This window comes from Oncorhynchus mykiss, chromosome 13 (genome assembly GCF_057628025.1).
Source record: "Oncorhynchus mykiss isolate SJ-2025 chromosome 13, ASM5762802v1, whole genome shotgun sequence".
Lineage (NCBI taxonomy): Eukaryota > Metazoa > Chordata > Actinopteri > Salmoniformes > Salmonidae > Oncorhynchus > Oncorhynchus mykiss.
Window position 1 is genome coordinate 31,322,443 of NC_143034.1, and position 72,089 is coordinate 31,394,531.

Genomic DNA, 72,089 nt, shown 5'->3' on the forward strand with positions numbered 1-72,089 from the left:
CAATGATGACTTAAATGGAAAGCTACCGAGTATGGTGGCTGACTCTATAGTCACTCCTATATGTCATATCTTTAATCTGAGCTAGAGGAAAGTGTTTGTCCTCGGGCCTGGAGGGAAGCCAAAGTCATTCCACTACCCAAGAATGATAAAGCGGACTTTACTGGTTCTAACAGCTGACCTATCAGCTTGCTGCGAGCTCTTAGCCAACTGTTGGGAAAATGTTTTGACCAAATACAATGGTATTTCTATGGAAACAAATTAAGACTTTCAACATGCTAATAGAGAAGGGCACTCAACATGTGCTGCACTGACACAAATGACAGATGATTGGTTAAAAGAAATGTATAACATTGTGGGAGCTCTACTGTTAGATTTCAATGCAGCCTTGATATTATGGACCAAACCTGTTAAAACAAGTTTATGGCTTATCAGCTTCTGCTGTATTGTGGATTCAGATATTTCTACAGTATCTAACAGAACAAAGGGGTTTCTTTAATGGAAGCTTCTCTATTAAACATGTAAAGTTTGGTGTATCGCAGGGCAGCTCTCTTGGCCCTCTACTGCTTTCAACTTTTACCAATTACCTGCCACTGGCATTAAACAAAGCCTGTGTGTCCGTGTATGCTGATGAGTCAACCCTATACGCATCAGCAACCACAGCTAGTTAAATCACTGCAACCCTAAACAAAGAATTGCAGTCAGTTTCAGAATGGGTGGCCAGTAATAAATTAATTAATTAAAGTACATTCCCTAAATTCTAAACCTCAGCTAAATCTGGTAATGAACGGTGAGGCTGTTGAGCAAGTTGAGGAGACTAAATTACGTGGTGTTGCCTTCGATTGTAAACTGTCATGGTCAACACATATTAATTCAATGGTTGTAAAGATGCAGCTGGGCCAGAACAGAGCGGCAGGTTTTGCTCTTCATTGTAATCAGAGGGCTAATATCAGTAATATGCATGCCAGTCTTTCTTGGCTAAGTTGAGGAAAGACTGCATCACTTATTTTTATTTGAAACATTAATGCATTGGAAATTCCAAATTGTTTGCATAGTCATACACACAGCACTGACACACACGTACCCCACCAGACATGCCACCAGGGGTCTTTTCACAATCCCCAGGTCCAGAACAAATTCAAGGAAACGTACAGTATTATACAGAGCCATGATTGCATGGAGCTCCCTTCTATCTCATATAGCACAAGTGAACAGCAAAACTGTTTTTAATTTTTTTTTTTAACAAAGCAACTCAACGCCTCTCCCCATGTGACCTACTTTGTGTGCATGCACTGACCTCCATGTGTAACTGATAGATGCAAACACATGCACACTACATGTTAAGTATTTTGTCTGTAAGTGTCTTTTTTTCGATATGCGTCGGACCCACTAAGACTAGCTGTCGCCATTGGCGTCGGCTGCGGGAAATCCTTATCAAATCAAATATGCGAGGTGATGTACTAAAAGGGACTAAGCTAAACATAACAGGTTCTTTGCGTCAAGGAGTGGAGCATGGGTATCAGACAGCAATGTCAGGATGCAAGAACAATTTATTTTCAGCGTAAAAAGAAAAAGGCTCACAGGCCTACATCATCTTCAGTTCCGGCCGGGAGTGCTATCCAACTGTCCTACACGACAGACTTCAAGAGATCGCAATATCAGATTTCTTACAACCAAACATCATTAGGTTTACTCATACACACTCAAACAGACAATGTTTTTTTTCAACACTTATGGAGAGCGTGTCCAGGGAGAAGGAGAGCAAGTCTAGGTGGAATACGGGCACTAAATACTTAAAAACAATACATTTACAATCATTCCTATTTGTCATACTTAAGTGTTACAAACGGGAAGTCTTTTATAAAAAGGCCACACCCTCGTTGACAATCACATACATGCGTTCAAAGTGGGTTGACGGCTCTACCCAGTTACTTTCCCTCCTAATTTCAATGGTGTCCTCACACTTGACAGAAAATAAATCAAACCACTGCGCAAACCATGCAATGGCACACAATTTTTAAAAAAGACAAAAGGCCTTGGCAAAATAAGTGAGACTAAACATGCAATGCACACAGTAGCGGTGCGTGGAGGGGGAAAAAACAACTAGGGAAGCCACCCCCCCCCCCCCCCCCCAAAAAAAAAGCCAAATTACAGCCTATATTTTGTGATCATTGCGTTGTTTGCTCTTTAACCTGTTAATTCATATGCCTTGCGACCGTGATATATTTGCTGAGACAACAAGAAGAGACAGTGGTGGAATCAATTCAACCACACCTGTGTTTCATCACAAAACCGGATAGCATCCCCTGTCCAGTGAAGTCCAGAAAACATATTGCATGTAACAGACAATTACATAACCTACAGCATGTCAAGTAAGTTAGTGTTTCAGACATTTTCAGACCACTGAAAAACTATTGATTTAGAACCACAGAGAGTTACCGCAGCATCCATTACCACAGCCTCCACTATTCCAGTACCATTTCAACTTCAACATCAAATCACCTCTGCATAGTCTAATACAGTGACAAATAAAGTACACCAAAAACAATTTAGTCCAATCAACGTAAGCTAAATGTGATGTGGCTGTCCATGGTTCTTGTTTTTGTCTGAGTGTGTGTGTGTGTGTGTGTGTGTGTGCATGCGCATTTGTGCTAGTAGAAAAACATGTTGAACCTACTTGTAGAGAAATGCCAATGCCATCCTCCTCTCTTTCATGTTGACGAAACGGTATATCACACTGTCATACAGTACACACTTTTTTTTGTCCTATGCTACCTGGATAAAATGTTGCCCCGTACCCTTCGTATTCATCCTACATTCCATGTGTCTAGAATTAAGCCCGTGTCTCACAGCCCTTTGTCTTCCATTTTCAGGCCCACCCCTCCTTCCCATGTCGTCGATTGCCATCTGGCGTAGACGGTAAGGGTTCGACCACAGGGTAAGGGTTTCTAGTACCTGGTTGAGTGGGAGGGTTATGGCCTGGAGGAGAGATGATGGTCCCCAACGCCGACCGCCACCACCCCGGTCACCCAGGTATGCGCCCAGGTAGGACGCCAGGCGCACATAGAGGGGGGGTACTGTCACACCATGATCTGTTTCACCTGTCTTTGATTGTCTCCCCCCCTAATCTTCCCCATTATCTCCTGTGTATTTATACCTGTGTTCTGTTTGTCTGTTGCCAGTTTGTCTTGTTTGTCATGCCAACCAGCGTTTTGTGTCAGCTCCTGCTTTTCCCCAGTCTATTTTTTCTCATCCTCCTGGTTTTTGACCCTTGCCTGTCCTGACCCTGTACCCACCCACCTGACCACTCTGCCTGCCCCTGACCCTGAGCCTGCCTGCCATCTGGTACCTTTGCCCCTGTTGCTGTAATAAAAATTGTTACTTCTACGGTCTCCATCTGGGTCTTACCTTGATACCTGAGAAATTAAACTACATCTTTTATGAAATCAGATGGCTTTTTCATCACAAAACCATTTAAATGATGCCAATTATTTTAATTATTACTTCAGTGGCTAAGTGGGCAAACTTTGAAAAGTGAGCCATCGTACTCCAGCATAAAAAAAACTAATAATGAAAGAAAGGCATAGTAACTTTTAATTTTGTAACGTTAGTGTGGGAGAGGTGGAAATATTATTGTTAATAATCAATAATGACAAACCTCCTGACAATGATGACTTAAATGGAAAGCTACCGAGTATGGTGGCTGACTCTATAGTCACTCCTATATGTCATATCTTTAATCTGAGCTAGAGGAAAGTGTTTGTCCTCGGGCCTGGAGGGAAGCCAAAGTCATTCCACTACCCAAGAATGATAAAGCGGACTTTACTGGTTCTAACAGCTGACCTATCAGCTTGCTGCGAGCTCTTAGCCAACTGTTGGGAAAATGTTTTGACCAAATACAATGGTATTTCTATGGAAACAAATTAAGACTTTCAACATGCTAATAGAGAAGGGCACTCAACATGTGCTGCACTGACACAAATGACAGATGATTGGTTAAAAGAAATGTATAACATTGTGGGAGCTCTACTGTTAGATTTCAATGCAGCCTTGATATTATGGACCAAACCTGTTAAAACAAGTTTATGGCTTATCAGCTTCTGCTGTATTGTGGATTCAGATATTTCTACAGTATCTAACAGAACAAAGGGGTTTCTTTAATGGAAGCTTCTCTATTAAACATGTAAAGTTTGGTGTATCGCAGGGCAGCTCTCTTGGCCCTCTACTGCTTTCAACTTTTACCAATTACCTGCCACTGGCATTAAACAAAGCCTGTGTGTCCGTGTATGCTGATGAGTCAACCCTATACGCATCAGCAACCACAGCTAGTTAAATCACTGCAACCCTAAACAAAGAATTGCAGTCAGTTTCAGAATGGGTGGCCAGTAATAAATTAATTAATTAAAGTACATTCCCTAAATTCTAAACCTCAGCTAAATCTGGTAATGAACGGTGAGGCTGTTGAGCAAGTTGAGGAGACTAAATTACGTGGTGTTGCCTTCGATTGTAAACTGTCATGGTCAACACATATTAATTCAATGGTTGTAAAGATGCAGCTGGGCCAGAACAGAGCGGCAGGTTTTGCTCTTCATTGTAATCAGAGGGCTAATATCAGTAATATGCATGCCAGTCTTTCTTGGCTAAGTTGAGGAAAGACTGCATCACTTATTTTTATTTGAAACATTAATGCATTGGAAATTCCAAATTGTTTGCATAGTCATACACACAGCACTGACACACACGTACCCCACCAGACATGCCACCAGGGGTCTTTTCACAATCCCCAGGTCCAGAACAAATTCAAGGAAACGTACAGTATTATACAGAGCCATGATTGCATGGAGCTCCCTTCTATCTCATATAGCACAAGTGAACAGCAAAACTGTTTTTAATTTTTTTTTTTAACAAAGCAACTCAACGCCTCTCCCCATGTGACCTACTTTGTGTGCATGCACTGACCTCCATGTGTAACTGATAGATGCAAACACATGCACACTACATGTTAAGTATTTTGTCTGTAAGTGTCTTTTTTTCGATATGCGTCGGACCCACTAAGACTAGCTGTCGCCATTGGCGTCGGCTGCGGGAAATCCTTATCAAATCAAATATGCGAGGTGATGTACTAAAAGGGACTAAGCTAAACATAACAGGTTCTTTGCGTCAAGGAGTGGAGCATGGGTATCAGACAGCAATGTCAGGATGCAAGAACAATTTATTTTCAGCGTAAAAAGAAAAAGGCTCACAGGCCTACATCATCTTCAGTTCCGGCCGGGAGTGCTATCCAACTGTCCTACACGACAGACTTCAAGAGATCGCAATATCAGATTTCTTACAACCAAACATCATTAGGTTTACTCATACACACTCAAACAGACAATGTTTTTTTTCAACACTTATGGAGAGCGTGTCCAGGGAGAAGGAGAGCAAGTCTAGGTGGAATACGGGCACTAAATACTTAAAAACAATACATTTACAATCATTCCTATTTGTCATACTTAAGTGTTACAAACGGGAAGTCTTTTATAAAAAGGCCACACCCTCGTTGACAATCACATACATGCGTTCAAAGTGGGTTGACGGCTCTACCCAGTTACTTTCCCTCCTAATTTCAATGGTGTCCTCACACTTGACAGAAAATAAATCAAACCACTGCGCAAACCATGCAATGGCACACAATTTTTAAAAAAGACAAAAGGCCTTGGCAAAATAAGTGAGACTAAACATGCAATGCACACAGTAGCGGTGCGTGGAGGGGGAAAAAACAACTAGGGAAGCCACCCCCCCCCCCCCCCCCAAAAAAAAAGCCAAATTACAGCCTATATTTTGTGATCATTGCGTTGTTTGCTCTTTAACCTGTTAATTCATATGCCTTGCGACCGTGATATATTTGCTGAGACAACAAGAAGAGACAGTGGTGGAATCAATTCAACCACACCTGTGTTTCATCACAAAACCGGATAGCATCCCCTGTCCAGTGAAGTCCAGAAAACATATTGCATGTAACAGACAATTACATAACCTACAGCATGTCAAGTAAGTTAGTGTTTCAGACATTTTCAGACCACTGAAAAACTATTGATTTAGAACCACAGAGAGTTACCGCAGCATCCATTACCACAGCCTCCACTATTCCAGTACCATTTCAACTTCAACATCAAATCACCTCTGCATAGTCTAATACAGTGACAAATAAAGTACACCAAAAACAATTTAGTCCAATCAACGTAAGCTAAATGTGATGTGGCTGTCCATGGTTCTTGTTTTTGTCTGAGTGTGTGTGTGTGTGTGTGTGTGTGTGCATGCGCATTTGTGCTAGTAGAAAAACATGTTGAACCTACTTGTAGAGAAATGCCAATGCCATCCTCCTCTCTTTCATGTTGACGAAACGGTATATCACACTGTCATACAGTACACACTTTTTTTTGTCCTATGCTACCTGGATAAAATGCTTGCTCGCTAGCCTGACTTCAATTCATGGGCAACGTTAGCTAGTTAACATTAGCCTTCTACATCTAGCTACATATTGAACTCCCATACTCTCCGGCCAGGGGCACAACAATGTATGAATTAATGGTTGGATCAGAATCGCCATTATAATCATTGGGCAGTACAGAGAATTAAGTTAAACCACAAGTCCAAATCCCTATCTCAATCTATGGCTAATTTAGGAAAGGGCCAATTTTAGCTAGCTAGCTAGCCACCGGAGGACAACACAAGGGGATGTAACAATTTAAGTTGTTTCTGTTAATGATGTACTGTATGCTCTAAATGCGATTTGATAGTAGTGACACCAAAATCAAAGCAGGACCATTCACAGTTGAACTTGCTCAATTTAGCTCAACATTGTTAGTTAGTTTTTAAAACTTTTTTTGTCAAGGTAGGCCAATTGCTTGCTGGCTTCCCCTTCCCTTAAGGGTGGCAACAATGTCAAACTCATTTAGACCAGACAGCATCAGGTACAGTGCATTCTGAAAGTATTCAGACCCCTTGACCTTTCCCACATTTTGTTACGTTACAGCCTTATTCTAAAATGGATTAAATTCACTTTTTTCCTCAATCTACACATAATACCCCATAATGACAAAGTGAAAACAGGTTTGTAGATTCTTTGCACATTTGTAACAATTTAAAAACAGAAATATCTGATTTACATAAGTATTCAGAGCCTTTGCTATGAGACTCGAAATTGAGCTCGGGTGCATCCTGTTTCCATTGATCATCCTCGAGATGTTTCTACAACTTGGAGTCCACCTGTGGTAAATTCAATTGATTGGACAAGATTTGGAAAGACCCATACCTGTCTATAAAAGGTCCCACAGTTGACAGTGCATGTCAGAGCAAAAACCAAGCCATGAGGACGAAGGAATTGTCCGTAGAGCTCCGAGACAGGATTGTGTCGAGGCACAGATCTGGGGAAGGGTACCAAAACATGTATGAAGCATTGAAGGTCCCCAAGAACACAGTGACCACCATGATGTACGAAACAAAGTACAGAGCGATCCTTGATGAAAACCTAGTCCAGAGCACTCAGGACCTCAGACTGGGGTTCACCTTCCAACAGTACAATGACTACAAGCACACATTCAAGACAACGCAGGAGTGGCTTCGGGACAAGTCTCTGAATGTCCTTGAGTGGACTAGCCAGAGCCCAGTCTTGAGACTGTCTCTGGAGAGACCTGAAAATAGCTGTGCAGCGAAGCTCCCCATCCAACCTGACAGAGCTTGAGGGGATGTGCAGAGAAGAATGGGAGAAACTCCCCAAATACAGGTGTGCCAAGCTTGTCCCCAGTCCACCTGGCTGTGCTGCTGCTCAAGTTTCAACTGACCTGAGCCCTAGGACCATGCCCCAGGACTACCTGACATGATGACTCCTTGCTGTCCCCAGTCCACCTGACCGTGCTGCTGCTCCAGTTTCAACTGTTCTGCCTTATTATTATTCGACCATGCTGGTCATTTATGAACATTTGAACATCTTGGCCATGTTCTGTTATAATCTCCACCCGGCACAGCCAGAAGAAGACTGGCTACCCCACATAGCCTGGTTCCTCTCTAGGTTTCTTCCTAGGTTTTGGCCTTTCTAGGGAGTTTTTCCTAGCCACCGTGCTTCTACACCTGCATTGCTTGCTGTTTGGGGTTTTAGGCTGGGTTTCTGTACAGCACTTTGAGATATCAGCTGATGTACGAAGGGCTATATAAATAAATTTGATTTGATTTGATTTGTAGCGCCATACCCAAGAAGACTCGAGGCTGTAATCGCTGCCAAAGGTGCTTCAACAAAGTACTGAGTAGAAAGTCTGAATACTTATGTAAATGTTATATTTCAGTATTTTAAATTTGCAAACATTTATAAAAACTTGTTTATTTGGTCATTATGGGGTATTGTGTGTAGATTGATGAGGAAAAAATCAATTGAATCTATTTTAGAATAAGGCTGTAATGTAACAAATTTGGAAAAAGTCAAGGGGTCTGAATACTTTCCGAATGCATTGTAGATGTCCTACAAGTAGAGAGACAGAGGGGCTCTGTTTTCTTTGCTTGGATGCTTTCTCCTGTGAGATACATTCAGCATCTTGCAAATTGAAAGAAAATGATGAAACACAGAAAGACGAACGATACATTTTAATCATTTTTTTGTTGTTGTAAATTTTGGGGGGGAAGCATGGCTTCTCCACTGGTTCTCACACTGCCATTTCAGGTTTTACCAGGGGACCGTCACCACAGCTCACCATTCTGCAACATATGAACTTGGATAGTCACACTGCACAAATGTCTCACTCATTGTTATTAATCACCTCTAAAATTCATACATTTTTCAGTGTTTTCTTTCTCCATACAATAATGTGAAAATACATTACAATGTACTGAACAAAAATATAAAACGCAACATGTCAACAAGGTCCCTCGTTTCTTGAGCTGAAATAAAATATCCCAGAAATGTTCCATTTGCACAAAAAGCTCATTTCTCTCAAATTTTGTGCACATCCCTGTTAGTGAGCATTTCTCCTTTGCCAAAATAATTGTGGCATATCAAGAAGCTGATTGAACAGCATGGTCATTACACAGGTGCACCTTGTGCTGGAGACAATAAAAGGCCACTAAAATCTGCAGGTTTGTCACAACACAATGCCACAAATGTCTCAAGCTTTGAGGGAGCGTGCAATTGTCATGCTGACTGCAGAAATGTCCATCAGAGTTGTGGCCAGCTACCTGAATGTTAATTTCTTTACCATAAGCCACCTCCAATGTTGTTATACAGAATTTGTCTGTACATCCAACCGGCCTCACAGCCATAGGCCGGCCACGTGTAGTATTTCTGTCTGTAATAATGCGCTTTTGTGAGGAAAAACTCATTCTGATTGGCTGGACATGGCTCCCCAGTGGGTGGACCTACTGTATGCCCTCCCAGACCCACCGATGACTGCGCCCCTGCCCAGTCATGTGAAATCCATCAATTAGGGCCTAATGAATTTATTTCAAATGACTGATATCCTTCTATGAACTGTAACTCAGTCAAATCTTTCAAATTGTTGCATGTTGCGTTTATATTTTGGTTCAGTATTTTTGGTGCAATTAAATCAGTTGCCACATACCTGGAACTTCCTGTCAACTACATGCATGCTCACAGAACAACTCATACGGGTACACTCATGGCACTGGCCAGGGCGCATTGCACCCCCTCCCCTTTTGGGTGTAGTGATTGGGCTTTTTTACACGTTTCTCATGACAAGGACCCTGGACTGGGCTGTACTGCCTTTTGAAGTCCTCCACCCCTCAGCCGAACAAACACTAGAGCAACTGAACCCAGCTCCTCTACAAGCCATGATTCACCATCACCGAGACAGCCGTAAGCTTGGTGCCAAGGGATGCGCACTTTTCTCAGCACATTCCCATCCGACTTCCCTCATGGAAGTGACACTGCAAACCTCACACACATACTCACCCAGCTGTCAGGTCACGCACATATACAGCAGCAGAAGGCACAGCCATTGTGGCCCCAACAGGGCCTCAGGGCAACTCCGTTACACTCACTCAAAAAAAAAAAACACAGGGCACAGCTGCATATACCAGGCTTCAGAGGCTCCACCAAAACCAAGGCCAACCAGGGCTGCATACTAAAACTAAGTGCACCAAAACATATAGTAACACGCTCCCTTGCCAAGTAAATAAACACTTAACATTTTCCCCATGCTCAGGTCCCTGATCCCGCCGACTACACTAAATATAACGTGGGGGATTTACACATAAATATCAATTTCCTGTAGCTGTAATACACCACCTTTTTTGTTTTTTATACGCGAGGTGAGGTACTCAAGACTAAGCTAAACATAACAGGTTATTTGCATTATGGAGTGGAGCATGGGAATCAGACAATGCCAGGATGCAACAATTTATTTGAATTCTCAGCATAAAAAAAAAAGGCACAATCTCCATAGGCCTACATCGGCTCCAGGAGCTCCATAAAACTGTCCTACAAGAGACTGCAACAGATAGCCACATCAGATTTCTCAAACAAACTAGGTCAATAGGGTTTGTATACTCAAAACAGACAATAATAAATGTTTTGCAACCCTCAAGGGAGGGAGTGCCCAGAGAGAAAGAGAGCAGGTCTAGGTGGAATATGAGCGCCAACGCCTAAAAACACTACATGTACAATAATTCCTATTTCTCATACTCTTATTTAACTTTGTTTAAAAAAAAAAAACAACCATCACCACTCCCGTCATCCCAAGGCAAGGTGACCAGCACAGTAAGAGGAGCCCCTGAATTAATTTTTATTTAACTAGGCAAGTCAGTTAAGAACAAATTCTTATTTACAATGATGCCTAGGAACAGTGGGTTAACTGCCTTGTTCAGGGGCAGAATGACAGATTTTTTTACCTTGTCAGCTCTGGGATTCAATCTAGCAACCTTTCAGTTACTGGCCCAACGCTCTAACCACCAAAGAAACAGACAAGCATTTATACCTTGGGCCACGCCCTTAATTACAACAAGCCACACCTGGGACTGACAAGAACAACAATCTCAGCAGTTCAAACCTGTTACAAAACCATGTCTGAGGTTTATTACATACATTTTACCCCACTTCCTTCGTTCAACCTCTCAGCAGGATCTGAGGCAGGTATTCCCAAATTGGGGTACGGGTATGCGCAATGCCGTCGGGGGTACACCAACTAAAAATGTGATTCACATTTTTTTTTAAATATATATTATTAGTATTTATTTATTTTAATTGTATATTTTTTACATTTTCAAACAGTACATTTATATTTTCCATCGCCTAAGTAGCCTTGATTCACTGACAAAAATAAAACTAAGCCATCTAGTGTTCAGCGAAATAACAACACAATGTCAAATACAGGTAGCCTAGTCAAATATTTAACATCCAATCACATTAACCGTTACTCTCTCGTGGGAAACCTTCACTCTTGCACAGACATTTAGAAACGAAACATGACACTTTTCCACAGGAGATTTTTTGGAGTGAGTATAAAGACGAGTAGTAAGACATGTATAAAAGCAACAGATACCATTAATAAGAAAGGGCTAGAAGCGTCGAGGTGAGATGGTGAGCTACCGAGTGGCTAGGACAGGCAAGCCCCATACTATCGTGGAGGACTTCATTCTTCCTGCTGCCGCGGATATGGCTGGGACAATGCTGGGGGAAAAGGACCCCAAAAAACTATACAGACAATGTCTTCATCAAACAACACGGTTTCACGACGCATCTGTGACATGGCAGGAGATGTTTTGAAGCCATTCCTGCTTCGCATACAAGCCAGTGAATTATATGCGTTACAGCTGGATGGGTCAACAGATGTGGCGGGCACAGCTCCTGGTGTTTGTCCGTTATGTTTATGGTGGGTTAATTAAGGAAGACATCCTCTTCTGCAAACCACTGGAAACCAGGACAAAAGGAGACTATATTTTTAAAGTACTGGACACCTTTGTGACATCAAATGGCCTTTGGTGGTCAAGATGTGTTGGTATCTGTACTGATGGTGCAAAAGCCATGACAGTGGGACATAGTGGAGTGGTAACACTCGTGCAAGCAGTTGCTCCCGACGGTACACTGCAGCATCCACCGAGAGGCTCTTGCTGCAAAGGGAATGCCTGACAGCTTGAAAGACATTTTGAACACTACAGTGAAAATGGTTAACTTTGTTAAAGCAAGGCCCCTGAACTCTTGTGTATTTTCTGCATTATGCTATGATATGGTCATGTAACGTTTTTACAACATACAGAAGTGCGCTAGTTATCAAGGGGCAAAGCATTGACACGTTTTTTGAATTGAGAGAGGAGCTTAAAGTTTTCTTTACTGACCAACATTTTCACTTGTCTGACCGCTTGCATGATGACAAGTTTCTCACACGACTGGCCTATCTGGGTGATGTTTTTTCTAGCCTGAATGATCTGAATCTAGGATTACAGGAACTCTCTGCAACTATACTCAACGTGTGGGACAAAATTGAGGCTATGATTAAGAAGTTAGAGCTCTTTTCTGTCTGCATTAACAAAGACAACATACAAATCTTTCCATCATTGTATGATTTTTTGTGTGCAAATTAACTCAAGCTTACGGACAATGTCAAATGTGATATAGCGAAGCACCTGAGTGAGCTACGTGGGCAGGTACTTTCCCAAAACATACAACACAAACAACTGGATTCATTATCCTTTTCATGCCCTGCCTCCAGTCCACTTACCGATATCTGAACAAGAGAGCCTCATCGAAATTGCAACAAGCGTTTCTGTGAAAAGTGAATTTAATCAGAAGCCACTGCCAGATTTCGGGATAGGGCGACACTCAGAGATTCTTTCCTTGGCAAATCGCACTGTTAAGACACTGATGCCCGACACAACCACGTACCTATGTGAGAGTGGATTCTCGGCCCTCACTAGCATGAAAACTAAATACAGGCACAGACTGTGTGTGGGAAATTATTGAAGACTGAGACTCTCTCCAATACAACCCAACATTGCAGAGTTATGTGCATCCTTTCAAGCACATCCTTCTCATTAACCTATGGTGAGTTATTCACAATTATTGAATATTATTATATTATTATTTGTGCCCTGGTCCTATAAGAGCTCTTTGTCACTTCCCACGAGCCGGGTTGTGACAGAAACTCACACTCATTCTTATGTTCAATAAATTTATTGTATAGTGTGTGTGTGTGTGGCAGGCTTACAATGATGGCAAAAAACAACATTTGAGAGTGCGCTAACCCTGGAGCTAGAGAGGGTACGCAGCTGGAGGTTGAATGTTTGAAGGGGTACGGGACTATAAAAAGTTTGGAAACCACTGATCTGAGGGATATGTCGAGAAACACCCTTCCATCGTGGTCACAACTCAATAGCAGGTGTGGTGGCGCAAGTGTCAATCTTTCTGTCCACTTTCCCTTCTTCTCCCTCCTTCTTTTTCTCATCCATCTCTTCCCTCCCTCCCTTTCACACATTTTTTTTTAGCCTGGTCTACCAGTTTGTATCTATGTATCAAATCATCAAACAAAAGTAAGCTTCACATCACATCAGGTAAAGAAGGCATGCCCGGGCACTTCTATCAGCCTCCCAAAGACGTCCGTTTCAAGTCCTCACAAGAAGGCAGCCTCTCATTGAAGTTCAAATGGATAGCTCTCGGGCACGAGCATTGCAGGGGGGTAGGAGGGAAGCTACCTCACCTCTGTACCGACTCACATCCTACCAGGGAACCGCGCGAGGGGGGGGGAAGAATTAAAAGTGCAGCTCACGGGCAAAGCAGTCGATTTCTTCTCTTCTCTCCCTCTCGCTGCCCCCCCCCCCCCCCCCCCCATTCCTCTTATCACCCCCATCCCCTCAAGCCCCCCTTGGAATGTCAACAAAATTGGGAGTGGGAATGTGGCCCTCTGATGAAAATCAGCTTGCTCAATGGGGTTCTCACATGAAAAGAACAGCGCCAGAGAACAAACAGATTCCCCCAACTATCATTATCATAAGCCGTTTCTATAGTGAAAATGAACTAATCTTCTAGTTATTGGCATCTGGCTCGTTATTCTCAATATGCCCTAGCCCAATGGTATTTTAGCAGTAAGGACTTGACATTGAATAAAGACAATTAAACTACAAAGGGGCCCGATTACAAGTCCGCCACTTTTGCATCAGGGAATAATAAATTCTAATCTAAAAACCAACCCAGTTGGAATACCTTGGGCTTAAACACTTGAGGAAAAACAGGGTAAAACACTAAGTAGCAGAAAATTATGTTGGGAAAAGAAGCTCAATTAATAGCTTAAGGAAACTCTCCATGTCAGGCTAAATATCTTTTTTTTCCCCATGAGCCTTTGCCCGGGTGCCCCTCCTCCCCTCAGCGAGGCCTAATTTTCCTGTTTTTGCTGGGAAGATTTCACGGTTCACGAGATCAAAAGCTCGCATAAGCTCTGGGTTTGTTTACATCAGCCTCCACCCCAGCAGAAAGCCACACTGATTATCTTTCCCCTTCACTTTTTTGGCTCGTGTCCCTCCTCGTCTCAAATGAGCTCCCCCTCCCCTATTTTTTACACCTCCTCACTGTACCTGTTCTTACTCTTTTTCCAAGAAAGGCCACCACATCGAGACCTGACAAAGAGATCTCATCTTGCCAGCTAAAACCCGCACTCCTCTATTCTCAAGTTGGTCCACTTTCAGGAAATTCAGGAAGTGACTCAAAGAGTTCATCATCGCCACCTTCAAAACTTTTCCATCAGTAACAGCCCTCTTTTAGAAGAGGTTCCGGTGACTTCTTTCGACACAAACCAAATGTAGCCTAGTTCTCTTGACATTTGAAATGGGAGTGTGACATTGGAGACACAAACAACCACCAAAGCAACTTACAGTATAAATTAATGATCTGTTTGGTTTTCCAGTGTCCCATTTCAGTAGCCCCGGGGACTCCCCTCTCTTCAGGAAACCGGGAAGGCCTCCGATGCCATTTAACAACGCTAAACTGACAAGTGGGTTTACTTCTCTTTCGGGCAATCTATCTTTCTATCCATCATTATCACATTTTGTTTTTACATACATATTGATATATGCATTTGTGAATTCATTTAGAAATGTTTTCATGCTCTTCCTTTGTCTGTATTATGTATGTTTGAGCCATCTATCAAAGTGATCTACTTAATTGATATGACCCTTACTTCCTGTAGTGTGACACAACTTAGAGATTCTTAAACACGATTGCTTCCCCCACTTTTTCCACATGAAGGTATGAGCTTTCAGAGAGAATTACAAGCCAGATGTGTGCGAAAGGGAATTAAATGTTCACCCCTACAGGGCTTTTGGGTGGGCCCAAAACTCTATGGCTCTGGACCGGCCCATCTCAGAAATGTGGGGGCAGAGGGGAGCATAATACCTGGTGCTGGTTCTCATGAACACTTTATAATAGCCAACTCAGTGCCAAGTGTTTAGGTGCCCCAGGGCATCCAGGGTGAATCTGTTACAGCAGGAGGCTGCCCACCTCTGAGTTTGAGAATTCTCATGATTCACAAGCCAAAAAATTAACCTCTTAAGCTACCAAAACGTTTCATTCAAATAACGGAAGAATCTGCTGCCTCCTTTGACCTAAAGATCCAAATTCAGACTTTTCGGAGACTTCTCACAACTCCAAAAACAACGCTTCTGTTGATGTATTTACATCCCTTATTTAAAGGAAAAAGTCTCATCTCTGAACGGGAGTAGTCATATTCGAAGATAATTATGAGAACGTAATCCCCTGCTCATCGCAGAGAACAAACAGACCAGCTCTGTCCTAACCCACCAAACAAGAACCATATGCCTGTCTTTCTTCTCCACCCCCTTCTCCCCCCCCCCTTTATCCACTACCTCCTCCCCTCATTCTCCACCATCCGCCTCTTTTCCATGAGAAACATGTAAATACAAGGACACAGAAACACATGTGGTGAGTCATAAAGCCTGCAAATTGTACTTTTTCGTCCCCCCCCCACGCACCCACCTCCAGCCCCGACCCTTCGCCCAAGCAACAAACCCGCAAAAGCAAGACTATAAAAAAATACGAAAAAATAGGGCTCGGATAAAGGAAAACAACGAAAATGAGAGAACAAAGAACGTGGGGAAATGACAGCGTTGGGAAACAGACTTAATTGCATGTGTGCGAAGAAGGACTGGCGACAGAGAGGCAGGAGAGTAAAGGACAAGGAGCTGTGGACTCTGAGACTCCAATGCAGTTTCCTCACAATGCCCGGCTATGTCGCGCCAGGGGGGGGCACACGGCAGGGAGTGCTGTGTGGGACGAACAAACACAAACAGGGAAGACAATGCCGCTTCAGTCCTCCTTTCAGAACAACTGTGTTCTACTGTTCTTCTGTGGTCAGTCCCCATAGCATGGAGATGGATAGATTTTCTCAGAGGCCCCCTTTTCTTGTCTGTAACCCCCTCTCCCCAGTGTCTTTCGGGACCCTCCTTTTAACACCCTTCCTACCTGCCAAATCACAGTGTGGTGGATCCATCTGTTCACTGTCTGCCCCCTACTAAGTCCCCTAGCTTTCCCATCGTTGAAAAAGGCTCTGGACTTTTTAGAAGCTGGATCACTTCTTCATTAGTCAGATCGTTAGTGCTTTGGAGGTAGTTATCTTCTTGGGTGTTAGCTGAAATGGCTTGCAGCTGGGTTGTGTAAACAATGGCAGGCAGAGCCTGTAGTCTTTCGGGCGGAGAGAAGAGTGCCTATGATGAGGACCAGTCAGATGCAGAGGACTCCCACGTACACAACCCAGGTGGTTTGAGAGGATCAATTTAGCCGTGTGTAAACACCAGGCCTCGTTTGACTCAAAGCATTTCTAGATGGTGAGAATCAATAAAAATCACTCTGAGTTCGCGTCCTTTCGTGTTTAACTGACGGTTGGTTGCCGTCAGTTTGCTCTGCTGCTGTATGAGCAGAAATGATATCTTGAAGATAAAGCACATCCAACGAAAACTTCTACTTGAACTAGAAGTCCTGAAAAAAATTACCTAAAAAAGAATACACTGTCTTTGTCTGGTTTTGTACCCTTTTCTGTCTCTGACCGATGAACATGCATCTTCCTATACCGCAGGATTAACCCACACGATTGGCTGAAGAAGGCCATACTGCCTTAGCTGCAGGGCAAGTTCCCGAAGCGCCGGCGGGTCACATGAGCAGCTCACATGACAGGGGTTTGTTTTATCCCTGTGGTGCCTGGGAGGCCTCCAAACCCAGAGTGGCCTCACCACAGCTCCCACAGCCGTCTGGGGAATGGACTGTGGGCCCAGAGGTACGTATGTGCGAGCCGCAGTACTCCAGCACAACTCAGAGTCTCCATAGATTAAGGCTCATACGTACCATAGAAAGTCCCTGGTTGTTTCCCAAAAGGAACCCGGGGTGTTCACCGTGTTCTTCTCCTCTGCAGCCACGCCCTATCACTCTGCTATGGTATGATGTCAACGTAAGGTCACGGGCCTTCAAAGAGATCCGCATTTCCCATGTTACTAGTCGTAATTGAGGTGTGGACGTGTAGATTATGTTTCTTTGTGCTTCGTTCATCAATCAGTAAAAGTGTGGCTCCTCGTATTACTCAATCAAGGTTTGTTATTTCATCTACTATTGATCTAGGCCCGGGGTTCACAACTGGTCCTCAAGGACCACAGTACATGCTGGTTTCGGTTCTGATCCATTTGACTTGTTTTTATTGGTCTCATCTGACTCGATTGGTTTTATGTAACTTCATGACAAAGCACTGTATGTTTGCTTTCTAAGGCTATGGCTTTGACTCCAAATCCCCATGGCGTACCAGCCTGACCACAATGTGATGTAGGGCCAAGGTGTTTACACGACACCAGGTTGAGATATCTTTACACATTAACATACCAATGTATGGACAACGCCGACAAAGCTCAGAACATCGTATTTAAGGGGAAAACCACAGCGGTTTGATCGTCGTATTCTCGGCAAGGTCGTTCTCGATATCTGGGATTGTCTGAGAAAAGACGGACGGGTGGTAGGTTTTAAAATACACACAACAATCAATTTGAGGCCACAGGCGAAGTCGATTCTGGTGACAAGCGCATTCCGATGGCTCGGTCTGGAAAGCTGGGGGTTCGTTGCGGGCCATAAAGCTTGGGTTATCAGATCATTTGGGACATTCTGAAGTTTGGCACTCCGGTCTTCCAAACAATGGAGTCCTAAGCGGCAGTCTGCGGCGACCGCAGAGTCCTGTCCCTTCTCCGCTTGCATCCACAGATCTGAGAGACACACACCGACCGGTGGTGTTTAGCTGAACGGAGCTAGCGCGTTGCTAAATACGGCTGTGGTTCACCCCTCTGTGAATACTAACTCTGCCAGCCAAATTGCTCCCCCTTGTTGACAGTGGTTTTGGGCCTAAGGCTCATTTCAGAACTGACAGGGGTAAAAATAAGAGAGAGAGAGAAGGAGGGAGAAGATTGATGCGCCCCAAAATAAAGAGAGCAAACAGAGGGAAGACGAACGTCCAAAAAGGGTTCACTAGAATCATAGGAGCGTGATAATACTTTATATTTTTAAAGATATTGCGGTTCGAGCACGTTGAAATGCAATGTCACATTGTGTGGTTTGGAGAGACCACCTAACCATGAACCAGTGATCAGCGTTACTCTAAATGTTATCAATTCTCCACGGGGGACTTGTTTAGCGATCCGAATGGGGCCTATCTTTCTGCTCGCCTTCATGGCACTCACGTAACTCTTTAATCGACAAAGCCCGAAAGTATTCTTTATCCCTCTCTATTTTGGTCTATGTAGATCTAGGACTGGGCAGATCCACCCTGTTCTGTATGTCCTGTCTCATATGGATATGTTTACTGTGTCTCAAATACTGGGCGAGCCTCTTACAGAAGGTCTGCATACTTCACTTCCTAAAGTTTAGGAAGAGGAGTGCTGTTAAGGACACTCAATAGAACACACCACAGACAAGATTGTGTTGAACCTAGACCCCGCCCACCACACTCCCCCTTCGTGGTGGCATATACATATCATGAGAGAGACAAAAAGAGAGTGTGTGAGTGAACGATGCGGAGAGAAAGAGAGAGAATAGACAAGTGAGAGATAAACAGAACGATGCGGAGAGAGAGAGGAATGCGAGAGGGAGAGAAAGAGAGGAAAGGAAGGAAACAGAAGAGAAAATAAGTGTGTGAGAGAGAAAGAAAGGACAGGATATATATATATATATATATATATATATATATATATATATATATATATATATATATATATACAGTGCCTTGCGAAGGTATTCGGCCCCCTTGAACTTTGCGACCTTTTGCCACATTTCAGGCTTCAAACATAAAGATATAAAACTGTATTTTTTTGTGAAGAATCAACAACAAGTGGGACACAATCATGAAGTGGAACGACATTTATTGGATATTTCAAACTTTTTTAACAAATCAAAAACTGAAAAATTGGGCGTGCAAAATTATTCAGCCCCTTTACTTTCAGTGCAGCAAACTCTCTCCAGAAGTTCAGTGAGGATCTCTGAATGATCCAATGTTGACCTAAATGACTAATGATGATAAATACAATCCACCTGTGTGTAATCAAGTCTCCGTATAAATGCACCTGCACTGTGATAGTGTCAGAGGTCCGTTAAAAGCGCAGAGAGCATCATGAAGAACAAGGAACACAGCAGGCAGGTCCGAGATGCTGTTGTGAAGAAGTTTAAAGCCGGATTTGGATACAAAAAGATTTCCCAAGCTTTAAACATCCCAAGGAGCACTGTGCAAGCGATAATATTGAAATGGAAGGAGTATCAGACCACTGCAAATCTACCAAGACCTGGCTGTCCCTCTAAACTTTCCGCTCATACAAGGAGAAGACTGATCAGAGATACAGCCAAGAGGCCCATGATCACTCTGGATGAACTGCAGAGATCTACAGCTGAGGTGGGAGACTCTGTCCATGCTCTGGTCAGATGAAACCAAAATTGAACTTTTTGGCAACAATGCAAAACGTTATGTTTGGCGTAAAAGCAACACAGCTGAACACACCATCCCCACTGTCAAAAATGGTGGTGGCAGCATCATGGTTTGGGCCTGCTTTTCTTCAGCAGGGACAGTGAAGATGGTTAAAATTGATGGGAAGATGGATGGAGCCAAATACAGGACCATTCTGGAAGAAAACCTGATGGAGTCTGCAAAAGACCTGAGACTGGGACGGAGATTTGTCTTCCAACAAGACAATGATCCGAAACATAAAGCAAAATCTACAATGGAATGGTTCAAAAATAAACATTTCCAGGTGTTAGAATGGCCAAGTCAAAGTCCAGACCTGAATCCAATCGAGAATCTGTGGAAAGAACTGAAAACTGCTGTTCACAAATGCTCTCCATGCAACCTCACTGAGCTACAGATGTTTTGCAAGGACGAATGGGAAAAAATTTCAGTCTCTCGATGTGCAAAACTGATAGAGACATACCCCCAAACGACTTACAGCTGTAATCGCAGCAAAAGGTGGCGCTACAAAGTATTAACTTAAGGGGGCTGAATAATTTTGCACGCCCAATTTTTCAGTTTTTGATTTGTTAAAAAAGTTTGAAATATCCAATAAATGTCGTTCCACTTCATGATTGTGTCCCACTTGTTGTTGATTCTTCACAAAAAAAAAAATACAGTTTTATATCTTTATGTTTGAAGCCTGAAATGTGGCAAAAGGTCGCAAAGTTAAAGGGGGCCGAATACTTTTGCAAGGCACTGTATATATATATATATATATATATATATATATAGAGAGAGAGAGAGAGAGAGGGGAAGAGGGAGAACCAGAGAGAGCGAGAGAACCAGAGAGAGAGAGAGAGAACCAGAGAGAGAGAGAGAGAGAGGAAGAAAGAGAGAACCAGAGAGAGAGAGAACCAGAGAGAGAGGAAGAGAGGGAGAACCAGAGAGAGCGAGAGAACCAGAGAGAGAGAGGAAGAGAGGGAGAACCAGAGAGAGCGAGAGAACCAGAGAGAGAGAGAACCAGAGAGAGAGAGAGAGAGAGAGAGAGAGAGAGGAAGAGAGGGAGAACCAGAGAGAGCGAGAGAACATCTCTGTGCTCGCCGGTGGAGGATAAAGGGGGTTTTGGTTGAGTTTCAGACGTAAGCTCCTGTTAAAACCACCAGCCTGGACCATTCACACGCAAAAGCTTAGTCCCACCACAAATACAATGAAACGAGACTGCGTTTAGGTTGAGACCAAGGGCACTACGGCAGGTGAAGACACAGAGCTTTCTAAAGCCGTCTACCAGCTCTGCTCCTTGCAAGACCATGAGCACAATAGGAACTAGTTTGGACTATAACACACACACATATGCACATGTAAACACAAAGCACACACACACTTTGACCTAATGAAGTCTGATGGGCAACACATTTTCTCGATATTATGTCATCCCGGCGCTCTTTGAGGCCCTTGGTATTTTTATACAGGAAATGTTACCTATAAAAATGGAGACAACATATTCCCACACAGAGAAGAAGTCCTAAAATAACCACGGGCGGTTGCTATTGTTCACAACAATGTGATATGATCTTGACTCTAAAAACAGCATGGGAAATGCATATACATTTTGAAATAGGTCTCACAGCCCATAGCGTTAACATTTTCCTGAAATAAACACTGTTGTGGAACTATTACATCTATCCTGTCGGTAGCTATACAACTCTGCATCTCTATGATGGCTTCCGTTTGAAGCTAAGCAGGTTTGGGCTTGGTTAGTATAGGAGACCAGACGCTGCTGTGATTGGTCAATGGAGAACCCCGATGCCCTAGGGCAGTCATTGGGGACACTGCCCTGCAAAGGGTGCCGTCTTTTGGATGAGAGTACGAGAGGTCCTGACTCTGTGGTTATTAAAGATCCCGGTGGACGTATTGCAAGACTGGAGATGTTAACCCCGTTGTCCTGGTTAAATGATCAACCTGTCCTCTCATGCAGCCATGACCGGCCAGCTTCCGATTGGCTCATTTCATTTTTCCCCTGTAACTCTTCCCCAGGTCGTTGCTGTAAATGAGAATGTACGTTCAACTTCCCAACCCATTTATTTTCTCTTCCTTTTTTTCTTTCTTTCTCCTCTTCTCCTTCTTTCTCTCTCTGGCACAGCGTTCCAATGTTTATGCATTTTCTCAGATTGCTGGCGGGATTGTCAGAGGAGGAGGTTTCATTTTTTTCCATGCAATCTCTTGCCTTCAGAAACCATTAATGCCTATTCAACATCAACATCAAGGCAGGCCTTTGATGTGTATTCTGGCGGCAGACCCTTCTCTTTCTCCTCTTGCTGCCTGCTGCTCCCACTCTCTCTCTCTCTCTCTCTCCCTCTCTCTCTCTCCCTCTCTCTCTCTCTTTCTCTCTCTCCCTCTCTCTCTCTCTCTTCTTTCACTCTTTATGGTTACTGTACAATCAAAATATTAAACGGATTGCTGACAAATGATTTTACCTGGCAATTAAATATGTAAACGGAGTAGGTTGCGGTATGAGAAGGCGATTAAAAAGCCCAAAGGCTCACCAGTACAATAGTACCCCCTCGTCTGCCTCGCGAGCTAGCGTAGCCCGTGGAGCGAGTGGTGCCGCTTTTAACAGTCTCACACGGGCATGTTTACAATAGCCTCAACCATGCTAAATGCCAATTACCACAACACAAGGAGAAATGAATGGCACAGTTAGCACACTGTTTAGAGAGAGAGAGAGAGAGAGAGAGAGAGAGAAGCAGAGAGAGAGAAGCAGAGAGAGAGAGGAAAGTGAACGCTGCCAACGGAATCAATGTAAAAACCCGTCTCATTCATTTCTCTCGTACTATGAACGTGAAAGAACACAAACTATGAGGAAACGTTTCAAAGGGTCAACATGAAAGTCAATGGAAGTTCTCCGTCATTCTTAATAAATGAAAACCTTTCTACTACAAAAGCACCTGTATGGAGTTGTCCAAGGACTCTAAACTTCACCAGAGAGATGAGATGGGAGATGGGGGAAGGTCTGGGGCCTGTTGTGGGGAGAGGGGAATGCAACAGTCATTATCTATCAACACCTTTGTGGGGAAAAATGCCAGCAATTTAGGTTTCCCTTCAAAGCGACAGCCCAGAGAGGCTATAAATATAGAGCTCGGAGCAGGGGAGGGGGTTAGGGGTGGAGGAAAGGGCACAGGGGTGAGGGGTGAAAGGTTCCATCTTCCCCCTTTAAACTTGCAGTTCAACAGAACCATAGACATTTTTTCCTGTAGAGCCTGCCTGCATCTCAAAGGGCACCCTATTTCCTTTATAGTGCACTACTTTTGTACCAGGACCCATAGAGTTCTGGTCAGAAGTCGTGCACTATATAGGGAATAAGATGCCATGTAATGCAAAGCCTGTGTGTCTAAATCTGTTGAAAATAATAGAATAGAATCCTCACTTTGTCAGGAATGTGTGTCACCAGGCACATTTGCTTGAGGCAATGAAAAATCTATTTTCATGTCATTAAGGCTATTTTAAGTGATTTCAAATTCAGCTCAATTGAGTCAGTGCGCCTTGGCTTGGACAACGTCTTTCTGATTCGCTAATGTAGCAGGACTGCGGTGGCTGAATTAATTCTGTAGGGTATTTAATCATTTCCTGCAAATAAAAGACAGATAATTGACGCAAATATGGCTGAGCCGTCTCGTTGGGATCTGGGGTACTTCATTAAATGTTTGTGTTGACTGCAGTTCTCCCAGTTCTGCTCTCTAGGCTACCAATTAGCCCAATGGTCCCATTTTGATCACTAATGTCTCCCATTAGGCCATAGTGGAGACTGCAGAGTGTACCTGGGTCCTGTTCAATAAGCAGGACTTTTTTTTGCCCCCAACGGGGAGGTACGACCGGATCTTGTCCAATGAGAGCACCCTATTGAACATGACCCAAGTCTGCGAAGAGGGATTAAAGACCACAGTAGAAAAGGGATAGCTACCTATTGGGCAAAAAACTGGTTGAATAATATTTTTTTCCACTTAATTTTAACCCAATAAATCTATGTGATGAATCAACGTGGAAAACAAATTGGATTTGCAAAAAGGTCAAAGGGCATTTCATCTTTTTTTCCACCCAACTTTTAATTTAAAAAAAATATTGAATTTCACATTGAATTCACATTAGTTGACAACTCAACCAAACGTAAATCAAAATGATACGTTGAACTGAAGTCTGTGCCCAGTGGGTAGGGTTCTCCTAGGGGGTTCTCCCTGTGAGGTGCCAGCTGCCATGGTGATCTGCCATTCCTCTCCTCTAATGGAGAGAATTAGAAAATAAAGAAGAGCCCATGGGGATCTCACAACAGGCAACGGTTGCCTTGTAACTAGAGGGGACTTAGGGATTGAACACGGGATCCATCCAAAATGGCACCCTTTTCTCCATACAGTGCACTACCTTGGACCAGCGCGCAGGTCAAAAGTAGTGCACTATATAGGGAATAGGATACCATTTAGGACTCGGCAGTTTATTTCTACCCAGACATCTGTCTTAGCCTGGCGTCCAAACTGAACATTTCACTGAAGCGTAGAAAAATCGTTTTGAATGCCAGGCTACTGTTGAATCCCAAATGGCACCCTATTCCCTATGTAAAAATCTATGGACTCTGGTCAAAAGTAGTGCACTATATAAGGAATTGGGCTCCATTTGGGACACACAGTTACATGTGTCTACCCCATGGGCCATGAGTACGCAATGCCCACTTCCGTCAGTATTGAGCCCCTTCATTCTGCAGCTGTCCTGTACAAACTCTTTGGATCAGACAGATTCCAATCCTGTACAGAACTATGGAATCCCAACTTGAATGAAGAGCTCAAACCGGAGTGGTCTGAAGAAATAGGTAGAAATGTCAACTTGTGTCTTGAATGTTTCTCCAAAAGAGGAGAGTTCTGTCGTTAATGTCATATGCATTATCACGTAAATCAAGCATCCCCCGTTCTCGTTTGCAACTGAGCAACAGAAATGAGCAGACAAACAAAAGCGGCCATTTTCATTTGAAAAATAGTAAAACTTTTAATAAAGGCTACAATCTCTTAATAATTACAATAATTATAGGTCCATGTAAATCTTTAAATGAAACTCTGTATATAATGTATAATTTACAGTTTAGATAGAACAAAACAACAACACAAAAGCCGGGGCGTAAAAACCAAATGACATGATTACAGGATACTATTAAATGCATTAAAAATATAATATTTTCAACATAAAAAGCCCTTCTGAAAACCAAGGGAATAATTATTAACACCCTGATTCAGGGTAGTACATGGTATGGCATCCATGTAGGCACAGGTGCTGTACTCATAAAAACACTAGCCACAGTGTTTGTGTCCTTTTATCCAGACTTCAAAAGAAATGCATAATTACAAATGTATACAAGGAACTCCGTCTTTGAAGATGTCCTTTTCACAACATTCAAAAAGCTATTGGAGAAACATTTCTTAAAAACGTTTTTTTCTTCTTTTCTCTCCAACGCTAATAAATATGGAACGGAAGCAGTTTTGAAACGTGGCGATATTAAGCCGCTGCTTCCTGGAGAGGTGGTTCATTTCAATAGAAGCGCGACAAGGTTATTTTGGTGTGCTCACTGTAAACACTTCTTTTCTCCAGGTCCTCTCTCTGTTCATCTCATCATAATTCGCGTCTCTTTTCTCATCTCTCTTTCGCGCCTTTCCCTGTGTGGTGCCTGGTCCACAAACAAAGGCACAACAACCTAAAAAAAAAAAAAGGATAGAGCTCGGTGCTGGAGTGAGAGACAACCAACGACTCTCTTACTCTGGCTCACAAATGGAAGAGAACACATCAGCAGCAGCATATATTAAGACTGGGTTGGTTGGTTGGTTTACTACGACAGTGGAAGGTTCAGTCTCAGCAGACCCCTGGTATAGTGAGGTTGGACAGGGGTAAGGGGGGGGGGGGGGCACTAGACTAGTATCATGACCTTTGTGACATTACAAGGTACATTTAAAAAAAAAATCACCACAGTATTCTCCCAATACTCGAAGCAGCTTGTCCATCAACTGGACATGAGGGGACAGGGTTGGGTTGGTTGGGTGGGTGGGGTTGGTTGGTTGGGTGGGTTGGGTTGGTTGGGTGGGTGGGGTTGGTTGGGTGGGTTGGGTTGGTTGGGTGGGTTGGTTGGGTGGGTTGGTTGGGTTGGTTGGGTGGGTTGGGTGGGTTGGTTGGGTTGGTTGGGTGGGTTGGGTGGGTTGGGTTGGTTGGTTGGGTTGGGTGGGTGATGGGTAGACAAGTTGAAGGTGAGGGAGGGAGAGGACATTTTTTCAATAAATACACAAACTTTCAAATCATGACAAGAACGCATCAATATAATGTAATACATGTATATACACACATATTTTCATGTATGTATATGCACACGTATAGACGTTTCATGTTGTAACAACGTTTGCACAACATTCGCACAACGTTATAAGAGCAGGTGGTGGCGCTGTCGCCAGTCCATTGCAGGCGACCAGGGAGCGACGCAACGTTCTCACAACGTTACCACTATTTAATTGCAACGTTGGTCTCTCGTATTGGACAAACAGTCATCTGCATCTTCAGTGGTTAAATTCAGGGAGCCTAGAGGCCTCCATTCGCCGTCTCTCTCTGTCTGTAGTGTCGTTCCCTTGTGTTTCTAAGGCTGATTGGTTAAGACAGTCAGGGGGGGGGGGGCTCTTCTGGGTTCGGCATACTTCATTGGCTCGTGTTCCTTCAATCACACTCCTCTTGTGCTGGATATATTAACTCTTATTTAGCTTAATAGTAGGAAAGAAAGTCTGGAGCGTTTCCCCCCATATCAAGTCAATCACTCCAGTTCCTCGCGACAGTCTGTGCCCTGGAGGTTGTGTATTTGGTTGATGGGTAAGGTAGGGTTGGGTAAGGGTGGGCATAAGGGTGGCATCAGTCCATCCTCTCCACCTTACCCAGGACCTTGCCCTCGTACATGGGCAGAAGGGCGCCGTCCTCCCATACCTCCTCGAACACGGCCCCGCACTCAAACTCGTCGCTGGCCTTCTTGAAGTAGTACCTGGAGAGAAACAAGAGAGAGAGAGGGGCATGGTCAGAAAATGTTTTTTGAGAGTAAAAAAATAACTAGCATGGTGTCTTCCTCTTTAACTTGACACTATGGACGAGCAAGTGCTAAAAATAGTATTTGTACCATGAGAACAGTTTCTCGACACCTACACATCCAACTCCACACACACGATGACTCAAACCCGTAACCAAACTGCCTTAGGTCACACAGTTCAGCGCCATCCCTCTCACTTCAAAGAACAAAAGATTGACTACATTACGCACCACCACCAACAAACAGAACTCAACCCAACCTGGCAACCCCAACCACTCCAACTAGTTTGGGTTGCCAGGTTGGGTTGAGCTCGACAGTGATTATTTCAAAGAATTAGCAGCAGCAGCGGGGACCAAAGAGAGAGAGGGAGCTAAAGGAACTTGACTGCCGGCCATTGTACAGATGCCTATCTGTCTTGGAAGGTCTCATTAAAGTTGAAGGGCTAATTAGGACCTGTCTTAAGCCCCCCCCTTCCTCTCCTGTCTTAAGCCCCCCCCCCTAGCACTGAGCTCCCCTTGTCTAGCCTGGCCTTTTAATTGTGCCCTACTGTCAAATGAAGGGCCTTCCTTTCACTGGGGCTGACATTTCAGGTGCCTGAGAGTCTGCCTGTCACTGCACGCCCCACACACACCTACTAACACACTGCTAGAGACAACTATGGAGACACACACAGAGAGAAAGACAGAGAGAGAGGCAATAAAACGCACGCACGCACGCACACACACACACAGAAACTCTGGGCAGCTTTCCGATCACCAGCAGAGAAAAGAGGGAGAGGGAAAGAGAGGCGCGAGAGAGGAAGAGAGGAGAAGAGGGGAGCAGACCCCCTCCGTGGGTGTGATAAATTGGACGCAGGCCGGGCCCGAAGGCCGACACCCCACGACGAGGAGGAGGAGGACACCAATCCAGACAGTCTCCCGGGAGGTCAAGGAGTCACCTCCCCCTCATATCCCCCTCCCTCCCCCCAAAGTCCCAGGGTTGATTCGGCTCAGGTCTATGAAGTCTACTGACTAGTTTTCCTAATGATTTCTTCTCCCCTAGCTTACAGGCAGCGATGACCAGCGGGGGAGATTTAATGATAAGCTTTGTAATGGAAAATGCCTCACTTTACCCATGTATGCCTGTGCCCTGGAATCTCCTGGAAAACACGTCCCCCCCCCCTCCACTTCTTCGTGTTTTTAGTGGTACTTAAAGAGAGGGTTGGAAAACGGAGGGTTAATGGCGAGGGTTGAGGAAGCGTCGTACAGCTGCTAGGGTGTGGTCTGGATGGTTGGGTGTCGCTATGTTTTTGTTTTGTTGGCATGATGCATTTTCAACGTGGTTGAAGGCTGTAGTGAAAGAACGGGTCTCACAACCTTTCTGAAAGCCTGAACGCTGAAACTACAGATACGGAATCTAACGAGGCAGAGAGGCCTTAGTGAAGTGCGTCTTCGCGGCGTTTTATCAAATCGAAATAGATGACTGTGTCTCCTGCCATTTAAAATCACAACCCCTACTCTTTAAAGGAATGGGCTCCATCTTCACAAAACAAACAGTTCCAAGGCATTGGCGCTTCTTTTCAAAGAGCGGGCGAGAGAAAGGGGGGGGGGGGGGGGGAGAAAGAGAGAGCGAGAGAAGTGAAGATGGAGAATAGGGAGGGAGAGAAAAGGAGTATTTCCATTGGATCGTGTTATATATGGCAAAGGATTTCTCTCTGTGCAACATCTGGCACCGATATGGTCTGGCAGCGTGGCCGAGTACTGTTCTCCTGCCATGTTGAAATGAACCAACTCCACACATTCTGAGCCGTTAGTAGAGCCATCGGCTTCAAAATCGCCCTTTCTTCCCCGCGGAAGAGTTACGGTATAGTGAGGGGTGTGATGAGTTGTCTGGATGGGTTCAGCTCGGACTGACAGGCAGATGTGGATGTTTTTTTATTTTATTTTTTAGAATCGAGATACTGATGTCTCGGGAATAGTCTGTCTCTTTGGTGTGCTACAACCTATACTCTAGTGTCCCCTTTAGGTGTAGGTTCCTTGAATGAGACATTGTGCGAAACGATTCCGTCCCTCTCGAATTCTTAACTTGATGAAGCCATAGCCACGTTTCAACAACGAAACAAAACACCGGTCATTTCGACAACTCGTGCAAACCCTTCTTCAAAATGTTAAATCAACACACAACTGAATCTAAGAAGGAAAAAAAGGTGCCCGTGATTCTGCCTGATGTAATCCTTGGGAGGCGGAGGAATTTGGGGGCCTCGCAGTGGCGTGTTGAGTCTGTGCACAGAATAAAAGGCCTGGACTTCAAAGCCATCCTTATTAAGAGTGCCTTACTCTTCTTTCCCCCTACTCCACATACAAAGCTGGGAACTCCAGCTTTTCACACACATTTATTTCCTACACAAACACACATGTACATAGACAACACACACACTTGCTCTTCAGAAAGAGAGCGTGTGCCGTGCATGAAATGTGTGTTTGAAAGGGGTGTGTTCACCTATAGTTGTGCATTAAAGGTGTGTTGTGCAGGAAAGATGTGTGTGTCTGTGTGTTTACCCATAGAGGTATATTACAGGTGTGTGTGTTAGTCTAGGCATTCACCTGTAATTGCCTTTTTTGCTAAGCTGCTCCTTAAAGTGTCCCAGGGTGAGACTGTGCGTCTTCATCATGCTGCGGTAGGGGATCTCCTCACCACAGAAGAAGTAGGTGACCACCAGGTCACAGCCAGACACGCTCGCGCCGCTAATCGACTTCTTTGGCTCTTTCCACCTGGAAACAGAGAGACAAGCAACACATTAGATAGAGAAAGCATAACCGTAGCCATAGCCAAGACTTCACGCTGACATTATATTTGAGTCATTTAGCCAAAGCTCTTATCCAGAGCGACGGACACTCTTAACACAGGCCGTGTGTAACTGTTGGTTGGGAAGTTAGGCAGAACTGAATACGCAGAATTTAGTGAGGAATTAGCTCAGGTAAGGTGAACCTGACCCGATTACAGGTGTGTGTCTGTGCGTTTCATCCCACACACACACACACACACTACCTCGTTCACTTCCAGGGGGCCTTTTCGGGTCCTATACTTCAGACGCGGGCGCCTGCTAGCCCTAGACAGCTGGCCCACTGAAGGTCAGCCAATTAAATCTCAAAAAGACCCTGGTAGTCAGGTGGCTACGGCCCTATCATCAAACACAACCAAGCTGCCCCAAAAACACACACACACACACACACACAGGGCCGAGGTAGCGAAGAGAGGGCATAAATAACAACCAGGGGTCGTTAACTTCCATGTGTACGTCTGTGCATCCGCTGGTGTGTGTGTGTGTGTGTATGCGAGAGGACTGTTTCAGACTACACCCATCATGTTTAATCTTAAATGATTAAAAGCGGAGGGAGAACAGAGGACTTCAAAGGGGAGAGACATGCTGACTCACAATATCCCTATCGAGGGGAAATCAGAGCGAAAGAGAGACGGCGAGAGCAACTGGGGGGGAAAAGAGAGAGAGAGAGTAGGAGAGAGAGAGAGAGAGAGTAGGAGAGAGAGAGAGTAGGAGAGAGAGAGAGAGAGAGAGAGAGAGAGAGAGAGAGAGAGAGAGGTGAACTCACTCGTCTGTTTGAAGTGCGGGGCTGATCAGAGGCGGGTATCCACTGGGGAAAGGCAGAGGGTGACTCCTGTCTCTTTGAAGGCTGGACGTTGAATGCCTGTCAGCCAGAGAGAAAGACAAAAGATGCAATAGAATGAGATAGACGGCATCAGTGTTCACGACACAGAGGGAGGAAACACTGGAAAAACAGGTGTAGGCTTCAACATTCGCCTGAAGTCAAACATTTTCAGAAAACTTAATTTGGAGAGAGTCATTTGGCTCATTGTAAATTGACTATGCATCGCAAGCTAGGACAAAGATAGGCTATATGAGTGTGTGTGCCTACCTCTGTTTGGGGGGCTTGGAGACCTCCTCTAACCTCCTGCAGGCTTCTTCTAACTGGGCCAGAGTGTTGGGCGGGGGCAGGGGGGGCATGGCCGGGTCCTGGATGAAGGGGTGGGCCGGATGGTGACCTCCACGGAGGTGACCCCCCACGCCGCCCACGCCTCCCCAGGAAGAGTGCGTTCGGCCGGGAAGCGTCTTGGGCGTGGAGGGGTCCGGGAGGTGGCTCTTCTTCGGGCCCGGAGTGCCGCCGTGAGGTTTGTTCTTGCCCTGCCTCTCGCTCTCCAGGATCCACTGCCAGACGTTCTGCGAGCGGTCCGCGGCGTCCAGGGGCAGGTGAGGCGGGGACGGGACCCCGTCGCCGCCGTTAGCCTGGCTCAGGCGTATTCCTTCGCACGGCTTCCCCGGCCGCTTGGGCAAACTGCTGCAGTGGCTGGAGGGAGACAAAGAGGAGAGGGTTTACATGGGACTCTTCCAGGAGGAGAAGCTACATCTACAACAAGCACTAGTGACGGGAACGATGACGCTATGCTCAGACATATCCATGAGATAAGTGAACAGTTTACATCACTGACCCAAGTACAGCCCTAAGGTAAATGTGGTCGTATGTGAAGTGTAGGGGAAATGACCCCAGAGCAACTCTAAAGTAAATGTAGTGTACTTGATGTGAATGGGGAACGGACCCCGGTACAGGTGATATTGTATGTGAACTGACCCGAGGGTGAAGTCTGAGTAGTCGGCGCCCCCTGGGGGACAGAGGCACTGAATGCGCTGCGCCGCCTCGGCCTCGATCTGCTCCTTGCTCTTGGGGCCGGTGGCGGTGTGGTGGTGGATGTAGTGGTGGTGGATGTGCTTGGTCGACTGCCTGCTCCCAGCCAACGGGCCCTTGGAGGCCCCCGGGTAGGAGGGCCCCAGGAAGGGGACCAAGGAGGCGGAGGGCCGGTCGGGAGAGCACGAGCGGGGCGAGTGGCGGACCACGCCGGGCGACTGGCATCCGGGCGTCTTGAGCACCCGGGACAGGTGCTCGTCTAGGATGGCCTGGGCGTCCTCGTCGGCGCCGGATGAGGTGTGAAGCAGGGGGTGGTGGAGCGGGACGGCACTGGGGAGGTCACTCTCATCCCTCTCCTCCTCCTACACACACACACACACACACACAAAGACGTAATGCGTTAGAATGTGGACGCAGTATAGAAGAACAGGGACAATTTAACCTACTCAAGTCCATAACATTACAAATATAAAACATTGCTCGCTTGCTAAACCCAACCAAATGACATTTGCGGAGAACGCAAACGCCGCGACGAACACCATGTACTGTATAGCCTTGTGAAGTAGCTGAGAGAAACTCTACGGCGTAACTTGAATTGACTCTCGGTTTCTGTGCTAGCTTCTTCTTTCTTCATCTATAATGCACAGCAAGCCCAGACACACAAAGAGACCGGCACGACACACACTCAGCAATACGCCACTGGAGAGTTGAGCGCTAAGCGCTAACCATTTGAAGAGACTTCAAGTGTGTCAAGAAACATAAGTTTGAAACTTCCTCGGAAGAAGAGACTTTCAGAGAAGAAGTCGCTAAACTGCACGGCAGAGCCTTAGTCAGTTAAATTCTTTCCAAAGCAGGACCGCAAGCAAAGTCTCTTTGAATCAAGGAAGAAGAGTCAGCTAGCTAGCTCCAACACTAACTTCTCACATGGCTCCTCCTAGCTACATTGTCTTTCTAGGTAGCAAAGACAGGGTTCAGGACTGGAGAGTCACCTAAACTAGGTTGCAGTGGAACGTTCCAAAGCTCATTGCAGGTGAGGTGGGATGTACCAATGTAGTGGGAAGGGGGGGTTCTTACCTCCTGGATCTGCTGTAGCCTCTCCTCCAGGGAGCTCATGGTGTCCTGCTCCCTCTTCAGTTTCTCCAGTCTGGAGATGAGCTGGGCGGCGAAGGCCAAGGGCTCCACCGGCGTCATCTCCTTAGGCAGCCTGTGTGTCCTCTGTAGGGGAGAGATGGGAGGAAGGACACTTTTGAGTGTGTGTTTGAGTGAGTGTGAGTTAGTTGTCCCTAGTTTTCCCCCCCAATTCCTCCAGTGCCCTCTACTCTAACTCTATAGGCCTCAATTGATGCCCTTGCCCCTGGGCTAACCCCTAGCCCGATCCCCCCCCCCCCCCCATGCCCGCTGTCCTTGGCACCGCATGCCCTGTCGGCGGGGTAGCAGTTGGCCTGGCTCCGAGGAGGACGGCCCCCGCCCGCTCCCTCTGTACTCCGACCAAGCCATCAGCAGAGGCAGCCTCTGAAGTCAGCACACTTCAAAAGGGGCCCTTGTCAAACATCAAACACTCCAACCCTTGGGGTGGGACGGACACGCGGCTTTAAATCTCCCCGAATAAAATAAAAAAAGACAGATATCGACAGTCAGAGGAGGAGGCAGAGAAAAAAAGAAGAAGAAAAAAGAGAGAGAGAGAGACAATATTAAAACAAAAAGAGAGAGAAGAAAAAAGGAGGGGGACTGAGAGATGTGTGGAGCGGTGGGAGGGAGGGAGGGAGGGAGGGAGGATAGAGAAGTCAAATACCGGGGAGATCTAAGGGGGAAGTGGTCATTTATTTCCTGACTGCACACAGGGCACCTCCGAGGTACCGTAGACGCATTATCCTATTTTTCTCTAACTATATGTGCCGGCTTCTCTCATCTTCCGTTCTGTATTATTATGTGGCGCACTAGCTTTCTTGATTTGACTCTTTCTTTTTTTGTTGTTGTTGTTCCTCTCATCTCTTTGTAGAGACGATGAAGGGAAGACAGAAGAAAGGAGCGAGAGGGGCCGCTGGCAAAGGCGCGCCGGCGCCGCGCAGAGCCCCCCCCCCCCCCCCCCACTCCCCGCTGCCTGGGGCTGGTGCATCTTGGGAGCCCGAGCCATCTTCAAATCAGGAGGGAGACATTAAAAGGAGAGCAAGTGGGGAAGGGAGGGAGCGAGGAACAGACAACAAGGGCCCCTTCTACTTGGCTACAACCCTCCCTACACAACACAACACACCCACACACACACACACAAAGCCTTCCCTACGCACCAAGACGGTACACAAACACATTGTGAAGGGAAGAGGACAAAACTATTTGCATTGGTTGTTTTCAGACACGGGTGCCCCAAGACTGAGTGTCAATCTAACCACTCCAAAGCCCTGGAGCTGTGCCGTGAAGTACCAAGCATTTAGAGACCCCTGCTTGCACATGACACTACAGGTAGTGGGGGTGGTGAGAGCCATATGGGGGTTGGGGGTAGGGGGGCTACTGTCACAAAATGGGAGTGTGTGTGTGTGTGTGTGTGTGTGTGTGTGGGGAGGGCTCTGTTGGAGGTTGTCAATAAAGAGGCCAGGCAACCTGGGTCCCATTCATTCATCGCCATGATCAAAGCACAGGGCTGAGTAGTAAGCTGGCTGATTTAGGGAGCATCACAAGGCTCGGTTCTGTGACCCCTGGCCTCTAATGATAATCATCCTCAATATCACCACCACCATCATCATTATTACCAATGTTTTTTTTTTTTATATTATGCATTTACAACATTCTTGACTAAGTTATGGAGGTGAAACACGAGGAAGTAAAGCAACAGGGGTCTATATATGACAGCTATAAAAATGTCAGCTGTTGGATGGGAGGAAGGGAGGGGTTGAGCAGGAGAGAAAATAAATGATATGCAAATCCCCCCTTTCATTTACCCTGACTTTTTATAGGAAAATGAGCAGGTGGGGAGGGGGGAGAAAGAATATAGTATTCTATCACAACATCAGAAAAAGAAGGAGAAGAAAACACAGTTCCCACCGAGGAGAAAGGGAACCGCTTGTAAAACGGGGATTGAGAAAAGTTTGTGATGTTTTAAAGACATAAAGACACTGTGTATAAAGACAGCAGACATCAAGAAACAGGAAGTAAACAGGAAGCGGGACTCACGGGAAAGTGGGGTAGCGAGACCAGGCCGTTGATCTTGACGCTGCGGTGCATCTCCCGCTGGAGCTGCTTCTTGGTGCCCAGCTTGTATGGAGGGATCCCATCTCTGCCAGGAGGGACACAGGTAGGAAACAGGGTCAATAAACACAGTCGCATGTCACTCAAAATGTCCCCTGCATGTCTATCTCCATATAAACATTTCAATTTCCTTTCTCTTTGCTTAGAACCAAGTAATACCCACACTGTATTAGCGGCGTGAAAGACATTAGCCTAGCGATGTGGACAGAACCGTGAGGGGAGGCTGATCATCACTGAAGTGAACAACACAGCACCACCCTGACTGCCACCCCCCCCCCCCCCCTTTCCCCCAGGGTGGGCACATCACAGCCCAAATCAAAGACCAGAGGAGCCCTTGAAGGGCCTTGAAGCCAAGGCAACAAAAACACACCGGGACAATGGAGGGGTGGGGGGGGGGAATATGCTAAAAATCCCGGCGCTGGGGTTCAAAAGTGTCCCACTGATAAGTTCCCATCAGTCCTTGTCAACGTTGGAAGGGCCTGATTTTTCAAAATGGCAGCCGGGACTCCCTTGAGAACGCTGGCTAAGAGGAGAAGCCTAGAACGCTGCTACTTCGAGGGGCTAGCGAGGGGCTAGCGATCTTGCTTTAAAGCGGTGTAAGACATGCAGGGTTGACATAAAGAAAGATTGCCATAATGTAGCTGAAAAAAAGTGCCTCTGGACAGTTCATCCTTTAGGCAGTGGCAAGGGGTAAGAAAATACATATTTTTCCTCTCTCGCCCTCCAATGTGTGCTTTTCCAGTCCGCTGCCATTTAAGCCTGGCCAATTATCTTGGCCTTTTTGGTTGCTCAGAAGTGTCTGACCTAGCCCAAGCGTTAGTTTTTCCACTGCCTCTTTGAAATCTCACACTCATGCACATATGCACCGCTGCCATCTTCATTTGGCAAGTGTTCCGCCAGTAAGCCTCTGATCTCGGCAACATCAAAAGGCTGGTTTGTAAGATAAGGTAATGTTTGAAGTTAGCGCAGCAGCATTCCCTAGCGTCCAAGTAAATCCATAAATAAGATATAAGCAAAAAGAGAGAGAATTTTTTTGCCCCCCCCCCCCCCCCCCCCCTCTTGTTCTTTATCAGGAAATGAGATTCAAATTTGCAGTGTGCCTTACAACAAACTATAAAAGGACACACTAATCAAATTGTTCCCCCCAATGAGGAGGAAGAAGCTGTGGTTTTTATTACAAATCGGTGAGGGGTAGAGAGAGAGAGAGAGAGGGTGAGAGAGCGAGAGTGAGCAGGCGGACATGAGATTGTCAAAGGCTCAAAGAACTCTGTGCAGGGCAGGCCATTGCGAGGCGCTACACTTTGTAACGTAAGATGTTTTAATAATTAACCTGAAGACGTTTGCAGGAAAAAGACGTGACTGAATTCAAGTGGGATCTATTTTTTCCCAATGAATACATCATTTGGTCAAATGACTCTGGGTTTGTATGCCTCTGGGTTCTACTTACACTGGCGTTACCAGATGGAGCCTAGATAGCACTGCTAATAATGCACATTGACGAGCGGCGCACTTCTTACAAGTATCAAAACCAATACTTCCCCACAACGAAACAACGTACCAAACAAACACCCAACTCCTTACAAAAAACACCTCTCTCTCCCTCTCCCCTGTTGCGTTTTTAATCAACCCCAGCTCCCGTCACCAGCGAGCCAGGCCCTACGTGATGGCCGAGGCAATTTGTGACGGTTGTGGTGGCGATGCACGGGCAGAGAAGAAGAAAACAGACCGTGCACTCTTTCACAGGCCCTTACTTTATGGGGATCTCCTATTCAGTTGTGCAAGTCATTCTCAAAGCAGACAGCCACCCCTCTTATCCCCCTAAGCTCCCCTCGGCTAACAATAGGCTGAAAGCGATTCGGTTAAGCCTTTTATCCTCCGTGCACTTTATTTTCTCACTCCCTTGCAACGGCAAACCCTCACCGTTCCCCTGCTATTGGCTCCGAGTGCAGGAGGAGAGGGACGGGAGAGAGGGGAGTGGAGGGAAATAGGGCGACGGTTGGGGTTGGAGGAAGGTTGGGGAGAGAGGGTGGGGGATGGGGGTGGATTTTTGGGGGTGTCCTAATCTGGGCAGTGGGAGTCCCTCCTGACCCTATCCTGGGGTTCAGGAATGAGTAACTTCCATGAAAGCCTCGCTGACACATGATCGCAGCGGCACTGCAGGAGAGAGAGAGAGAGAGAGAGAGGGCCAGTAGCAGAGCAGGAAGCCGCGCCACCATGTGAGTAAGCTCCCTTTCATTTGCTGCCAAAATGTTTCAATGAGTTTGTCTTAAGGTCCAAATGGCTATTTCCCCTCACTCTCTCTCGCTCTCTCTCTTTCCCTCTCTCTCTCCCTTCCCCCCCCTCTCTTTCCCTTCTTTAAAAAAAAAATCAAGGCTGTTGTGGCAGAATGGTGGGTGGGTGGGATGGATACATTTCTACTTTGAGGAAAACTGAGGCAACACTCCACAACTCCACCCCCCCCCCCCCCCCCCATGAAGAAGTTTAGCCTGTAACAGAATAGACATCAAAAGATTTTTCAACATAATGACTTTCACAGACACACACCCCCCCTTCCCCCGAGGCGCTTTATACATTAATAGAATTACCTGAACTCAATCTGAAAGAATCATTCAAACCTAAACATCCCATTCCGTTTCACAACACAAGCGCCTGCTTCCCAGATAAACTTAATATTTAGCCCAATTGTTTCCCGCATATACGTATCCGTGAAGGCTATTCATGAATGGCTGGACATGGACATGGAGTTGACATGGAATTGACCCCCTGACCCAGGTCAAACGGTGAGAAACGCCAGAGAGAAAACCCCGGAAGGGAATGCTGAGAGAACACTTACACACTACTGTCGGTCATGGACATGGAGTCGTCCGTCATGGTGTCGCTGGAGATCTCGCTGTCGTTGGCACTGGTGGCGGGGGCGAACACATAGCCCGAGTTGACAAAGTAGGGACTGGCCGCGTCTCCGCGTCTGTGTGACCTGCTCAAAACACAACAGCAACTGTCCTTGAAGCCCTTGACACAGTCCTTTTCACACGACATATTCCAGCATTTCTTTACGGAAACCCTCAAACAAGAGTGTCGGTGCCGTGCAGAGACTTACATTGGTGAACCTGTATTAGCTGTGTAAATGGAGTTTGTGTTTTTGACTTGTGTACATGTTTTAGCAAGAGTCTTTGCTTTGGAGCTAGAGGAAAAGTTTGAAGTTTGTTTTGAAGTGTTTAGAGTCCGAGTTCCAACAGATTTGAATAATTAGAGTCACTTTCGCAAGACTCTGGGGCCTCAGGAATGTGACAACCGTCTCTGAGGAGCTGTTTTTCTTTCTTTTTTTGATTTTCTCTCTCCCTTTCATGTCCCCTCCCCCATCATGCAGGCAGGGGGGGTGAGGGAGGGAGGGAGGGAGGGGGTGAGTGAAGTGAGCAGCTCAGCTGTATGTGAATGGACACTTCCCCTTGCTCTCCTACTATCTCTCTACCCTTTTGTTTGGGCAAGGCCCCTACTCCCGCACTTTTCCACTCTCTGAAGCAGTGTACTCTTTTCTTAGAGTGTTTTTTCCCCCTCCCTCTCACGTCTTCTCTCCTTAAATCCAGGCCCCTCTGTATACCCCCTCCTTCTTCTCCTACAACCGAACCCCCGCTCCCATCCTTCTAAAGTCTCTCTCTCTCCCCCTCTCTCTCTTTCTACTCTCTCCTGCTGTGTTGCATTCCTGTTCCACTAGTGAAGGGGGTGGACAGGGAGGAAGGAGGAGAGAACTTGAGCTTGAGGGGGAGAGAGTGCGCAAAATAAAGAGAGAGAGAGAGAGAGAGAGAGAGAGAGAGAGAGAGAGAGAGAGAGAGAGAGAGAGAGAGAGAGAGAGAGGGAAGGGGGAACGAGGGCCTCTTTCTTTATGAGAATGCCTACTGCCCGGGAGGATGACTAAAGCCGTAGGCCCCAGCTCAAGCCTGACCTTTGGAGGTTCGCGCAAAGAGTCAGGTATTTAGCGCAGCTGGGCTCTCGGTTCCCCTCCCCTCTTTTGCCTTTCTTTCATGATTCCCCCGCGTCTGTCTCCCTCCAAAGCACATGCTTAGGCTCTGTCAGAGGGATTCCTCTAAAAGACGAGATAAACGCAGTGGGTAGAAAGGACAAGGAAAAGACACCACAAGCGAAAGGGAGAACGGGGGATGGACATTGCGCCCGGCTATGTTTTTTCACGTTATTTTCGGAGGAGAGTGGCTACGTTTCTGAAAGGGGGGGGGGGAATTGAATCTGAGTGCAGTAGCGAAATTAGTTCCACATGTTTCAGATGGAAATGTGTTGACCTAAACAGTTGGTGAGGGGCAGGGGAAAGAAGAGATGAGAGGGGAAAGGTGGGGAAGAGAGAAGAGGGAAGGGTGGGGGCTATCCCTTTTCTTCAGCGAAACACAAGAATGTGCGGATCACACCAGGACGCTGAGGAGATGCCCTCATGTCAACAACCCCTGAGTCCCCCCTATCAGTTCCCAACCCAACATGGCCCCCGTCTGAACATCATATCTGCCACAGCAACACTTGTCCCCAAGCCTGATCGCTAGCTGTGGCGTGTCGAGGTATCATGCCATAGAAGCTAATATTCCTGACGGTCAACCCATAACCCACTGCAAAACTCTGGTCAAATTACCTGGCACACCATTTTAGCATGAAAGTTGAATATGAATTAAAGAGGAAAATGCGAGTCATGTAAAACTTGTCGTGAAACTATCATACACTATCTACACTATCTACACTACACTTACACTTTTCCCCTCCTCTCGACAAACATTTCTCCGTCTCTTGCTTCACAGCATTGCTGATTCGTTTAAGAGGACAAATGTGTTTCCTTGAAAACTTCCCCTTTTTCAAAATCACTTTTTGTTCTCTCCTCTCCTATGGACACCGAAAGGAACAGGACCCCTCTCTAACCACTCTGTGATAATTGTGTCCAGATGTTGTTTTTATTGTATGGACAAACTAGGGGAACAGTTTTTTGGTATGGCTCTCTTTGATGCACACTCATGCATACAAATCCACACTCTCACAATGTTCCTGACTTGGAAGAGTTTGCAGCTGTTGGACAATATGTGGGACGAGATCTTAAAAGAAACTAACCCAAAAATGCTTTGCAGAAACAATGTCTTTGATCTCGGGACCAAAGAGGCCAATATCTCTTCTGGGCATTACTCACTCACTCTCTTGCTCTCTCTCTCTGTGTGTGTGCGTGTGTGTGTGTGTGTGTGTGTGTGTGTCTGTGTTACATTCTAGTCTGTAATAATAGGACTACTTAATAATAGGCTGAAAAAAAATGTAGAAATATTGCATAACTTCACAATGGAATCACTAGTTTCATGTACTAGCTGCAACAGCCAGCCAGGCAGGCTTAGTGTCTGAATTCATGCCTCTACTGGAGGAGAAATTTCAAAGCACAGGAAACTTGAGCAAGCCAACAAAGGGCTGACTGCAATACACCATTTACTTGACAGGAAAGGCCAGATCCGTTGATGTTTTGCACCCCCTGACTAACAGCAGGGCAGAGAGGAGAAACAGACATCTTTCAAACTTCCATATTTTTTTTCTGTCCATTAAGCATCTTTGATCTCATAATGGAATTTGAGGGTGGAAAAAAACGTTGTTTTACCATAGCTGGGCAATAACTAGTTCAAATGCATATCTGCTCTTTACAACACGTTAATAACTGAATTATATGTAAGTTATATGCTATTACCTACCAGACAACACGCCCAATAACTAATCAATCCACTAACACTATACACTTAAGTAACCTTAGGATCTCTATTCGACATAAGCCTGTTGATAAACAGTCATAATAAAAACGAACAATTCAATTACTCGATAGACAGTCAACATAATCAATTAAATTAAGGCATTTTCTTACCTGTACCCATTCTCCAGCACTTCCGCCGCAGTCCGAATGGAAGCAGTGGCCCGTAGCGCATTGGCAGATAGTCCAACCACAGAGGCTAACGTTTTCGCCTTCAAGTCACATCTCCACTCCTCTTCCTCAATGAGAGGTGGCAGAAATCCGCACATCAACTTGAGGCTCCCGAGACCATTATGGTTGGCATAAGCCGTGTTCTCGCACCCCGTGTGCACATATTCAAGGTATATGTCGGAAGTTAAAAACATCTGGTACGCATTCTCCTCCATAGTTGACTGAATTTCCGTTTGTGCTTGGTCAAACATCGCAGAGTCTATCTGTTGCTTCTTAATACTATCCCTTATGTAGGTTTTAGTGGCAGGTTTCAACTGCTTGGCAACAATGCTGTTGTTTTCAATGTACCGCTTGAAAATAGCTTTGGCAACTCGCAGCGTTTTGGTATCATTGAGGTCCATTTGCCTAAAACCGTTGCAGGCGAACCAAAAGTCCAAAGTGTCCACGCATTTCTCCCGCTCCAGAAAGGTCCTGAACAGGTGAGCACCGTCTTGGTCACCAAGGAGAAAATGCAACGACTTGGTCCACCGGGCGAGGGGTGAATCCGGCGACGCGCTACCCTCAGGTTCCCCGAGTCCATCCTCGTTCCTCCTCGGCGTGGAGCAGGGAGACGCGACGGTGACAGCTTTAGCCTTATTTTGGGCTCTCATTTTGGCATGTTTACTGGGAGTATGGCATGACGCCTCTCCCTCCTCCCCCGGCACCGGGGGACGGGGAGCATCTTCTCGGAAGCTACTGCTGATATGGTCTGTAAGCGCTCTGCTCATGGCTCCAGCTCCGGTTGCCGTGTGTACCGTTGTGCCTGCTATGAGCTCCACTGTAATCCTCCTCACTCTCTTAAATCCGCGGGGGAGCTTCTCTGCTCCTTTTCACTCTGAAACAGAAAGTGTTGATCTAATCAAAGCCAGATCCAGCTAACTTCAAAGGGAGACATGAAGTAAACAGTCCCTTTCAGATCCCCGCCGGTTTGCAAAGAAAGAAAAATGAAAGGTTTAGTCTCATCAATCTATTTATAATCTAAATGGGGGTTTAGCAACCTATATTTACAGTCTGCATCGATTTGTCACGTCAAACGACCGTTGACAACAACAATCGTTTCACATCGCCAACACTCCTCACCAAGTACGCACCAGAAATATATTTTACGCATATCAAAACGATCACCTGAAACCGCTTTCAATTCAAATGAATTATCAGTCTAAATGTGCTTCCGATGCTGTTACCTGCATTATGCATAAGGATTGCGTTCCCACGAACCACTTGTCCTCATACATCCAGTGTTGCCAGCCATCCAAGACAGTGAAAACACATCCTATGCGCCACAATGGCCTAAGGTTCCTATAATGATGAGGGTAAGAGCCCCCCCGTACAATGACCACGATCAACAGTAGTTTATAATTCCTGAAATGATTTGAAGCTAGCCCACTAAATGTCAGTTGACATGTAGGCTACAACACATAATCGCGGCAGCGAGCACTAGGCAACGTGTCTGAACAACGCGACATGATTACCCTGCACAATAAAATATTACTAGGCGACTAGTTTTTTGAATAAGTACTTTACGTCATTTTCAAGTAGAACTGTCAATATTGTGCCAAATTTGCCATAAACCCACGCTACACTAAACTATTTTGCGCAATAAAAACAACGTTACATTGTCACATCTCTACTAGCGCTTAAGTCTGTTTGCAGGATTTGCATAAACAACCAATGTGTCCCAACTACTCAGAAATGAACATCGTGCTATACGAAAAGAAAACAGCTCGCCACATCACATACCATTGTAAAACGAAACCCGAGTCCAGCAGAAAGTGAAGAAAAAGCTATTCCCATTTGCTTTTGCCCCGTCCTCTTTAGTGGTATATATAGATCCAACAAAAAGTTCGATAGAAACGGTGGTAATCCGACGGTGGACTAGATTTACTCCTTGATGCAATAGGAATAGTCTAATGTACCCTGTCCCATTCAACAACTGACCCCAAAGTACGCTGGCACTGCCTCTATGTAGATCAGAGAGGGGGGGTCGACATTTCGAGGAGGCGGGAGAAGGGGGGGACCTTGCCGAATTTACATCCCACTTTTCCCCTTCTTTCAGACTACGGTCGACTACATCAACCAATATTAGTCTCTTCTACAGCCGTCACAATCACGAAAGCATTGATCCCCGGTCTCAGAGTGGCCTTACTTAGCCATTCTACGGTATTTTCTCGCCCACAAACAACAAGTGTAGCCTACATTTCTCAACTTCAAAGCATTGCAGAAACACATCAAAGCGACCAAGAGAGGTGGGGGGGGGGGGGGGGGGGCTTGGTTAAGGTTGCAGAACAGCATTCTTGCAACTTACCATCGATGCACACGAGTCCTTTCCCGTCTGCTCAGAAATGGTTCACACAGAAACAAAGTAACAACCCCAGAAATTATTACAATAACGCAACCAGATTGCTGGTGTTAGTCTACTCCGCTCTGATTTTTATCTCAGAAAGAAGATGAACATAAAATGCAACCCTGAAATGAAAGCTCGTTTCCCCTTCCCCAGGTACTGTTTCAAGCAGTCATAGCAAGCAGCAGATCTCCTCTAGGCTATTTCAAAACGAACCGGCTGACTGTTTAACAGTGGACATCAAAGTAAAGAACCGCCGGCCTGGTCCCGGAAGATACATAAAAAACATCTAAACATCTTTCCGATAACAAAAAAAAAACAACATAGAAGCAAATCAAATTCACTGAATGACATCGCCAGACGCTCGAGTCAATATATAGATCCCAAAACACACGATTGAATAATAGTCGGTGGTATTTAGAAAGCTGTCAGTAGGTTTTCTGGAACGACAAAGTTGTGAGGTTGTAAGGACCTTATCAAAGACTGGCAATCTCGAACCAACTCCCCGAGGCTTTGGAACGTCTGAAGTAAGTGATCTACCGCCCCAATAGCATTATCCCTGCACTCCTTCTGTTGCTACATACACTTTAAAGAGACATGCCTCCTTTCCTAAATATTTGGTATTTTAACCTCCTTGTTTCTGCATGGTAGACAATAATGCAAAATGCATGTAAATTCCTGTAAACCGTTTATGTAAACAAAGTTGCCTGCATTTCACTTGGATTTCTCAAAAGCAAATGTATTCTTTTTTTTTTTTTTGCCATTAAAATGCCAAAGGAATATAATATAATATATCATATTATATCAAATAATAATCATAATATATCAAATAATCACAAGGTAGTTGTCGAGCAATATATTTCAATATTTTCATTGAGACACTGTGATGATACTGACAAATAATTCAACATATTTTGTTTGTATTAGCATATCTATTCAGGAACCAGCATAACATACATGTAAATTCCCACACACGGAGAATCCATAGCCTACTATGACATTAGCTGAAATTGGCTATGGAAGACAGACAAGACATGCTTCCTGGGCTTTTAATTCAGATGACTTTCACTAATGTCAATGTGAAGGCATCTTAAAGGAAGGGTTAGACAGTGATCCTATCCCATGGTACTTCAAAGACTATATTGTCCCTTTGATGTTGAAGGAAAAAATATAATTATACAAGAGAATTCAGCCACACAACACTTGAATCATGGCGCAGGAGAGGAGAACTAACATACTATTACTCAAATATTACTCGTCCATTGACGCTCATTAGTCTGTACAATCATGCATTCTATAGGTTATAGGTTCTATAGTACACCTACTTTGCATACGTTGTGACAGCTGGCCATGTCAGGTCCCAATATAAATATCTATAACCCCTACTTCTCCTATCACAATCACATCTCAACTTGGTCCAGTCACTCCTATACAGAGGAATGTATAGACCTTCTAAAATGTATTTAGTTCCATACCCCACACAGATGCTTGAGGCTAAAGCACTGTAGACGAGGGTCACTTTTTCTATGTTGAGTCAGGATGTAATGTCCAAGCATTTCCATAGCAATTTGTCCTCTGCAGCAGAATTTAATTTCGCATGTGGACATTTTGAATTGAAGCGCTTACCTTTTGGGCCGTCTGCCCCCCACAGTCTGCCCCCCATACTATTTTCCACCGTTGACACTAAACCTTCAGCTCTGTGCAGGTTTAGTATCTGTGCAAGTTTAGTAGCAAAGTCAGTACAGCCACTGTGTTAATAAAGGAGCTGTACGGAACTGTAGCCTCTAGGGGTGCTCCTGAGCCAATCAGGGTCCTCTAAATGGGTTCCCTAAATGAATAGAATTACAGAAATATTGTCCAGAAATGACCAGAAAGTGTTTCGCCTATCATATTTCCTCAAACCCAACAACAATAGCCACATTGCTTGGTCTGGATGAATGTCATAGGAGGTCATCTACTGCCACTGTTTATGCGAGAGAGAGCTCTGTAAAACAAACAACCCAGGCCCAAAACACACAATGGTTTCCATCACTTCTAAATGGGATGTGCCTACAGTCTTGTCTGGGCGACGGAACGCAAAATGAGGTCGTTGGCAGACACTGTGAAGTGAAAAGCACCAACTCAGTGATCTGGGAGTCTAAATTTAAGTCAATGGGATATTTGAAACATGTAAGCCGCATCGTTATCGGCCAGTGGCTTCTCTCCAGCGGCAGTAATGAAAGGAGGATTGAGATAGAGAGGGGTTTTTCTGAATAGGAGTATATTCTTTAAGTGGGATACTTGACTTGTAGGATAAGATGCTTAACTTCAGTCAAATTAAATTATATGCCATGCCTCTCTGAATAAAGATTGCTGTGGGATTTTCTGCTGACATGGAGAAATTGTCACAAGTTGCATGTAATGAATTTGATGATCGACTGTGTTCCTACGGCATGTACATATAAAGATGAGCAAAAAAAGACTATACAATAAATCATTCCAATACTGAGCTAAATTGTATGCTACTGTACATTTTCTGGGGAAATTATATTGTTTTGTACTCATACAATTGCACAGATAAAGATATTTTGTAAAGTTCATGATGCCATTGACCTTAACAAGGGCCCCAGGATCAGCGGAAGCCTAATAGACCCATACCATCAAATATCCACCACCATATTTTACAGTAGGTATGAGGCCACACATACCAGTGGGTCTGGCTTCGAAAAACGGAAGCAAATGCGGATACTGTACCTCATGCCTACTGTAAAATATGGTGGTGGATCTTTGATATTATGGGACTATTTGGCTTCCACTGGTCTTGGTGCTCTTGTGAAGTTCAAGAGCATCATAAACTTTACCAAGTACCAGGACATTTAGCACATCACACAAAACCCACAAATAAATGGTTAATTGACCACAATATCAACATTTTGCAATGGTCATCTCAGTCTCTGGATTTGAACCCCATTGAAAACCTGTGGTTTGAATTGAAGAGGGCCGTCCATAAGCTCAGGCGAAGGATATCAAAGATCTGGAAAGATTCTGTATCAAGTAATGGTCTAAGATCCCTCCCCAATGTGTTCTACGATCTCATAAAACATTTTTAGAAAAGGCTAAATGCCGTTATCCTCACAAGGGAGAGTGCTGGAGTATTGAGAACAGGGGTGCCAATCATTTTGAAACCTACAGTGAATTTGGAAAGTATTCAGACCCTTTGACTTTTTCCACATTTTGTTATGTTACAGCCTTATTCTAAAATTGATTCAATAGTTTGTTTCCCCCCTCATCAACCTACACACAATACCCCATAATGACTGAAATAGGACATTTACATACTGTAAGTATTCAGACCCTTTACTCAGTACTTTGTTGAAGCACCTTTTGCAGCGATTACAGCCTTGAGTCTTCTTGGGGCATGATGCTACAAGATTGGCACACCTGTATTTGGGGAGTTACTCCCATTTTTATCTGCAGATCCTATCAAGCTCTGTCAAGTTGGATGGGGAGCGTGCTGCACAGCTATTTTCAGGTCTCTCCAAAGATGTTCGATCGGGTTCAAGTCCGGGCTCTGGCTGGGCTACTCAGGGACATTCAGAGACTTGTCCCGAAGCCACTCCTGCATTGTCTTGGCTGTGTGCTTAGGGTCGTTGTCCTGCTGGGAGGTGAACCTTCACACCAGTCTGTGGTCCTGAGCGCTCTGGAGCAGGTTTTCATGAAGTATCGCTTTACTTTGCTCCGTTCATCTTTCCCTCCATCCTGTCTAGTCTCCCAATCCCTGCTGCTGAACAACATCCCCACAGCATGATGCTGCCACCACCGTGCTTCACTGTAGGGATGGTGCCAGGTTTCCTCCAGATGTGACGCTTGGCATTCAGGCCAAATAGTTCAATCTTGGTTTCATCAGACCAGAGAATCTTGTTTCTCATGGTCTGGGAGTCCTTCATGTGCCTTTTGGTAAACTGCAATTGGGCTTTCATGTGCCTTTTACTGAGGAGTGGCTTCCGTCTGGCCACTCTACCACAAAGGCCTGATTAGTGGAGTGCTGCAGAGATGTTGTCCTTCTGGAAGGTTCTCCCATCTCCACAGCGGAACTCTGAAGCTCTGACAGAGTGACTATCGGGCTCTTGGTCACCTCCCTGACCAAGGCCCTTCTCCCTTGACTGCTCAGTTTGTTTCAGCGACCAGCTCTAGGATGAGTCTTGGTGGTTCCAAACTTGTTCCATTTAAGAATGATGGAGGCCACTGTTCTTGGGGACCTTCAATGCTGCAGACATTTTTTTGACTCTTTCCCAGATCTGTGCCTCGACACAATCCTGTCAACTGTGGGAGCTTATATAGACAGTTGTGTGCCTTTCCAAATGATGTCCAATTGAATTAACCACAGGTGGACTTCAATAAAGTTGTAGAAACATCTCAAGGATGATCAATGGAAACAGGATTAACCTGAGCTTAATTTCGAGTCTCATAGCAAAAGGTCTGAATACTAATGTAAATAAGGTATTTCTAGTTTTTAAAATGTTAATGCCTTTGCAAAAATGTCTAAAAAGCCGTTTTTGATTTGTCATTATGGGGTATTGTGTGTAGATTGATGAGGGAAAATAATAATTTTATCAATTTTAGAATAAGGCTGTTATTTAACAAAATGTGGAAAAAGTCAAAGGGTCTGAATTCTTTCCGAATGCACTGTGTCCTTTTTAGATCTATTTCTCTACGTAATTGTATTAGTATATAATAATATGATTTTCCCATTGTTTTTTGCATACAATATCAAATCAAGCTCAGTATTTGTATTCTTTATTTGATCAAATCTTTTTCTCATCTTCATGAAGGGTGCCAATAATGTTGGACCTGACTGTAGTTGGCACTACAGACAGAACTTGCTAGAACTGAAAAACCAAGATGCTCAAGCACATTTTGCGAGTATCATTCTTTAGTCTGTTTCTTCTCTCAATATTTCTCAATGGGGGCATTGTTTCAAAAATATCCATTTATTAACTTAAGCATGTGTGAACCAAAATATTGGAATGATTGAACAGAAATAGGACTCGACATACTGCATTGTAGGACCATGTGACCGCACCAGTTGACCACTCAGTGCCCACAGCCCCACACTACTATCTAGCTGTGGCAGCCAAGGAGGGTGCTGTGAAAGGGGCAGTGGCCCTTTTTTTTTAATGTTGACCCTACCCTGACCCCTTTGTAGGGGCCCTAACCATTTCACAGGAAGACCCCAATGCTTTAAAAGCACAATACAGGATGAGACGACCACCGTCTTGCAATTAAGCCCCAATAAAACGGGGTGACCCAGGGGCCAATTGAGGCCCCGTGCTACGGTGTCAAATTAAAAGCAACTGCTGCACCACCACAGACTGGACATAATGCCTCTAATTAGGTGCTGAATTGAACAACATAAGGAAAGTTCTTCACCGGTGTAAATACAGGTGGTACTCAAAATAGGAAATTAGTATTTAGGCCTACAGAAAGAGCTCATACTGTCTGTATGGAAAACAGTAGCTAACAACCAACAGAGGTTTACTAGCACTGGTGAAAGTACTTAACTAAGAGGTTAAGTAAAAAATACTTGAAAGTACTACTTAAGTAGTTGAGAATCTGTACTTTACTTTACTATTCATATTTTTTGACAACTTTTACTCCATTTTCCCGGACACCCAAAAGTACTCGTTACATTTTGAATGCTTAGCAGGACAGGAAAATGGTCCAATTCACACACTTATCAAGAGAACATCCCTGGTCATCCCTACTGCCTCTGATCTGGCAGACTAAACACTCGTGCTTTATTTGTAAATTATGTCTGAGTGTTGGCGTGTGCCTCTGGCTATCCATAAATAAGTCAAAACAAGAGAATTGTGCCGTCTGGTTGGCTTAATATTAGGAATAAGAAATTATTTACACTTTTACTTGTACTTTTGATAGTTAAGTATATTTGAGCAATTGCATTTACCATCGAAACTTAAGTAAATTTAAAACCAAATACTTTTAGACTTTTACTCAAGTAGTATTTTTCGGGAAAGGTATCTTTACTTTGAATCAAATATGACAATTGAACACTCTTTCCACCACTGTTTACTATTCAGGCATACTCTAAGGTTGCAAGTGGTACAAGTCAAGCTGTAGACTATATGTTTCTTCGAGCTGCAATAAAATGTGAAAACTTCTTGCCAGGTGTTAACCGACATTGCATGTTCATGAACAGTTACGACAATAAATTGCACAACAATACATTCATGTCATCCTTCTTATTCCTACACCCCATACACCCTAGCCCCAAAAGAACAGACGGAAACACAGAGAGAGAGAGAGGGGGGGGGGGGGGGTTGTATCATTATAAATAACCCCGATGTTGCTAGTTTAAAGAGTGTGGCAGTTGGAGGAGTGATAACTCTGGCTGAAGCGTCCCCGTAAACACTAATAAAATGAAGTGTATCAGAAAGGGGCGTGGCCATGGCTTCCCTTTGAACAGGCTCTGTGATGGTTCCCCTCTCAATTAGCTCATTGTCCACTTCAGCTGGGGGGGTTACTCTCTGCTGGCTCCCTTTGAAGTGATTATCCCTTTATCTCGAGCCTGACCGAGGAGTAATATCTGGAGGACAATGGAAAATGAAAGCCCATATGTAGAAGAGCGTGAACGTCTGTTTATATAGGGCCACAAGAGTGAAAAAGAGAAAGAAACACCTAAACTGTTGTTTTTTTTGGGTGGGGGGGGGGGTGATGTCAACACCTATGGAAGATAAATATGTTATGGCTCGTGCCCGAGTTGACACTTGTGACAGAGTTTTGTTTGTGAAAATTTAAGGAAAGTGAATGGAGGAATAGCAAGTAGGGGCAGGCAGGCAGGCAGACAGACAGACAGACAGACAGACAGACAGACAGACAGACAGACAGACAGACAGACAGACAGACAGACAGACAGACAGACAGACAGACAGAAGAAGAATAGAGAGATGAGGACTCTTGGTGGCAGTCTTTTGGGGTAAAGTGAGGGAGAGTGAAAGAAGAGAAAAAACAGACACGAGTTTCCATCCATAATGACAGATAAACGAAAAGAGAGAAGGAAGGAGGGGGAAGAGATCGAAGAGAGAAGGAGAGAAGTTGTCAGCGGAATCAGATGGCGTTCGAGGCAGCTAGCTCGACGAAGATACAATTAGAGTGTGGCGTTAAGACGGTCTTTGAAGTTGGACATGGTGCATAACACCCTTAACTTTTAGAGAAGCCCGCCATTCATACCCTCCTTAAGGTTTGTTAAGAGGATTCTCTTTCAAGGGCCAATTTGAGAAAATAAACTTTAATTTCCAAATAAGTTGAGAGTGGGCGACATGTGGACATGTGAACAATATCTGGCATGACAGAAAGAAACCTGATGGTGGTTGTATTAAAACTGGTTGTCCTTGTGCAGGTACATACGTGGGTAGGACATGTGGGTGGGTTTTTGGCACCAAAGATAAATAATTGCTTTCTCTCCCACTCTCTTTTTGGGGGTTTTAATCCTGTTCTGCAGTGGCTTAAAAGTTTAATAATGTATAGAAACAATGTCTGATGTTCAGCCTAATCCGTTTGGCCAAGGAAACCTTTGTGTGTGTGCCTACAATATGGCATCCATTTTATCCTCCTCCTCTCTCCTGGTGGGGGTGATGGAATTGAACTGGAGAAAGGTCCATCCTTTTCAGCATTCAGCAGATGCCCCTGGAAAGATCACTGAGATTATTGGCCCGATGCTGATCTACTTTGAATAGCCAAAACTCTCTGATGTGGAGGACCGGGAGCGCCAAGGGAGGCAGACTGGTCTGGTACGGGGTCATCAGAGGCATTCGTTTCCGTTCTCGGTCTCTTTCCTCTCCCTCTCTCCTCTAGCTCTTTATCTCTCTATCTCTCTCATTCTCTTTCTTCTCTCTGTCCATGCAGTCTCACCTGTGTGTCCTTCATGTGTCCTTTTGAAAACATAGAGGTGTCTTTTAGAGCAGGAACTAAAAAAAGTGTGTCCTTTAATCCTGATATACTAAAGAGGGCATATTGTGTGAAAAAAGGGTGTCTGCAAATCCACTGTCCATCTATTACAGCAATATGACCCCTGTTGTATTAATAAGCATGCAGTCCCGGCATGGATGCTGCTACCCACAGGCCTCAGCTCTAGAACAGTACTTGTTGGGTTGCTGGTCACGTAGCGTGGAAAGGTGCTACATGGTTAACTTATGCGCAAACAAACCAATCAGTGACTCATTTTCTATAACAACCGGACAAATGAGACGGAAACAGCATTTGGGTTCTGCCCGCTCTGCTAAAGTGACAAAGTACCATGTTTAACCACGTCTTGTGCTTCTGAGGCTAAGTCCTGACAGGAAGTCAATGAGGCGATCAGGCAAATAAGTTGTCCCTATTGATCAAATGAGTGTCCAATGACGGTTGGCGCCGTGACAAGTGAAACGGACGTCAGTGTGCTGCTAACAGTTTAGCTTCCTCCACTGCCCCTGTCCCCATACCGGGCTCGAACCAGTTACCCTCTTCTTCGCAACACACGTGACCGCCCTCCTGTGACAACGTACCAAATGTTGAGCCATACAAAAAGGATCCAGTTGGACAGCGCCATCGGCTACATTTCAAGCTACGGTACATTCTTAACTCCACTGCACAAGCATTGGTTCTCCACAGACCTGGGTTCAAATATTATTGGAAATCATTTCAGATACTTGATCTGTGCTGGACTGAGCTTGCCTGGTACAAAGTAACCAATAGAATAGTCTCAAAAGTGCAAACCCCACCCATCCTGCCACTCCAGGCGGACGAGCAAACGCACAATGTATTTGAAAGATATCAAATTGTATTTAGACCCAGGTTTTTCGGGTCCAAGAGTAAAAAGAGAGGGAGCTAAATCAATGAGGTTGACCTAATCAAACTCACACCCCGACACCTGTAGAAGTACAATGTTTACAGTTGGCTGTCCTGCGCTGGGAAGTTACCTGGAAGTAACCACATCAAACCTTAACCAGACCACCGAATAGGAGGAGATGTTTATCATATTTACAGTGTCTATACGCAGTGTCGAATGCCCCGGAAAAGTAATTCAAGTCAAGTACACCAGCGTGTAATAGTCATACACCTATCAAATGTCTACACGGGGTTGGTGACTCCTCCGACAAAGTCAAACACACCACTGTGTATTAATCGTAAACCTATTAAATATCTCAGTGACCGTTTTTTTTTTAATACACATACGCCCTATTCCGTTCTTAACTTGGTAATAGGATATACTTAGCCTAAACTTGAACTTACTCCAAACTTAAATCATACCCTTAACTTACCCTATTGCCCTAATCCTTCGGTTTAATTTAGTTTTTTTTTTTTTAAGTTGATTTCCATTTAAACATCTGCTATACTGCATACGGTATATAAATAATTCTGTCCCCACAAGGTTATCGTGTTTTCTAAACAGTAGATACACGTTCGGTGGATCCAGTGGAATTGTGGGAGCTACAGACACAGAAGAGAGGGCCAGAGCAGGCTTCTGTGACCTCGGCCAGGGCCAGCTGCAAATGATTTATCATCTCGTCAGTATCTCTTCTTCTGAGGTAAAAGTCCAAGACGAGAGAGAATATGGGAGCTTTGCTTTGCTTCTGAGACCAGTGTTGTGGGATGTTGCTGCCTTCCCTGCTTTGTGTCAGACTTTTCCACAGGTGTGAATATGGGGGGAGGGGGGGTTCAAAAACAATGTTTCAAAAACAGTGCGCACAGATAGGCAAGGAACATCAACAAAGGCATTGGTGCGGTGCTTCTCTCTGTGCTTGTAGGACAGGAGATAGGGAAAACATTCCCACAGAGAGAGAGAGAGAGAGAGAGAGAGGGTAAAGAAAAGCATGCTGGGAAAACATTCAAATTCCTTTCGTATCGTGCTATTAGATGTGGGGGAAAAAAACACATTTCGCTTTTGACGAGGACTGTAAACCTCATGATGATTAGATCCATGCTCTATTGTGGCTACCGTATATATCTCTTGGCAAATAAGGATTTTTGGTACAGAAGTCTGACGATAGTACACCATCTATGTGGTGGCAGAGGAACATAGAATAAAATGGAGAAACAAATGTACATTATGCTTCCTGATTGCTGAGGTCAACAGCGTTCAAAAGGCCGTGTTGCAATAACACTCATGCCGTACTCGTTCTAGTGGCCTCTTTCAACTTGGTAGACCTCCAAGGCAAAGCACAACTAATCACCGTTAGTCCCCAACGGAATTGGGATGTGTCAACAGAGCAGTTTGAAAGGAGTATGCTCCCATGTTTACCCTCCCGCACCTGTGATGGGGTGATAGAGAGAGAACAAAGGAAAAGATAGAAATAAGGAGAGAGAGAACAAGGAGAGAGACCGAAAGAGAGAGAGAACAAGGAGAGAGACCGAAAGAGCAAGAGAACAAGGAGAGAGACCGAAAGAGAGAGAGAACAAGGAGAGACCGAAAGAGAGAGAGAACAAGGAGAGAGACAGAAAGAGTGAGAGAACAAGGAGAGAGATAGAAAGAGAGAGAGAACAAGGAGAGAGACAGAAAGAGAGAGAGAACAAGGAGAGAGACAAAAAGAGAGAGAGATTAAGGAGAGAGACAGAAAGAGAGAGAACAAGGAGAGAGACAGAAAGAGAGAGAGAACAAGGAGAGAGACAGAAAGAGAGAGAACAAGGAGAGAGACAGAAAGAGAGAGAGAACAAGGAGAGAGACAGAAAGAGAGAGAGAACAAGGAGAGAGACAGAAAGAGCTAGAGAACAAGGAGAGAGACAGAAAGAGAGAGAGAACAAGGAGAGAGAGAAAGAGAGAGAGAACAAGGAGAGAGACAGAAAGAGAGAGAGAACAAGGAGAGAGACAGAAAGAGAGAGAGAACAAAGGAAAAGATAGAAATAAGGAGAGAACAAGGAGAGAGACCGAAAGAGAGAGAGAACAAGGAGAGAGACCGAAAGAGCAAGAGAACAAGGAGAGAGACCGAAAGAGAGAGAACAAGGAGAGACCGAAAGAGAGAGAGAACAAGGAGAGAGACAGAAAGAGTGAGAGAACAAGGAGAGAGATAGAAAGAGAGAGAGAACAAGGAGAGAGACAGAAAGAGAGAGAGGACAAGGAGAGAGACAAAAAGAGAGAGAACAAGGAGAGAGACAGAAAGAGAGAGAACAAGGAGAGAGACAGAAAGAGAGAGAGAACAAGGAGAGAGACAGAAAGAGAGAGAACAAGGAGAGAGACAGAAAGAGAGAGAGAACAAGGAGAGAGACAGAAAGAGAGAGAGAACAAGGAGAGAGACAGAAAGAGCTAGATAACAAGGAGAGAGACAGAAAGAGAGAGAGAACAAGGAGAGAGAGAAAGAGAGAGAGAACAAGGAGAGAGACAGAAAGAGAGAGAGAACAAGGAGAGAGACAGAAAGAGAGAGTGGGGGAAATAAACACAGAGAGCGAGGGAGCGACAGAACAGGAGAGTGAGAACATGGGGATCGTTCCCTCCCCTCCCTTCAGAATCAAATCCGGTGCCATTAAATGTGAGCAAACAGCTCCTCCCCGGTATCATTGCTGAGTTTGTTTTCAAGTGGAAATGAGCTGATGGCTCGGTGGCGATTAGCCCCGCGGCTAACATGAAAGGAGAGGAAAAGACAGCTGCTAATTTCCTCCTCTGACCTTTCTGCTCCCGCTGGTATTTCATACAAACGTTGTGGTTTATGGGGCTAACAGCTCTCTGCTACTGCGGGGATTACAGTAACAGAGACCTCTTTCTACGAATCTTTCTCTGAAACACGCTCGCACACACACACACATATACAGATATATACACACACACACACACATACATGCGCACGCACGCGCACGCACACACACACACACACACATGCATACATGCGCACGCACGCACACACACACACACACACATACATACACACACACACACACACACACACACACACACACACACACACACCTGCCCCCAATTTTACACGACAGTAATATAAGGTTAAAAAATACATACACTCTAAAAAAAAGGGTGCTATCTAGAACCTACATGTCCACATAGGATAACCCTTTGAAGAACCCTGTTTTTGGTTCCAGGTAGAACCCCTTTGGTTCCAGGTAGAACAAGTTTGGGTTCCATATAGAACCTTTTCCACAGAGGGTTCTACATGGAACCTAAAAGGGTTGTCCTATGGGGACAGCGGGATAACCCTTTTAGAGACCTTATTTCTAACATCCCGGACCAACTCAAGCCCTTCGACCCCTGTGGCACAAGGAATATGACACCAGCCACTCTAAAAGGGCCTTCCCTCTTGTCCTTCTTGTCTGTGAACTTTTTACACTGGGACAATCCTCACACTTCAAACCAAACTAAATGTTTCATAAAGGCCGACTTCCAATGAGAACAAAAAACATCTGCTGAGAAGCGGATAAGAACATTTGTGATTTTTCGGTCAACGATCAAGTATGGGCACGGGCAGTGGGAAGTGACTTCCATCAAAACCCAGTGGAATACAAATGCATTGGAAATGCACGAGGCACAAGGGAACAAGAGGCCCCACAATGGCCTCCAGGGAGGCGGATACCCAGGAAGCTCGGATCCGGCTGAGCATTCCTCTCCCTCTTGTTCCACCAGCATTGTTGTCAGTCTTACTATCTTGTTTGCCTAAAGGGGAAAAATACCCACAATTACTTTTATTTTTTAAAGCCAATAGTTTTGAGTCTCTATTTCAAACACCAGGGTGGCGATTACCTCATAAATCATGAGGAGCTATAGGTAGAGCTATTGGCCAGTCGGTAGAACTACTCTTCTGTTGTGATAAAGGGAAACACTTTGTTGATGGAATGGACCATGAGGATACACTGATTTGGGCCCAAGACTCAGGCTAACCTCTACCCTGTGCAGCCATGGCAAGATAAATACTTATTTCAAACAGTGAAACAAAAGAAAATGTGAAACAGAATCCTTTGTTTTAAATCCAGGCTAACATTTTCCCAGCCAAGTTCATGGTCACTCCCCCTGATCTCCCTTCCCCTATCCCGTCCCCCCTAAATTCTCCCTTCTGATCCGTCGCTGGGCCCTTTCTCCCTCTGACTCCGCCTTCTGTTCTCACCATCCTCGTCAGGCTCCATTCAGAGTTCAATCGGGTCATTAGCTGAGTGATTACAGTGAGAAAGGACGTCCATTAGTGTGTGTGTGTGTGTGTATGTATCAATCAGCCAGCGTGAGTGACGACGAGATGCTGTTTGTCTTTCTCATGAAAGGGAGAAGATCAAAAGGGTGGCCACCAGCTGGACCTTCAATCACACTGGGCCAACTCACTTTAGCGCCCCACGGCAGCTGTAGTGTTGTGGAGCCAGTGCGTGTGTGTGTGTGTGTGTGTGTGTGTGTGTGTGTGTGTGTGTGTGTGTGTGTGTGTGTGTGTGTGTGTGTGTGTGTGTGTGTGTGTGTGTGTGTGCGTGTGTGCGTGTGTGCGTGTGTGTGTGCGTGAAGACTGCTGACGTTTAACTATACTAGTGGGGACTTAAGAATAGTAAACAAACATAAAACTGACCAACTGGGGACAATTTGTTAGTACCCACAAGGTCATATGCTATTTCTACACAGTGAAAATAAAAGTGTTAATTTAACTCCTATAGAGTTTTATTCAACACTTTATGGCGGTTTTGGAGCAGTGGCTTCTTCCTTGCTGAGCGGCCTTTCACGTTATGTCGATATAGGACTCGTTTTTACTGTAGATATAGATACTTTGTATCTGTTTCCTCCAGCATCTTCACACGGTCCTTTGCTGTTGTTCTGAGATTGATTTGCACGGTTCACACCAAAGTACGTTCATCTCTAAAGGAAAGGCTCTGGAGCAAGAACCGCCCTTGCTGTCTCTGCCTGGCCGGTTCCCCTCTCTTCACTGGGATTCTCTGCCTCTAACCCTATTACAGGGGCTGAGTCACTGGCTTACTGGTGCTCTTCCATGCCGTCCCTAGGAGGGGTGCTTCACTTGAGTGGGTTGAGTCACTGACGTGATCTTCCTGTCTAGGTTGGCGCCCCCCCTTGGGTTGTGCCGTAGCGGAGATCTTTGTGGGCTATACTCAGCCTTGTCTCAGGATGGTAAGTTGGTGGTTGAAGATATCCCTCCATCCCACTGGAGTGTGGACCTCAGTTCATCTTTCAATCACCCACGTGGGTATATGCTCCTACATACCAATGAGGAGATGGGAGAGGCAGGACTTGCAGCGTGTCAAGCATCACAAATAGAACCAAGTTCTATTTTAGCGCCTGGCTACGCCGACACTCATTGACACACACAAGCAGTGTGGATGCAATGATTGAATAACATGTATGTGTACATTTATTTTATTTTGCAACTCGAGCATGAGTGGTGTGGTCAGCATGTTAGAATGAGTGTTAGGGTTAGAATTAGGCTTAGGGTTAGGAGCTAGGGTTGCTTTTAGGGTTAGGGTTAGGAGCTAGGGTTGCTTTTAGGGTTAGGGTTAGGAGCTAGGGTTGCTTTTAGGGTTAGGGTTAGGAGCTAGGGTTGCTTTTAGGGTTAGGGTTAGGAGCTAGGATTAGGTTTAGGGTTAGGGTTAGGAGCTAGGATTAGGTTTAGGGTTAGGGTTAGGGTTAGGGAAAATAGGATTTTGAATGGGTCTGAATTGTGTGTCCCCCAAGGTTAGTTATACAAGACTGTGTGTGTGTGTGTGTGTGTGTGTGTGTGTGTGTGTGTGTGTGTGTGTGTGTGTGTGTGTGTGTGTGTGGTCATGCAAGGTCACCCCTCTCTTTGTATTGTGTCTTTCTGGGAAGTGATTGGCTCGGACTCTAGAGCGTGTGTGTTGAGTGTGTGTGTGTGTGTGTGTGTGTGTGTGTGTGTGTGTGTGTGTGTGTGTCTGTGTGTGTGTGTGTCCATGTAATCCAGTGCAAGAGCCAGTGTTTGAAAATGTGTGTGTGATGTCAGGATTGGTGTCCTATGGGGACTTGGTCACTGGCCTTTTTCAGCCTGTATCACCAATTGTATCTGTGATTATTTGATGCATCACTTGTAAACAGGTACTCACCACTGGCAGTATGTTGGTCCGCAGTCTCTTCTCCAAAAGTCTCCTCTAGATACAGTCCACCTGCAACCAGATGCAGAAGTTAGTAATTGTATTACTCAATATGTACATAGTAATATCTGGGTAGTACGATATACTCTATGTTTACAGCCACAAAATGTCTTCACTAACTCCAAAAATGTAAAGGTCAGTATTAAGTGCCTAAAATCTCTTAGATGTTGACATGATCTAAAGATTGAAGACATAGACAGGGAAAGAGACTTTTACTGTGAATTGGCTCTACTGGCCCTGCAAGTTTGCAGTTCCACTCTTTGATCCAATTAGTCGTGTGTCAGTGTCACAAAAACCCGACAATGTGTGACATACTTTGAGGTTTGCATAAGTATTTTGTTTAAATGCTTCAACCAAACACTTAATTATCAGGGATGCACAGCCCAGTGTAGTCAGAGTTCAACAACTACATTTAGGAATCCGGAGGGATGTGTCCCAAATGGCACCCTATTCCCTACATAGTGCACTACTTTTGACCAGAACCCTATGGGCCCTGGTCAAAAGTAGTGCACTATATAGGGAATAGGGAGCTGTTTGGGATGCAAAATGAGTAACAGATCCAGGCGCCAACTCTCAAAGACATTCCACAGGCATACCTTATCATATTTCCTTTCAATGCCTCAATCATCCTCCAAGGTTCAAAATGTCACCCTACTTGCTTTTCTCCCCAATATAAATCTTCCTGGCCTCTCGACAGAGAGGATGTCACTTGTTTTGTGTGTGTTGATGTGGAGTGGAAGAAGGTCATTGACGAAATGCCAAGTTTTCGGGGGGATTGGCATTTTTTTTTTTTCAGGTTAGAATATTTCCAGTCCCAAATCTCCCCTGTTTTACACACTACCTCCCTGTCAGAGTGTACAAAGGTAGTCCCCTTGTTTGTTACCCTCCTCGGTGTCCTTTGATTCTCATAGACTTCCTGTTCTATGCCCTTGTGTTTTGGCACGACACACCATGTAACACTATCCGGGGGCATGGAGTGATGGGACGCTTTTGATTCTTTTGTTCCCCCCCTGTGATACTGCAGACCAGGGGAGGACACTGAGGGACACACACACACGCACACACACACACACACACACACGTACACACACACACACACACACACACACACACACACACACACACACACACACACACACACACACACACACACACACACACACACACACACACACACACACACACACACACACACACACACAGACACGCACGCACACACACACACACACACACACACACACACACACACACACACACACACACACAGGGTTGCGCTCAGTGAAGCCCGGAGATGATGTAATGGCCAAGTATACTCTCAGGTGCGGTGGTGGTGGTGTCACCTATAATGACATCACCGGGGCTGCGCTTATTGAAGAGGTTTAGTCTATCGGACGGTAAACAGGGAGTAGAGGAAGACGTTACGAAACTAGAACCTACATCAGATCAAAGGGAGAGAATTCCGAGGTGAATACCAGTGTTGGGAACCGGTGTGCCTGTTTGGCTGCTGCACGGTGCCAAAACGGATTCATAAACTTTCTCAAAAGGGTCAGAAAGTTATGTGGACACAACAGTTTGTGTAGAAGCCAATGTCTGAGCCTATATATTGCGCTCTGAGGAAATTCCCCTTGGGAAACAGTCGGAGATGCATTCTTTGCAAAACCTCGGAACACATCACTCTTTTTTTTTTTTTTTGTCCTCAGGAATCTAAGTAAGACTTCAGAGGAAAAAGCACCAAAAGCCTGCGGTCATGTGGCAGAAATTCAGATGCCATATAATGTTCAAACCTTGAAATATACATGCCGCACACTGTCCAAGCATTTCTGTTCACGATTTACAATGTGTAAACAAACGGGCAAAGAACATCGAAAGAGCCCGGGGTGATTATTTGCAGTGAGGTCTAGTTACATGCTGTTTCCAGTTTCTAACCCAGAGTGTTACCCACTGGCCACCCGACCTTGGTGAACACAAGACACGGACTGTTTAGACTTAAAATATCTAACACAGAATGTTCCGACATCAAGTTCTCAACAGAAACCATACTGCATTTGGGGGAAAATAAAGGCAATCTTGATGTGGTTGGACGGTCTTTAAACTGATCTGAGATACTTGCAAGTGTCAGGGGCAAATCGAGTTAGCGTCTCTATGAAAGAACGGTTTGCTTCTTATCATTGACCAAAATACTTCAAACTAAAAAATGTGAACACACCCAAGAAAGATCCACATTTTGGTTTGTTGCTAAATCGTGTTATCTCCTTATTACAACATCTGCCATTTCTCTGTTGACACCTAGCTATCCGATGACAGCCACTGCACTTAATTCAAGGGAGTTTTTAAGGTGAATGTCCTTTGGTTATACTTTAGTGAATACGATACAGACAGAGGCCTTTATCCCTCTTTAAAACAAGAGTGCTGACCATTAATGGCAGTACAGTAAAAACAACATACACTTCCTGTTCATAACTTGTCATAACTGATTATTATAACACTTTCTGTTCATAACTTACTTTCTTTCTGCTTATAGCTGGTCATAACTGCTAATTATAACACCTCCTGCTTATAACTTACTTAATTTCTGCTTATAACGGCTTATTATAACATTTCCTGCTCATAACTGCTCATAAGCCACCATCCAAAAACATGGAGAAAATGAACCTCCTCTTTTTAAATGGAAAAAAAGTTCTGAAAAACCTAAGCATAGCAGAGGAGCATTTCCACAAGGATCTACTGATGTAACTTGAAAGACTTTGACTTCTCACTTTGCATTTGATACAGTGTCTCTTCAGCAGCTAGGCGAGGCAGCCAGTTATGGGGAACTGCAAAAGAAAGACAGGACTCGCTCCTGGCTCTTAGAAGTCTAGTCAAAAGCCTTCCCTTCTCTGCTTTGTCCCACCGATATTCATCTTGCCAGTTGAAAAGTGAAGACGGCAAAACTTCCCGGCTTGAAAATAACTTTTCAACCACCAAAAGAAACCTTTACAACAGGATTGTAATCTTGAAATGTAAACGGTTGGAACATATGGGACTGAGACTGTCAAGGATGCTAAAGAATCAGACTTCACACACGGAAAGGGGGGTTTAAATGAATATGTTTTTGTCCCACACTGAAAGGATAACCAGACCCATCCAGTGTACGCTGACTCTTCCACAATGTCCACGTCACTTAAATCCATTTTTTTTACATTTATCTATATACACACTTACACATAATAGTCTTACAAGGTCATTTCTCTTGTTCTATTGTTACGTGTTAGCGTGCTTCATCTGCTCTACAAACAGTGGAGCAGTGTTTTAGTGGTATTCTCTCCTCAGTATTGCTGCCCTACAATTCAAAGTTCCACAAAAAAGTTTAAATACCGCTTATCTTACCAAAAACCGTTCAAAAAACCGTTCACCCCCCCCCCCCCCCCCCCCAAAAAAAAATGTACATGTTCAAATGGGCCACAGCTTTCAGCCTCGTCTCACCACACAGCTTGACAAAGAAAGCTGACTTCATCAAGGTGCCTCTGAATTTGACGGAAACGAAACACAAACTCTTGAATCCTTTTTCTTTCCCTCAATGGCGAGGATGAATAAATTATATTTGTCTCTTTAATCGGCGCGCTCAGCGAAAACAAAGAGACTTTGAGACACTTTGAGGACACCTAACGATCAGACGCCAACGGGAGGTGCTGCTCGTTTCTCCTTGACTGATGGGCGGATCGAAACGCAAGGCCCTTAAACGCTCCTGTCTACTTGGGAACAATCTCACTTTTCTGTCTTTCAAGCAAAAAAAAAACTGAAAATCACTTCATCTTTTCCAATTGTTCTAAGTTTTTTTTAGGTTCCTGATAAAGCCCTCGGTATTGACGACTTCGAAAGAGCTTCTTCTCTTGAAAAAAGAAAGTGACATGTCATCTAAATATAGCCTTTGAAAGAGTACTTCGGTTTAACTTCTCCTCCTTCTCTACCGTGTGTCGTGCGGTTGACGTGTCTGACAGCTGCCTGTTGAAAGACACCCGTTCCCGAACGAAGATTCAAATGAACTTTGCGGTTTGACGACAGGGGCTTGATGTATGCTAATGAACCCGCAGGGAAGAATATGCCCACTCTCAGAAACAGGGGAACGTAACAAAACCTTGCCAGACACCTCTCCCTTGGATATGAAGAAGTCACATAGCTCACAATGTTTAGGTCGCCACAGAAGAGCACAAAGGAGCTCAAATCACACGAGGTAAACGCAACGAAAAAAGGCGGGTTTGACTTCTAAAGTGTTCGATTTGAGGTAAAGGAAGGGGAAATTAGGACAATTCTCCATATGGAATGAAAGTAGCGGGAATCTTTCCTGACAAGGGAGGGGGAATTATTTTCTCTTCAATAAGTGTGTGCGACGCCTATGGTAAATTCCTGAGGAATTGTCTCCAAGGATGTGGGCTCCCGAGTTGGGCAGCAGTCTGACTGCAAGAGGTGTCACCGTAGTACCTGGTTCGAATCCAGGCTACATCACATCCAGTCGTGATTGGGCGTCCCATAGGGTGGCGCACAATTTCCCCAGCGTTGTCTGGGTTTCCTCTCTGAAAAATGTAGTTAATTTAATCTGATTGTCATAAGGTTCCATGACTTTGTCCACACAGGGCATCTGAACACACAAAATACATTTGGGTGATTTTCATTACATTCTGGGTGTTATATTTAACTTTTGTACACCTGTGGAGCTCCCGGTCAAAAATGACCGGTCATTAGAAATGAATGGGTGAGACTACAATTAAAATTGAGTTCAGAAACATGCCCACTCATCAAATGGACACACTTCCTCACCCAGACCCCCACATGCATGTGTGTTTGAGCACACACACACACACACACACACACACACACACACACACACACACACACACACACACACACACACACACACACACACACACACACACACACACACACACACACACACACACACACACACACACACACACACACACACCTTCTTGGCTTCCATGGCAACCCCACGGGAACCTTTCCCCAATAGAACCTTTCCCCCACGGGAACCACACCTGTCAGCATTCTCACAAACAATCGCAGCATTGTTTCAATTATATAGAACTTTTCTTGCAGCTCTGGTATATAAAGCTTTTTTGAGGCCTTGCTCACAATTCACAATTCTGTGGCAGCACAATGACCAAATGATATACTGTATGTGAGGCTCTTGATCATATCTTTGATCATGACACTGGTGAGGAGGAGAGAGTCCTTGTTAAACTTTGACACAAAGTAGTCTGTGATAAACAGCACAACATGTTCCATGTGAGTATTCTCCTTCAACTGAATCAGCCTGAAGAACAACAGCGGAGGCAAATAGACCTAGATTGCATAGATTTAAGGGCAACTGCCCCTTTTCAAGGATTCATCTGTTTTGTCTACCATCTTCAAAGGTTATTTTGCTCTACGAGTAAAGCCTTAATTACGTGAGGTTGTTCTAGCTACTGTGAAGATCTAATCATGGCCCGTACTAATTAAGACAACACAAACAAGGCAGCGCCATAAAAATAGGCCCGCAGGAAAGACTGAATTCCATAAACACACTGACTTTTAACTCTCTGCCTCCACACACAAGGGCAGTCACCTGCACGCACACACACACACACACACACACACACACACACACACACACACACACACACACACACACACACACACACACACACACACACACACGTTTGGTTTACTATCCATGTGGGGACCAAACAATTGATTCCCATTCAAAAACTATTTTCCTAACCCTAACCCTAACCTTAACCACAAACCTCTAAGCCTAACCCTAACCCTAAAAGTAACCCCTAACCCTAATTCTATTGCCTTTTTCCTTGTGGGGACTGGCAAAATGTCCCCACTTGTCCTAGTTTTACTAGTCCTTGGGGGACTTCTGGTCCCTCAAGGACAGTAAAACAAAAAACACACACACACTCACACACACACACACACACACACACATTTGTTCTGTAATGCACAGACATTGTGCAATTAAAACAGTACATTTGAAGTTAGAACTCTGTACATTCTATCTAATATAAGCCTCAAAAACACACCTTCCTCCTACACAGTATCCAGAGAGCTAACAGTATCAGCAGTCAAGCTTCCCTTCAGAAGAACTGGGACGATAATGACTTCAGCCACACAATGCTCCTCTCTCTTTCATTATGACAGTAGGAGCGTGCCATACCAATGTCAGGGAGCAGAGAACAACACTGTCCATTGACTAACAGTACACAGTGACATTGACTCTAACAGTACACAGTAGAACTGGAGGAGGCCAGTGGACTCATTGTAACAGATGATGTCACCCCCCCCCCCCCCCCCCCCCTCACAACACCAGGCACCACAGAGGTCAATAGGAGCAGGGCAGGGCTGGGGGAGGAGGGGAACAGTGGAGAGGAAGATGGCAGAGGGGTAGAGGTATTGGAGGGGGGTAGGGGTGGAAGGATTAAGGGCCTTGGTAAATTATAGTGGAGACAGTGTGGAGACAGTGGTACATGATAGTAGAGACAGTGCAGAGACAGTGGTAAATTATAGTGGAGACAGTGGTACAATATAGTGGAGGCTGTGGTACATGATAGTGGGACAGTGTGGAGACAGTGGTACAATATAGTGGAGGCTGTGGTACATGATAGTGGATACAGTGTGGAGACAGTGGTACGTGATAGTGGAGACAGTGTAGAGATAGTGGCACAGGATTTTGGAGACGGTGGTACATGATAGCAAAGACAGTGTGGAGACAGTGGTACATGATAGTGGAGACAGTGGTACATGATAGTGGAGACAGTGTGGAGACAGTGTGTCCAAAGACGACACACAAAGATAAACATGCATGCATGCACACGCACACACACAGACATGTTTCAGACATGGATCAGAGAGAGGCCCGGCTCCTGCCTTTGAACCGTAGCATGGTGACGTCCGATAAGCCAGCCGTGTGGGTTGGTCAGGAACTCTGCATAACTCAGCACCTTCTTACAGCACACAGCGCTGGATGCTGGGCCACACTGCGTTCACCCTATCCACCACCCACCATGGAGAGGCCACAGCCCCAGAGGCAACACCCCAGGCCAGGCCAGGCAATACGAACACAGCTCCCCAACCAGGGTTCCTCCATCCAATAGAGCAGGATTTCTCGGGACAATCACAGTTGGAAATACTCTATGATTAGGGCCTGGAGTTTTTCCTGGCTATATGACCTGACCAGGGAAAAGCTCAGGGCATCGAGTTATGACCTATAACTACAGATGTAGGATCTTAATTTGATCACCCTGTTGCATTTCAAACTTGTAGTGCATTGGAGGTTGAAAAAGGCTTCTGAAGTTTGTAATTTCCACAAACATTTCAGACTTGATTTCCCCTTGTAAAAAATGTCCATTAATTAGAATCCACAAAACAATTCACATTTCCTGTTGCTGCAGGATTATTATCATTGTCACGCCCTGACCATAGTTTACTTTGTATTTTCTATGTTTTGATTGGTCAGGGTGTGATCTGGGTGGGCATTCTATGTTGGATGTCTTGTTTGTCTATTTCTATGTCTGGCCTGATATGGTTCTCAATCAGAGGCAGGTGTTAGTCATTGTCTCTGATTGGGAACCATATTTAGGTAGCCTGGGTTTCACTGTGTGTTTGTGGGTGATTGTTCCTGTCTATGTGTTTTTCACCAGATAGGCTGTTTTAGGTTTTCGTTACGTTCATCACGTTCTTTATTTTGTAGTGTTTGCATTGATTCGTGTTTTACGTTTGTTTCATTAAACATGAATCGCAATCTACACGCTGCATTTTGGTCCGACTCTCCTTCTCATATAGAAAACCGTTACAGAATCACCCACCACAAAAGGACCAAGCAGCGTGTCAACAGGCAGGAGCAGCGCGAGGAGAAGCGCAATAAGGATTTCTGGACATGGGAGGAAATCCTCGACGGGAGAGGACCCTGGGCTAAACCAGGGGAGTGTAGCCGCACTAAGGTGCAGCGGGAGAAGAAACAACAGGAACAGCCCAAAGAGGAGTACAGTATGGAGTATACTACTTGGGAGGAGATCGACAGGTGGGCGGCCGACCCAGGGAGAGTGCCGGAGCCCGCCTGGGATTCGCTGGAGCAGTGCGAGGAAGGTTACCGTAGAATGGAGGCGGTGAAAGCAGAGAGGCGCTGGTATGAGAAGGCAGCTCGGCGACGCGGATGGAAGCTTGAGAGGCAGCCCCAAAAATTTCTTGGGGGGGGGGCTAACAGGGAGTATGGCTATGCCAGGTAGGAGACCTGGGCAGACTCCCTGTGCTTACCGGGGGGCTAGAGAGACCGGACAGGCACCGTGTTATGCAGTGGTGCGCACGGTGTCTCCAGTGCGGGTGCATAGCCCGGTGCGGTATATTCCAGCTCCGCGTGTCTGCCGGGCTAGATTGAGCGTCGAGCCTAATGCCATGAAGCCGGCTCTACGCAGCTGGTCCCCAGTGCGTCTCCTTGGGCCGGTTTACATGGCACCAGCCTTGCGCTCGGTTTCTCCGGTTCGCCTGCATAGTCCAGTGCGGGCTATTCCACCTCGCCGCACTGGCAGGGCGACCGTGAGCATTCAACCAGGGAAGGTTGGGCAGGCTCGGTGCTCAAGAGCTCCAGTGCGCCTGCACGGTCCGGTTTTTCCAGTACCACCTCCACACCCCAGCCCTCCGGTAGCAGCTCTCCGCACCAGGCTTCCTGTGCGTGTCCTCGGCCCAGTACCACCAGTGCCAGCACCACGCATCAGGCCTACAGTGCGCCTCGCCTGTCCAGCGCTGTCGGAGCCCTCTACCTCTCCAGCGCTGTCGGAGTCTCCCGCCTGTTTAGCGCTGTTAGAGCCTGCCTTCTCTACAGCGCTGCCGGAGTCTCCCGCCTGTTCAGAACTGCCAGTTAGCATAGAGCTGCCAGTTAGCATAGAGCTGCCAGTTAGCATAGAGCTGCCAGTTAGCATAGAGCTGCCAGTTAGCATAGAGCTGCCAGTTAGCATAGAGCTGCCAGTTAGCAAGGAGCTGCCAGTTAGCAAGGAGCTGCCAGTCTGCATGGAGCTGCCAGTCTGCAAGGAGCCGCCAGAGCTGCCAGTCTGCAGGATGCCGCCAAAGCTGCCAGTCTGCAAGGAGCCGCCAGAGCTGCCAGTCTGCAAGGAGCCGCCAGAGCTGCCAGTTAGCATGGAGCAGCCAGGGCCGCCAGTCAGCATGGAGCAGCCAGGGCCGCCAGTCAGCATGGAGCAGCCAGGGCCGCCAGTCAGCATGGAGCAGCCAGGGCCGCCAGTCAGCATGGAGCAGCCAGTCAGCATGGAGCAGCCAGTCAGCATGGAGCAGCCAGAGCAACCAGTCAGCATGGAGCGGCCAGAGCTGCCAGTCAGCATGGAGCAGCCAGTCAGCATGGAGCAGCCAGAGCTGCCAGTCAGTATGGAGCAGCCAGTCAGCATGGAGCAGCCAGAGCTACCAGTCATCATGGAGCAGCCAGAGCAGTCTGCCAGCATGGAGCAGCCAGAGCTGTCAGTCAGCATGGAGCAGCCAGAGCAGCCAGTCTGTGTCGACCAGTCTCTTCCAGATCTGCCAGTCGTCCAGACTCTTCCAGATCTGCCAGTCGTCCAGACTCTTCCAGATCTGCCAGTCGTCCAGACTCTTCCAGATCTGCCAGTCGACCAGACTCTTCCAGATCTGCCAGTCGACCAGACTCTTCCAGATCTGCCCGTCGTCCAGACTCTTCCAGATCTGCCAGTCGTCCAGACTCTTCCAGATCTGCCAGTCGTCCAGACTCTTCCAGATCTGCCAGTCGTCCAGACTCTTCCAGATCTGCCAATCGTCCAGACTCTTCCAGATCTGCCAGTCGTCCAGACTCTTCCAGATCTGCCAGTCGACCAGACTCTTCCAGATCTGCCAGTCGACCAGACTCTTCCAGATCTGCCAGTCGACCAGACTCTTCCAGATCTGCCAGTCGGCCAGATTCTCCCAGATCTGCCAGTCGGCCAGATTCTCCCAGATCTGCCAGTCGGCCAGATTCTCCCAGATCTGCCAGTCGGCCAGATTCTCCCAGATCTGCCAGTCGGCCAGATTCTCCCAGATCTGCCAGTCGGCCAGATTCTCCCAGATCTGCCAGTCGGCCAGATTCTCCCAGATTTGCCAGTCGTCCAGATTCTCCCAGATCCGCCAGTCAGCCAGGATCTTCCGGATCCGCCAGTCAGCCAGGATCTTCCAGAACCGCCAGCCAGCCAGGATCTGCCGGATCTAACCACCTGCCTGAGCTTCTTCTCAGTGCTGAGCTTCTTCTCAGTGCTGAGCTTCCTCTCAGGGCTGAGCTACCCATCTGTCCCGAGTTACCTCTGTCCCGAGCTGTCCCTCTGTCCCATGTTATCATTGTGGTGGGTAACCTATTTAGGGACGTTTAGGAGGGGGATTAAAACTGTCATGGAGTGGGGTCCACGTCCAGCGCCAGAGCCGCCACCGCGGACAGATGCCCACCCAGACCCTCCCCTATAGGTTCAGGTTTTGCGGCCGGAGTCCGCACCTTGGGGGGGGGGTACTGTCACGCCCTGACCATAGTTTACTTTGTATTTTCTATGTTTTGATTGGTCAGGGTGTGATCTGGGTGGGCATTCTATGTTGGATGTCTTGTTTGTCTATTTCTATGTCTGGCCTGATATGGTTCTCAATCAGAGGCAGGTGTTAGTCATTGTCTCTGATTGGGAACCATATTTAGGTAGCCTGGGTTTCACTGTGTGTTTGTGGGTGATTGTTCCTGTCTATGTGTTTTTCACCAGATAGGCTGTTTTAGGTTTTCGTTACGTTCATCACGTTCTTTATTTTGTAGTGTTTGCATTGATTCGTGTTTTACGTTTGTTTCATTAAACATGAATCGCAATCTACACGCTGCATTTTGGTCCGACTCTCCTTCTCATATAGAAAACCGTTACAATCATGCTGTAGCAAACTGGCTCAAATTAAGATCCTACATCTGTAGGGCCCAGTGTTTTTCCTAGTCAGGTCAGGTGATCAAGAAAAAAACTGGGCCTTGTATAGGATTACAACACTAGCGATCTCAAAAGTCACTCAATGTTCAAGAAATGTACAGTACAACACAACAATAGTTTATTCCACACTTGAATCTATCTTGGTGGTAGAGGGGGGGGGGGGGGGGGAAGCTGGCTAGGTAGATGTTGGCTTGTTGCTTTTATGGAAGGATACAGCGCTCCAGGACTCCCATGTAGGTCAGCCACAAATCCTGTGCCTCCAGCAGAGAACCCAGAAACTCTTTCAGCATCTGAAGGAGCCAAGGAGAAGAGAGGAGAGCAGAGTTTCTTCCAGGTGCTGCTTTCACAGTGGTAATCCTTCCTCAGCGTGACTGTGGGTTTTACAGAGAATCTCTCCAAACAGGTCCCAGATGGTGGGAGGTAGACAGTGACACAAATAAAACACATTCAGACACACACGTACTCCATAAGCTTGCAGTTACTTAGGGACACACAGTCATACGCACTTGCCGTTGTTTAGGAACACACATACATGAGCTTGCACATACCCTAGGCCACACACGCGTACACACACACACACACACACACACACAACGACTGAAGGTGAGAAGTGATTTGTCACTCCTGGGTGGTCCTTGTGTAAAGATAAGGCGAGCTCTGCTAAAGCCCTCTGTTAAGTAGAAGCACAAGTTGGGGCTGTTGTGTCAGGTTAGCAGCGGCGCCCTCTTTACAACACGGGTGGAACGTCTGCGGCCTGTAGAGCCGTAGAGAGCTAGAAGTGTTCCTCTAAGTTCAAATCCCATCGCAGAGCTTGTTTAATGACAATGAGTCGGGAGCATGACTAGTTGAAGCTAATATCAGCCTCCTCCTAATAAGCCCTGTGGTTTTTTTCTGCTCACATCGGCTTCTCTGTTTGTGGAAGATTAACACACAGCATACAGGAGGCCTCTGCCTTGTCGCAGAGCTGGTCAGGCGTTAAGATCAAGAAGGTGGTTAGAAAGAAGAGGAAGACGTTTGAAATGAAGAGATAAAAGAGTCAATCTTTCCCCATTTCAAACCCAATCCTCCGTTGCTGCCTATTTCTGTCGGGAAGAGGGGGGGGGGGGGGGGGGGGGGGGGGGGGGGGGATCCCAGTCTCCTCACTCCTCTCTCCTTTTTCATGTGGTTACTGGGAACAACAATGTACATTCGGAGCGCTTCGTCCTTTGATGTTTGCATTCACCAAACCGACTTCAAGCGGAGGAGAGAAGAGAGGGCGAGAAAGACGCGGGAGAGAGATTTTGTGGTGTGCTTTCGCTCCCTCTCATTGGCAAGGCATCTGACGTCTAGCCGGCAAAAGACAAAATTCGGTTTTGCCTGTTAAGCCGTCTGTCAAGAGGGTTTTCTCAATTTTTTTCTTGCCCGTTTCGTGGATGTGGCTGTGCCGTTGTGAAGGCCGCTTACACGCTTTTCAAACAATAACAGTTCAATGCTTCCCCCTTCTGCTTCCTCTGCCAGGGCCCTGCACATGCCAACACATCCTTTTGAGAGCCTTGAAACGACAACAAACGCTAAGCGTTTTCACCGCTGAGAGAAAAGAGGCCCATCCGCGAGCCTGTGTAATTAAAGTCGATCTAATACTGTTACATTTCTGCTCGGAAATACACAAAAAAAGGAGCGTTTCCAAGGCTCTTTCTTTGTCGCTAATCCAGCGCTTCTTTGTTGAGGTTGCCACAAATACACCTCGCTCACAGAGAAACAGAGAAGACTCAAAACGGCGGAAATGAAATAGCCAGGTTTCAAAACTTGAGTTTGCTGGCTTGAATTAAGTGTAGGCCGCTACACTACGACAGCAGGCTCAAAAAGCACATGGAATCAGAATTTCGATCAGGATTTCTATCTATAAAATTGTAGACCTGCACAAGGCTGGGATGGGCTACAGGACAATGGGCAAGCAGCTTGGTGAGAAGGCAACAACTTTTGGCGCAATTATTAGAAAATGGAAGAAGTTCAAGATGACGGTCAATCACCCTCAGTCTGGGGCTCCATGCAAGATCTCACCTCGTGGGGCATCAATGATCATGAGGAAGGTGAGGGATCAGCCCAGAACTACACAGCAGCACCTGGTCAATGACCTGAAGAGAGCTGGGACCACAGTCTCAAATAAAACCATTAGTAACACACTACGCGGTCATGGATTAAAATCCTGCAGTGCACGCAAGGTCCCCCTGCTCAAGCCAGCGCAAGTCCAGGCTCATCTGAAGTTTGCCAATGACCATCTGGATGATCCAGAGGAGGAATGGGAGAAGGTCATGTGGTCTGATGAGACAAAAATAGAGGTTTTTGGTCTATACTCCACTCGCCGTGTACAACCCCAAGAACACCATCCCAACCGTGAAGCATGGAGGTGGAAACAAAGGGGACAGGACGACTGCACCGTATTGAGGGGAGGCTGGATGGGGCCATATATCGCGAGATCTTGGTCAACAACCTCCTTCCCTCATTAAAAGCTGGGTCTTCCAGCAAGACAATGACCCGAAACACACAGCCAGGGCAACTAAGGAGTGGCTCCGTAAGAAGTATCTCAAGGTCCTGGAAGGACCTAGCCAGTCTCCAGACCTGAAATCAATAGAAAATCTTTGGAGGGAGCTGAAAGTCCGTATTGCCCAGTGACAGCCCCGAAACCTAGAGGATCTGGAGAAGGTCTGTATGGAGGAGTGGGCCAAAATCCCTGCTGCAGTGTGTGCAAACCTGGTCAAGAACTACAGGAAACATATGATCTCTGTAATTGAAAACAAAGATTT

At 45.6% G+C, this 72,089-nt stretch overlaps 1 protein-coding gene across 2 annotated transcripts; it reads right to left on the minus strand.

Annotated features, from left to right (window-relative positions):
* Positions 1–24,951: 24,951 nt before the first annotated feature.
* On the minus strand, positions 24,952–43,859 carry LOC110485974 (axin-2). 2 transcript variants are annotated; one of them, XM_036940639.2, is made up of 10 exons: positions 43,235–43,859; positions 40,834–41,764; positions 37,786–37,926; positions 34,878–34,980; positions 32,787–32,927; positions 31,659–32,074; positions 30,948–31,376; positions 30,624–30,719; positions 29,619–29,786; positions 24,952–26,994 (listed from the first exon to the last, which is right to left on the minus strand). In XM_036940639.2, the coding sequence occupies exons 2-10, from the start codon at positions 41,655–41,657 to the stop codon at positions 26,868–26,870; spliced, it is 2,445 nt and encodes an 814-aa protein (XP_036796534.2). In that variant the 5' UTR covers positions 41,658–41,764; positions 43,235–43,859; the 3' UTR covers positions 24,952–26,867. The 2 variants fall into 2 exon arrangements, with proteins under 2 accessions (XP_036796534.2, XP_036796532.2); XM_036940637.2 differs by having other exon boundaries at positions 42,670–43,471.
* Positions 43,860–72,089: the final 28,230 nt, after the last annotated feature.

Coding starts and splice junctions, on each gene's coding strand:
- LOC110485974 (XM_036940639.2), bottom strand. CDS start 41,657: ATGAGCAGAGCGCTTACAGACCATATCAGCAGTAGCTTCCGAGAAGAT. Junction 37,927..40,833: donor GTGCTGGAGAATGGGTACAG/GTAAGAAAATGC, acceptor TGTTTTGAGCAG/GTCACACAGACGCGGAGACG. Junction 26,995..29,618: donor AGCAAAAAAGGCAATTACAG/GTGAATGCCTAG, acceptor GTTTCTCTCCAG/GTACTACTTCAAGAAGGCCA.